The sequence below is a fragment of the Drosophila busckii genome, chromosome 2R (assembly GCF_011750605.1).
Source record: "Drosophila busckii strain San Diego stock center, stock number 13000-0081.31 chromosome 2R, ASM1175060v1, whole genome shotgun sequence".
In the NCBI taxonomy this organism is placed as follows: domain Eukaryota; kingdom Metazoa; phylum Arthropoda; class Insecta; order Diptera; family Drosophilidae; genus Drosophila; species Drosophila busckii.
The window spans coordinates 22049776-22121864 of record NC_046605.1 but is presented as its reverse complement, the minus strand read 5'-3'; the positions used below and the strand labels follow the sequence as shown (position 1 = coordinate 22121864).

The following is a 72089-nucleotide window of genomic DNA, read 5'->3' as shown; positions in this document are numbered from 1 at the left end:
CTGTTTCATTAATCACACTATTTAAAATATTTAATTCTGTAATATTTTTTTTTTTTTCACTGAATTGAACGATCCCGTTTGTCTTTTTGTGCTGCATGCATTGCCCGAACATACTCAGCAAAAACACAAAAAGGTGCGATTCACATAAGCAAATAATTTACTTCGCTTTAGTGATACATGTACAACGGTGAGTGGTGCCGGTCAGACCTGGAGCAAGCGGAGGTGTTCGCCAAGCATCTTGCCGAACGGTTTCAGCCGTTTGATTTGGCTAGCCAGGAAGATGTGGATGAAACCGAGGAGATGCTCACCCAAGCTCTTCAAATGGACCTGCCCATCAAACCGTTCGACCCTCATGAGATCGCTGCAGTCATCAAGCACCAAAACGCCCATAGAGCACCAGGGCATGACAAAATCTGTAATGCCACATTGAAGGCTCTCCCCAGTCGCGCGATCCTCTACATAGCGTTGTTATTCAACGCCATAGTGAGGTTGCAGTGCTTCCCCTCACAGTGGAAGCTTGGATTAACCTGTGTCCTATCGGCCGATTAGTCTCCTCCCTTCGATTTCGAAGGTGTTTGAGAGACTGATTGCTGCCCGGATTGTCAGGATCATGGAATCTCTGGGAATTATTCCTGGGCACCAGTTTGGTTTCCGAGCTGGCCACGGCACTGTCGAGCAACTACATCGCGTCGTCGAGCAAATATTGGTTGCTTTCGACAGGAAGGAGTACTGCAACGCCATCTTCCTGGACATCAGAGAGGCATTCGATCGAGTCTGGCACACTGGACTGCTGGCAAAAATCAAGGGCACATTGCCTGCGCCATACTATGGACTGCTGAGATCCTACCTGGAGAGAAGGCGCGCCGCAGTGCGCTTCCACTCAGCAATCTCCACGGAGCAAGATGTGGCCGCAGGCGTCCCACAGGGTAGTGTCCTGAGGCCCCTGCTTACAGCCTGTTCAGCCACGATCTGCCGCAGCCGGATGCCAGCCTGCATGGAGCATCAATGCTGGCTACATTTGCTGACGACGTCTGCGTCACTTACAGATCAAACTGTGAGTACGACGCTGCTGACGGCATACTCGACTACGCTAGCAGGTTCGCTGAGTGGGCGAGACGCTGGAACATTGGCATCAACAGCGATAAGTCGGTGAATGTCTGCTTCACCCTGCCCAAAAAAAACGACGCCAGCAGTCTACATCGGGAAGCCCCTGTACCACAGAAGACCGAAGCCAAATATCTTGGAGTGATCCTAGATAGGAGACTGACGTTCGCGAAACACGTCACAGTGACGAGAACCCGCATTTGTGCAGCGGTGTCAAAGCACTACTGGCTACTCTGTTCGCGTAGTAAATTGTCGCTCGCCAACAAACTGACGATTTACAAGCAGATCATTGCGCCAATCTGGAGATATGGATGCCAGATCTGGGGGATGACATGTGATAGTCAGATCAGGAGAATACAGGCTGCTCAAAACAGAGTAGTCAGAATTATCCCGGATGCGAATGGTACGTCCGCAACTCCATCCTGCACAACGACTTGAAACTTGCCACAGTGTTCGACGAAATTAACCAGCACTCAAGTCGCTACCACGACAGACTGGCGCTACACATCAATAGCCTGGCCAACAGGCTCTCTAGAGGCCCAACTCCCAGGAGGCTTAGGAGGAGGAATCCCAGAGACCTCATCCTTCTGTCGCCTGTGGCAAGAAGAAGACGACCTACAATGTCCATACTGTGATGTCTACACTTATTGTAATATTTTTTCTAATATTTTATTGTGTCTACAATTTAACAATAAAGTGTTGAGACAGAAATTTAATGCCTAAAAACAATGTTTGATTTGTGTAAAAAAGTGAATATAAACAAGACAAGCAATTTTTTGATAAATATTATTAAAAAAGAAAAAATAAAAAAAAAAAAAAATTCCGTCTGTCCGTCCGTCAGTATGAGTGCGTGTTTCTCAGTAACTATAAGAGTTAGAGCAACCAAACTTGGAATGCAGGTGCTCCTATAGGATAAAAACGTAGGAATAATTTACATTTCAATCTTCAATGTGGGCAGCAGGGTGCGCTTGCTGACGCGCCATAAAAGCGACGAGCTGTGACGAGTTCGTTGTTTTGTGTGTATGTATGTACTTGTGAGTGCATGCGTGTGTTTCCTACGCTGCCCTTGTCAAAGTGTATATAAAAGTTGATTGCGCCCAACTTTAATTTCTCTGCTTGTCTTACAATAAAATCTTTTGCATCTTTGTGCTTTAATTTTATGCGAATTGAAGATAGCCACTCGGAAGAGGTATGATCTTGCTGCAGTTGTCTAGATCCCAGATCCGCCACAGCACTATGGGAAAAATGACCAGTTAAAGAGGCCAAAACCCATTTTTCAAAAGTCGAAAACTAAAAATTTTTTTAATTGGAACTCATTCAGGAAAGATTTATTATTAATGTTGCGTACCAGAAATTTCAATCGTCGTCGCATGCAGACGTGTTTTTATAGAACTCCGGATAAAAATATAAACCCCACAAGTTTAGAGTACAGTGAGAGTGTATAACTAGCGTAAAACGCGAAAAGACGAGCTCGTTCTTGCTCTCCAGCTCTACCGTCTCAGAGCACCGAGTGCATTGAGCAAACATCGAACACGCAAAAGCTGGCATGCAATGGGCCGAGCGACATGCTCTCACCTACGGTGACTAGCACAACAGTCTCTCTGACTACTGCAACATCAACTACAACAACGACCGCAACGGTATCGGCCGCCCGCTCAAGCCTATCGTTGGCAACACTCGCTCCCTATGTGTCATCGGCGCAAGAAAAGCCCCGTTTGAATCAATGAGTCAATAGGGCAATAGTGATTCTATCACTGGATACACATACAAACAGCGATGCACTTGACTACAACTCTACACATTCAAATTAAACGGAAGTTAAGCACCCTAATGCCAAGAGCGGAAATAATCCGCAGCAATGTGAACGCAGCTTCAATCGAAAAACTTAACACCACCAATAGATTTTAAATTCTAGCACACAACTCAGATGATCTGCCGCCCGATGAAGGCGTAAAAAGGAAGTCAACGCCACCTCCGATATATATACAGGAGAAAAGTTCCAATGCCCCTTGTGAGCAAAATTGTAGAGCTCATTGGACAAGAAACTTCCACATAATTTCCCTTGTACGGGGTAATATTCCGCTGAACAAAAGTTCAAACAACAGAGAAGAAAGCTTTAGAATATTATCCAAGCATCTAAGCGACACTAAAATGAATTTTTACACGTATCAATTAAAAAGCAGTAAGGGCTTACAAGTGGTCTTAAAGGGCAAAGAATCAGATGAAACACCTGCATAAATAACTCAGGCTCTACATGATAAAGGCTTTAACGCCACAACAGTCTTCAACATGCTATAAACAAGGATAGAATCCCAACCGCTTTCAAGGTTGAGCTTGCGAGCCGACAACAATACTCTTAAAAAAACGAAGTCCACCCTATATACAAACTTCAGTTTCTACTGCATCACGAATCACTGTAGAAGAAACACATAAACGCAACGGCCTTGTACAATGTATGAATTGTCAAGAATAGGGCCACACCGGTCCATACCTGCACACTCGCACCGGGTGGGCGTAGTTTTGTGGGACAGCTTCAACGACTCCACACACGGCCTTAGCAAGCAAGACGACTCTAGTACCAAAAGGTTGCAGCAATGCGGTGGTAATTCACACAGCTAACTACGAGGTTAGCCGATAGTATAAGGAGTTAAAAAGTCGATCCCCAGCGGTCACCCGCGCGCCCCGCAAATGTACGCTTACACCACCTTAATCACACCCAGACGTCTTCTTTCGTCAGGCATCAGATCGTCGCTTGCTCCGGATCCTCATAAGGAAAAATGTGACATTTGCAGGCGCTGTAAAATCAGGATTGGAGCCACTACGCCAAATCACATTGCCCACAAAACACCTAACTCTGAGATAAATATGCCAAACCATTACCAGCCTGTGGAACACAAAAATAACCTTGAGGCACTGTTCTCTAGCCTGCAACAAAGCATTATGGAGTTCATGTGTTCATGCGTAATCAGAATCTCTTGATACAAATGTTAGTATCACACCAGTCCAAATAATCAATGGCTCCTCTACGTATGTCCACGTGGAATGATAATGGCGTTTTACAGCATAAACTTGAGTTATTCTCAATTCCTGCTCGACAACCATGACGTCATGCTATTGTCAGAAACACATCTGACCAACAAATATAACTTTAATTTAGAGGCTACACATTCTATGCAACAAAACCATCCCGATGGCAAGGCACCACGGTGGGACTGCGTATCCTGTCAGAAACCGCTATCAAGCATCACCAGTTAACAAGGAGCTCGCCAGAAAAGGTATTTACAAGCCACAACAATAAGAATAAAACTGGATCAGTGCGTAAACAACTTTCTTCTAGCCGCCCAGTATATTGCCCCTACTCGTTTCACCATTACTGAAGCGAGAGGTTTATGCTGCTTCTTGACTCACTAGGAGACCATTTTTATAGAAGGGAGACTACCATGCAAAGCACACACACTGGGAATTTCGCCTTGTGACTCCAAAGGAAAGCAGCTCTATAATGCAATTATACAAGCCAGCAACAAACTCGATCACGTTTCCCCCGGTATGGACCAACATACTGGCCAACAGACCCAAATAAACTGCCTGACTTATAGACTTCGCAATTACCAAAAATATACCTCGAAACTTGATCAGTGCCGAAAGTCTCTCAGATCTTCTATCTGACACTCACCACGGTCCTTATTTTTACCTCAGTTCAGTAACTGTGATCAAACGCTTGATTGACTTTCACACACACAATGGATTGCTATAGAAATATATAATAGAGCTCACCAAAAGTAACCGTGATTCCTGTAAGAAACCAACTAGGCGGCTGGGCCCGCAGTGATGAAGGCAGAGCCAAAACATTTGCAGGACACCTTGAAAATGTGTTTCAGCCAAATCCTGCCACAAATTCATTTACAATACCAACATTAACAAGTGACTCTCAGCTTCAACAAGAGCATTGGAATTTCGCCAAACGAACAATTGCACACATCATCAAAATCAGTTGAACCCGAAAAAATCACCAGGCTTCGACCACATAACGCCAAAAATGATTATTGAGCTACCATACTGTGCAGTTTGCACCCTCGCGCAACTCTTCAATGCCATCACCAAGCTTGCGTTACTTCCAGAGAGATGGAAAAAAAGTCAATAATATAATGATGACATAGCAGGCACAAGACCACACAAATCCAGTTCGTAATACAGACCAGAAGCCTACTATCATGCTTTCAAAACTCGTTTGAAAAAGGCTTGTGACTTGGATTAAATCCATATCTAAGAATCCAAAACAAAATTCCATCACATCAATTGTGTTTCGTTGAAAAACACGGACACTATCGAGCAGGTTAATCGCATAACATCTGAAATAAGAAGCGCATGTTCGAAAACCGAGAATATTGCACATGCAATATTCTTAGATGTATCCCAAGCATTCGACAGAGTCTGGCTAGAGGGGAGGACTAACGCATAAGATCAGAACAACGCTTCCTAATAATACACACACAAAATTATTAGATTCGTATCTATATGACAGGAAATTTGCAGTGAGATGCAATTCGCTATGTCTGACGACTATGTGATCAGAGCTGAGTCCCACAAGGCGCGTACTTGGACCAACACTATATGTCCTTTACACAGGAGATATTCCAACAGTAGACGACTAAAAACATCCACCTTTGCTGACGATACAGCTATGTCTCAGCCGTTCGAGGTGCCCTATGCAAGCAGCAGCGCAACTGGCTCTTCATATGTCGAAGTGGAGAAATGGCTCTTTGACTGGCGAATAAAAGTAAACAAAAAAAGCAAACATGTTACGTTTACCGTAAACAGGCAAAATTGTCCACCGCTTACACTAAACAATTCCGCACTCGGAGCAACGAAGTGACGTATCTTGGGAGGACACCTCGAGCGCAACGTGCGTAGGCACATCGAAGCCAGAGAACGCAACATAAAACTAAAAGCAATAGGCCTCACTGGCTTATCACGCCTCGGTCCTCTCTCAGCTGAATATAAGGTCACTGCTTTACAATTCCGCCTAGAAACCAACCTATGGCTCCCAACCATGGGGGAACGCTAGCAATAGCAACATTGATATTGTCCAGAGAGTCCAGTCAAAATCTTAGAACTATCACCGGGGGCACCGTGGTACGTTCGAAACGAAACATACAGAAAGACCTAATATTCAACCAGTCAGAGATGTAATTAGCGTGAACGCAAGCTTTCTTCGCATTCCTAAATCCTCGCGCGATGGGCTAACAAGGCTGTGCCCAGCCGTTCCCGTCTGCCGTCGAACGACCTACCAACCAGCGATAGAATCTAGGAACGTGCAATCCTAAACAGTTTAGAGAAACTGTTTGATAATGTTTAGTTATAAGATTTGTATAATTAGTATACAAATCTTATAACTAAATATTATCAATAAAAACAGCAAAGTTTAAAAAAAAAAAAAAAAAGAATTTATAAGTTCATCAAAAACTAACAAATACGCGATAAAAGTAAAATTTTTGAAATGCATTCGATGAAGTTAGGCTTTTATTATGTATGTGTGAATTTCAAATGTTAAAATCACTCTTGCTGTTCCCAGAATAATGAGAAATGTGTAGGAAGTCTTACAAATAAAGAAATTGCATTATGTCTCACTTTTCAATAGATATTCAAAATGAGTCCAGAGGATTCCATCAATGAAATATATTCGGTTTTGTAGATTTTTTAATTCTCTTTTAAATGGATATAGTTAGAAAAGCCACTTTTAACCACTTTCCGAGATATTTAAGTTTTTAGGACATAACCTCAGATATGAAAATGGAGATTTGTGTAGAAAATGGCATGAAGCGGTTCAGAAAAACAAAAGGGAGGGCTACCAAACCTGAGACACAATTAGAAACTCAAATAAAGGCTTTAATTAATGAACTAAAAAAATTTAGCTACCGCTTGAGCACAATGTGAAAGCATTGTAAATCCGATTTCAAGTATTTTAAAGGTGTGCCACGCCCACTGTCGTCAAAAAAATATCCTTAAAAATTATTTTAGCATGTGTTATATTGATTTCACATATTGTTTTTAAAATTAAAAAAAATTGTTGTTGTTTTTCCTAAAGGGGCGGTGCCACGCCCACAATTTTTTAAAGTATAATAGCTTACGGTCATATAAGCCTAATGCAAAAAACCAAACTGGCCTCTTAAACTGGTAATTTTTCCCATCGTGCACAGTAGCAAGTCTTATTGTAAATTGTTGTTCCTGTACAGTTTGTGTTATAGAATTTTTTTTTTGGAAGTCACTGAATCCAAACTTTTGAATGGTAGGTTTGAAATCGGTCTCGAAAATGTCCAAATAATAGTTCTTGGTCATTTATTTATCGAAATAGCGTTGATTTACTACGGACAATGCAAAAAGTCTATGTAAAATTAAGTATGGCACCGGCGCAATATCTAAGTACGCAACCTGGCATGCCATCTGGTCCTGGAGTGAACACAGGTTTCAGAAAATTCAGTTCACGCAATATCGATTCTTCGGTAATCACAGGCTCTGGAATAAAATTAGCTTTTTGTACGTTATAAGGATAGGGTGTAATTGACGAGTAAGTTGTTTGAAAAAAGTCTGCGAATAGATCGGCTCATTATTTGATGTCGAATTTTCATATGAAACTGAATCAGGTATTAAAGAAGATTTACGTTTGGAATTTACATATTAATAGAACTGTTTAGGAAACTGAAGCTGACAACGACATAAATAATCGTTGTAAGTTTAATAAGTTAAAATTAGACTAGGCAGTAGAACAGCGTGAAAAATCAACACTGTTCCCTGTACGCTTATATTTTTTAAGGTATCGAGATTTTATATTTTTTAAACCAGCTAACTCTCGGGTAAACCATAGGCTTTTTAGACCTCCTAGGCTGCCTTCGAGGAACACATTGATCAAAAAAGTTATTAAAGGCGTTATAAAAAATAAATAAAGAAATTACTGGCAAAAAAGTGAGACCAGTCATGATTTATAATAGGTTATTTAATTTATTAAAGTCGGCTTTTTTTAAAACACAGTGGCTTAAATGCTACTGTACTGTGTACAATTCTGCTAACATTGCTAGCTGAAGGATCTGATACAAATATTAAATTAAGAAAACGGTTGTTACAATTACGAACGTTATTTACAAACTCATGAGAGCTAGTAGGAACAACTAAAGTATCCACTGTGGACAATGATACATCTGTTAAATTAAAGTCTCCCAGTACACATAAATATTCATTATCAGAGAGCATAGAGGATATTAATCGTATATTGGATAAATGTTCATTATAAATTGCAACATCCATAGAGGTGGAATATAATAGCATGTTATATAGAAGGAAATTTGACAAAGTCACTCTAACTGAAATGAACTCAATATTAGATAAGCAACAAATTAATTTCGATAAAAGATCGGCTTCAACGGCAATTAATACGCACCACCACGGACAGACGGTCACACTATAAGTTGGTATATTTATTTGTTGAAAATTGCGATGAACTAGAATTTCAGCTTTAACCAGGTTTCAGTGATGGCAAGAACATTATAATCAAAAGAAATACTATCTATATATAGTTTAGCTAATTTAGACCTAATTTAATTAATGCTTAGTGTTTAGACTTAATACCTCTAGCATTTTGATATGCTAAAACAAACGAAGTAATTAGTTTTTTGCATCATTAGTAGGTTTAGTAGGTTTAACTGTAGGAAAATTTAATTTTGGCAGCGATACACTTGGTCTGCTTTTATTTTTTAACGTAAACTCTTTAATAAGTGTTAGATATTCATCACTTATAAGTTGCTCATGTATGGTCACACCTTTTACATTTAACATATACATATTTAACATAACATATATAACATAACATTTCAAAATTAACATATACGAATACTGTAAACTAGAACATAAGAACAAGAGAATATAGACACAATGAATTGAAGAGCCAAACAGAACGGACGCATCTTTTAATGATCGGAGTGTAATACACTACAATAAGCAAGTCTTGTGCTCAGAAAGAAGTACAACAAATAAAGTCAAATAATTCTGGTGGCACGTTTAATTTAAATATATTTATCTAGAATATTTAAATTTTTCTACAGTTATTAAGGGGCTAGGAATCTTTGCTTGAATGTAAACAGTTACATCTTCAACCAAAGATGTTTCCTTATAGGAACAGCTAATAAAGGCTTAGGAGCGGGAGTATGGAAACTATCAGTGGGCTAACTGTCGCCGGAACGCAGTGTACAACTCTGGCAAGTTGATATAAATTTGGGTATTCATACTTTTTATTTTCCCAATACTGCATAATATCAGTATTTATATCAGTATTAATAATTATCTATTTCAGCATAAGCCATTTTTAATTTATTTTGTTGAGCGTCATCTTCGTCTTCGTCACCTGAAGCTACCTCAATCGAATTTAGGAAGTCATTCAGTATTATGCAGTATTGGGAAAATAAAAAGTATGAATACCCAAATTTATATTAACTTGCCAGAGTTGTACACTGCGTTCCGGCGACACAAGTTAGTGTTGAAAGGGCATTTTCTGCCCTCAGATTAATATTGTCCGATCTGAGGTGCAACCTCTCGCAAAACTCTTTGCAAAAATTGCTTTTTGTGAAATTAAACAATTAAATTCAACATTAAGTGAATTCAAATTAAATATGGGAAAAGAAATTTAATTTTTTTTTGTTCTAAAATGTTGGTCTTGGCCTAAGGAACAAGAATATATATTGAATTTGTCTATATTCCCTATAGAAATGTTGTAAGAGTAACTTGAGTTTTATTTTTGAGCGAAAAATAAAACTCACTAAATAATCATTATTTTTTGAATTATATTACTTTGCTCAGCCATAATGATTACTGGTTGAGTTTTGAAATATAACTTAATATTAATCATTATTTTGTGAGATTATTAATAAAAATTAAAAATTTATAATAATTGTAAAAATGCATAGATCGACCTTTGAGAACAATTTTGGTATAGTTCTTGATTTCTCAAAGTTACTAGAAGTGAGTGATTTTTTTGATTGAAAAATATAAAATAATTATTATTTACCGTCCCTGATTTAAAACGATTATCAACTGAGAGTCGTCTAAAGCTTTAAGAGCTTTAAACTGCGTCTCCATGCTTATAAACTCATCATTGAGTTGGTTAAAGCTCTTTCGCAGAGCATAGAAATTACGGGTAATGCTGTAAAGCAATCATTCGTCACAAATATAGTGAAATATATTTATTTATATGGTTTCACAACCCGCAATAAAGCAATATTTTAATAACATAAATTATTGAGCGTTAATAAAATAAATGCTTGAATTCATATTAATTCATCTTTCTTTTTGCCTTATTTTTTTATTGCCAAAGAACTTTCACAATAAATAGCAAAATATATTCTTACATACAATGTGATCGATCACATTAAATAACATTCATAGACGCAAGCACTGCAGTAAGCAAGCGAGAAACAAGCAAGTCGATCGCTCATAATCAGCAAACTAACCGTACAGATGCTTCAAGCGTATACCGAGTATTTTGTAACCTTCTTGCCTAAGGGTGGTTGTCGTGCATCTGCACGACAGCGAAAAACTCTCGAACGTCTTGTGTGGCCCTTCTTGAAGCCCAAGTTACCTTCATTACTATTTTATTTTGTGTGCGAGCACTACTACGCCCAGTCCCTATGCCAGTAATATCCACATCTTTCGGTGCAGCAGAACCAAGAGCATCAGCAACTTTAAACTTAACCCACACCTGGGAGCTTCTATAAACTGCACCCTGTTTAACCTATTTAATTTTGTAGTTATTTGCTAACACACTTTGTATCTATCTTGAGCAATAAACTTTCATTCACTTAAAATATTATATATTGGCCCTTAAAACTATCTAGGTGATGGTATTGCTAGGGGCTCGGATAGCGCCTAGAAAATCATAGTAAATTGCGTTTGTTAAAATGGCTGGTGGTGCAGCACACAGAAATTTCCTGTAATCCTTTTTGAATTCGGAACATAAGAATTGTTGCGTGCCTTTTTTCAATTTGACTTCACTCTTTTTAGGCAAAGGTATAGTGGGATTAAAGGCCATCTTACTGCTGTCGTATTCGATGAAGAGCTCATGGGCATTGCTGCACGAAAATTTTACAAATTGTTAGATATTAATACAAAAATATATGGTTTTTGTACTTACAGTTTGCCAATTTCGGTTGGAAGTGCTCCTTCCCCAGTGCCTGGAACTCCGCTAGCTATATGCCCCGACATACGGCGTACAGTGGGATGATAGTGACGGGCAAGTAGGGTGAGCTCATAAAGCGCAGTGCTTGCCGCATTGCAGTACTCGGGATCATCTAGTTGAGGATCGTAATGGCCCGAACCTGTAGTAGAGTCTGTGTCAAGCAAAGCGTCTAGAACCGAGGTCAGCTGAAAGGTCTGCTTGATGGTGCCCAGTGTTGCGAGCGTACCATTGTGTAGTAGATGCAGACTGCCAATTAACAAACGCTTGACAAATGCCATTAGTCTCTGTTGACTCATGTTGCGTCGCCGCTTAACCAGCACCTCATCAAGGGTGCGTAAGATAATCCCGAAGTCATCGTGGGTCTTGCCCGCTTGCACCACTAGCATACTACGATAGAAGTGCTGATAGAAGCGTATAGGATCAATGTTCAGCACCTCGCCCTGGCCGGAGAGTATGACAAAGATTGTTTGAATGCAGTGCAATTTCTCCCGATAACCTAAATCTTGGGCCTGCTCTTCCAGTATACTATTGAGCACGTCAATGAGGTCGGCAAAGAACTCCAGATTAATTACATGCGCGAATCTAAAAATGTGTCAGGTTAGTTAGACAACTGAAATATGATTCGTTACTCACTCCGATAGACCCTCCAGTATGGCGCTAAGCACACGCGATGTAGGATCATTTTTAAGCACGCGAAAGTATATTGTGAAGACCATTTTAATGATTTCAGTAAGTTTGTTGTGTTTGGTTTGTTTGTTTTCCTCAGCGTGAGTTTCCTCCAGCTCCTTTGTAACCTCGGTGAGCTTTTTTCGACGTTTACGCTCTTTCTTCGACAAACTGAGCAGTCGCTGGCGATGCGACTCAAGTTTCTTTTGCTTGAGTTCGTTCTCTTTGTCGGCATCCAAGTTGACATGCTTGATCTTCAGGCCCATTAGACAGGTGATGCACTCGATATGCACATTGTTTTGCTTAGTCTTAATCAGGTGATTAATGCGCCGCACCACAAAAAGTGTCATGTCCAGTCGCTTGTCATTGTTGAACAATGTGCGGAAGCACTGATTTACAGTTTTTCTCATGAGGCAATAATTGCAGTTCAGCATGTAGACCAACAGCTGGGCAATGTTCTGGACGTAGTTGAAGTAGGGATGCGCTAAGAGAAGATCGCACATGCTTTGCACAGCCACCGCGGCAAGCTTTATGGTTTGAGCATTTTTTTGTCCACCACGTTTGTTCACCTGTGCCGTCAACTGCTCCAGCTTCTGCAGAAACTTCTTAAACTGCTGCAGCAAAGCATTTTCAAAAGTCACACGCTCCAAGGTAGCCTTGCGCACAGTTTGCATCTTGGTATCAATTTGGCCCACTCGATATTCCGGCAGAATGTCCTTGAATAACTCCGTGACTGAAACAATGGCTAGTTTGCGCACGGCTAGCAGATTGGCAAAGCCACTGCTCTGATTAATTTCATCCATCAGCTCGTAAAGCGCATTGAAATTGCGCATCTTATCTTCTGGCTTCTCCAGTATTCCTGAGCAAATGATGCCAATGCGATATTTATGGCGTTCCACTTCCTGCTGGCGAGCAATTAATAAATCCGTGGTAGAGATCATTTTGGCCGTTGTTATTTCATTCTCATCATTAACCACGTCATCGTCACTGTCATCGTAGATACTGTTTTTGTCGCCTGATTCTGACAGTAAAATGGATTCCTCCTCCACTGCCTTGTATTTTTTTGGCTTGGACAAATAGTCAACTTTGGTGCTTCGTGTTATAATCTCCCCCTCTCGCGATTTTATAGGAAGCAAGTCGACTTTTATCTTTATAGCATCCTGCTCTATTTTGCTGGCCGTTGCAAAGGCCATTTCAAGGGCCACCGATAGCTGCTGATCTTCCTCAGCCGCTCTTGCCTTACGCTTGCGTTTTTTAGCTTGTAATAGAGCTAAATCGTCACCGTCGAGCATATCAGCAACGTTGTCCAGTAACATGTCACCGTCCTCAACTGCGTCGTCATCATTATTTAAGGGACGTAGTTGTCCGAGTGACGCCAGCTTATTGCCTTTCTTACGTTGGGCTAAATTGTCACGTTTCCGCGCCTTTTGTGAGAAGATGTTTTGCCCATGTTCACACTTTGAGCTCAATTGTTCACGCTTTTGCTTCAATTTTAGCTGCTGCTGTTTGCTTATCGGTTTTTTTTTTGATTTCAAATGAGCAGTCCGCTTCACTGAGCTGATCTTTACTTTCTTCTTTAAATGTAAGGCAAATATATTATTTAATATGCATATAAAAAGTAGAAATAGTTTACTTACCGTGCCCATGTCTAAAAAACCAACGAGCACATGGCAAATGATAACTTATCATTGATAAGAGATGGAACAAGTTCGATATTTTTCTGAATATCGTAAATAATTTCAATGCAATATTTTAGAAATGTTTATATTGCAAATTCAAATCTTAAACAAAATATTTGGTAATTTCCGCTTCAGCTGAATAAAAATAAATCGATGACCTGTTTAGGAATAAAATTAAAGTAATGCTTAAAACTAAAAAATGTTTAGGAATATAATCAAAAAAATTCTTAAAACTCAATATGTTAAGAAATAAGTTTCAAAAAATCACTGCTTAAAAAAATTGAAATTAAAAGAAAAATAAAATAAAAAAATTAACGTCTTAAATGTTAATGGCCAAAACTTTTATAAAAAGAATTTGATAACAGCAAACTATCAACGAAACCTGACCCCAACCTATTCTTTTCTCCGTTATAATGTTGCCCGCGAACGAAAAAGATCGTTCAGTGGGCGGGAATAGAATAAATTTGCAACGCTAGTTTTGTTAACAATGGATATTTATTTTTACTGTCAATCAAATTAAAACTAACATCCATCTCAACTTTTTCATTACAATATCATTCAATTTCGTCTTGAGGTGTGTATAAAGTATGTAAGAATACCACCAATAGTTTTTAAATTCTAGGAGACAACTCAGTTATCTGCCGCCTGAAGAAGGCGTTAAAAAGAAGCCAAAGCTACCTCCGATATATAAAATAAGAGCAACGGTTCTTGGAGTTTGAAAAAAAATACAATGTGCGAGACGGACTCGACTTGTTTTATTAATTACCAATGACAAACTACCAACTGAACTTAAATTCTGATTTAATTTATAATGAAGAGGGCTCCGCCTGTTGTTCTTCTGGCGGTGCTGCTCTGTCGTTCCCATCGCTACTTGATTTGCAGTTGACGGTATTGCTGGGTCTGCAGTAGTTAATATTGCGTCTTCGCTGGTATAGTTGTTGTTGTTGACGTTTCCGTCGAATTTTTGGGATCGCATTACCGTCTGGTTCCCAGACGTTAAAGACCGAAATATAGCTGACGCTGCGCACGTGTCGTTGGTTATACGTCGCAGTGTATTTCGTAATCTGCAGTCCGCTGTAACCAACTCTGTTGTTAACTCCTCCCCCTTTAAACGCGAACAAATGTCCGAACATTTGAGGTTATTTTTAATTTTGGAAATTCTAATAGCTCTTCGACATTTATAAACATTATTGTTTCGTTTTCTAATATTTGTTCAATTTTACCTACTTCTAATTCAGATAAAATAATAGAGTTTATGGTGTTAGTTTTTGCCCATTCAATAGCTTGTATGAGATTATATAGTTCGTCTTTAAAAAATTGAATTTTGTATATTACTATTGCTATGATTTGGTCTTGAAATTCTTTATGCTCTAGAGTTGTTTTTAATATATCATTGGATCTCTTGCTTAGTTCATTTATTCTTATGCTTAATTCTTTATTTATTACTACTTGTCTATTGTTGTTTTCAAGTTGCTCATTGATTTTAGTTGTTATGATTTCGTGATCATTACGGTCCGGCTGTCTAGGAAATCTAAGGATCTTGTTGCTCTTTTCTTAGGTTTGAGTTGACGCAAATTGATTTTTATTATTTTAAGCTCGTATTCTAGAAATGGTTAAAGCTGATGATTGTGGCTTACATTTCTCAATGTTTCTTCTAGTTTCCATGCAGTGTTTTCATATTCTTCTATAGTGAAGACGTGAATGACCCTGAATACGCAATTCTGTATTGCTCCCACCCCAGTTTTGATAGGAATCAACTGGGAATTTGAATAGTCTAAAATTGTGGCATAACGGCAAAAAAAAAATCTGCGAACGGATATTATGTTTTGATGTTATTTTTGTGTACTAATTTGCCTATTCCTTTTTTAAATTTTGGTGATAATTTTGATCCTAATCTTTTGTCTATTCTGACGTAAATAACTTCTCCTTTCATATAAATTTTTATTCGTTTCTTTTTTGAGTTGTGGTACAGTAAATCTTCCTCTTGTTTTCTTTTAATTTCATTGCTAATTTGGTTTCTGGATTCTTCTAATTCTAGTGGATTTGTTATTGTTCTTGTTCCGAGAAACACCTCAATTTCTTTTTGGTAGTAGAATGAATTGAATTGTTATATTCCTTTACTGCTTTGAAGATGAAACTCTCGAAATCTATTGAGTCGTTGTCTTTTTTGAAACATCTCATAATTTCTGTGAGAGTGGAATGGAATCTTTCCACTTGCCCAGTACTTGTGGAGTGGTAGGATGGTGTCGTATATACCTCTGCTTTGAGCTGATCTTTTAATAGAAATTTAATAGAAGCCGCGTTCATTGCCTTTTCGTTATCCATTATAACTAACCGTGGCATGCCAAATGCTATCATAATTTCGCGTAAGGGGTCTTTTAAATGTTCTGATGCTTTCGATTTCAATATTTTCACTTGGGCGTACTTCGAGAATGTCTATGGCTGTGAGTACTACTTGTCTTTGTATTAAATATAGGTCTATGTGAATTATTTCACCGGTATGTTTGGGAATGGGTGTTGATTGGATTTCCCCCTGTTGCGGGTGTCTAACTGTTGAAGTGATTTTTGTCGCTAGTGCAGGAAAGAAATATTTAATTAGAATTTGTTTGTTTGTTTTCTGTTGCATTTCTGTGTACTCGTATGTGTTCTTTGATTCCTATCTCGTTCTGTTCGTCTTCGTTTGGAACATCTATTACTCTCTTCCAGGTGTATCTTATTTTATAATTATGAAAATGTTTAGGGTATATTTCTTGGATTTTTCCCATTTGTTCTGAGGTGAATAAGCCATTTACAATTCTGGGGTCTAGTCTCTCTTTTAGAATTTTGATTAAATCATTATCGGTGTAGTGTGTCTATGGTAACTCGGAAATGGTAATTCGAATGTGTAAGAATCTTTGTCGGAAGTTAATACAAATAGTTGATTTTTGAATACAATAATTGGAGCTTCTACTCCTTGAATGAGATTGTGCGATGAACTTTCATCGCTATGGGCTGTTGCAGCTGAGCTTTCTGTAAAATAGATTGGTGGATTTCGCGATAATGCATCTGCTACCACGTTTGATGTTCCGGGCTTGTCTGAGCTCATGGTTGAATTCTTCGAGATAGCTTTTCCATCTCTTAAGCTTCCCATTATGGTTTTTGTGGCTAAGGGCGAAAGTCCGGGGTTGGTGATCGGTAAAGATTATAACCTTTGCTGCGCCATATAGGTACATACGAAGATTCTACAAAGGCCATACAATGGCTAACATCTCTTTTTCGTTAGCTGCATAGTTTTCCACGGCCTTGGTGAGGGTTCGCGATATGAAAATTATTGGTTTACCTTCTTGTTCTAGTACCGCTCCTATGGCAAAATTAGAGGCGTCAGTTGTCAATTCTTTTTTAAAGTCTGGATAAGCTAGTAACACGTCATTTGAGGTGAGTGTTTGTTTTATTGCTTCAAATGATTGAGTTGCCTCATTGTCCAATATCACCATAACTTTGCTAGAAACGTTTTTTCAGAGTCTACCTTGCTTACCTCTTAGAAGTGTGGTGAGTGGCTTTGCCAACTTAGTCCCTTATAAATCTTCGCTAATAACCCGATAATCCTAAAAATTATCGGAGATTTTTTAGTGTTTGTGGCTTGGGGAAATATTGGTCTTTATTCCTTTCGCTGAGATAGTGAAACCCAAGAAGTTGACTTCTTTTTTGAAGAACTCGCACTTGTCGAGTTGTACTTTCATATTCGCATCTTGTAGAGTCGTGAAGACTTTCTCTTAGATCGTTGGCATGATCGTTTTCAGTTTTACTGAACACAATTATGTCATCAATATCAAAAGTAGTATATCTTGCTAGTGTGCTCTCTTAAGGATATCGTCTAAGGGACGCTTGGAATATTGAAGGGTCAATTCTTTAGACCGAATGGTAGTCTCGTGAACTCAAATTTCCCACCAGTTTACGGCGAATGCTTGTTTTTTCTATATCTCTTTCGAGCAACGGAATTTGATGAAACCCGCATTTCAGATCTTAGAACTGAAAAAAATTTGTTTTCACCTTAATTGTGCGATTATTTCGTTTATTTCTGGGATCGGATAAACGATCCGGAATTGTTACGTTATTAAGTTTTCTGGTAGTCGATAACTACTCTAAACTTTTTTTTACCAGAATGCGTCTAGTTTTTTTGGCACCACCCAAACGGGTGCATTATATGGAGACCGTGAAGGTCTAATTATGCCATCTTTTAATAGTTCTTCAATTTGGGTTTCTACTTCTTTTCGTAATGCAGCGGAGTAAGGGTAATGTTTGCTATAGACAGGTGTGTCGGAGTTGGTTCTAATTTCACCTACGACTCTCGTGGTGTAGGTCAGTTTCTTGTCTGGGTTCGCGAAGAGTTCGGAAATTTATTCGTTAGTTGAGACATGTTCTGTTTTTGTAAGGGTGATATGATCGGACCGAATGTTGACGTTGTTTACGGCTTGTGTTTTTAATTGAAAGATCTTGATTTTTCGTCCGCCCTATATGACCAGTGTGTCGGTTTTTATATCAACTATGGCATCGAGTTGCTTTAAAGCGTCATTCCCTATGATGCCATGAAATGTTTTTAAAGTGTCACCGCAGCCCGCATTGCAACTCCTTAAAACGCACAAGCGCCTTACACTCAAAAGAAGACAAATCAACAAATCGAGCAACTCGGCGGCTGTGCCCGCAGACCTTGAATATATGTTTCAGCCAAATCCTGCCACAAATTCATTCACAACAAGTGACTCTCAGCTTCAACAAGAGCCAATGAAATTTCGCCCAAACGAAATCATTAAAAATCAGTTGAACCCGAAAAAATCACCAGGCTTCGACCAAATAACGCCAAAAATGATTATTGAGCTCCCATACTGTGCAGTAGGCACCCTCGCACAACTCGTCAATGCCATCACCAAGCTTGGTTACTTCCCAGAGAGATGGAAAAAGTCAATAATAATAATGATACCAAAGCCAGGCAAAGATCACATAAATCCATCGTCATACAGACCCATAAGCCTACTATCATGCCTATCAAAACTCTTTGAAAAATGCTTGCTGACTCGGATAAATCCATATCTAAGAATCCATAACAAAATCCCATCACATCAATTTGGGTTTCGTGAAAAACACGGCACTATCGAGCAGGTCAATCGCATAACATCTGAAATAAGAAGCGCATTCGGAAACCGAGAATATTGCACTGCAATATTCTTAGATGTATCCCAAGCCTTCGATAGAGTCTAGCTAGAAGGACTAACACATAAGATCAGAGCAACGCTTCCTAATAATACACACAAATTATTAGAGTCGTATCTATATGACAGGAAATTTGCAGTGAGATGCAATTCTGTTATGGCTGACGACTATCTGATCAGAGCTGGAGTCCCACAAGGCAGCGTACTTGGACCAACACTTTATGTCCTTTACACAGCAGATATTCCAACAAGTTGACAACTAACAACATTCACCTTTGGTGACGATACAGCTTTTCTCAGCCGTTTGAGGTGCCCTATGCAAGCATCAGCGCAACTGGCTCTTTATATGGTCGAAGTGGAGAAATGGCTCTACAATTCCGTACTTAAGCCCATCTGGACCTAAGGCTCCCAACTATGGAGGAACGCCAGCAGTAGCAATATTGATATTATCCAGAGAGTTTAGTCATAAATCCTTACAACTATCACAGGGGCACCGTGGTACGTTCGAAACGAAAACATACAGAAAGACTAATATTTCAACCAGTCAGAGATGTAATAGCTAAAATCAAGGTAAAATACTACAGCAAGCTTTCTTTGCACCCAGCTTCCTGTGGGCTAACAAGACTTTGCAGCCGCTCCCGTCTGCGTCGTAACGACCAACCAACCAGCGATAGATTCTAGGAACGTGCAATCCTAAAACAGTTTAAAGAAACTGTTAGATAATGTTTGGTTATAAGATTGGTATACTTATTGTTAGTCTCAATTTAAGTGAAAATTCAATAAAAAAAAGCAAAGCTTAAAAAAGAAAACGTGATAGCTTTTTAGAGAAGTGGTTAGGAGATGCTGCAAATATGACTTTTTAAAATATTTAACGACTTTTTTGCATGACTCCAACAACTAAGCATACATGCTTAGTGCTCCAACACTTCTGAGAGCTCTGTGGTGGCAGAAAATGATTTGTCCAACAAATTGCTAAGTAAATGGCTGCTACAGTTTAGTCTACAATTATTTTATAAGGCTTTTAACATATTTCGCCCTTTATCTGTTATAAACATAATTTATTTAAAACAAATTTTTTAGCTTTCTAAGGATCTTTCGAAATCCATCGACTTCATCCCCATAACGAGGTCAAAAAATTTGAAATCCTCTTGATAGTGGAACGTCCAAAAGTTGCGCTTAACGTAGTTGTCCGTCCACATGTCGATTGTTGCTGACGCGTCACCGCTGCACACAATCTTATTGATTTCAGCACTGTGCTTCACACACATGCTCTAAGGGCTGCACGCATACATAGAAAGAATATCACCGCGCTGCGCAGTGCACCCACCCTCAAGCGTTGAACGCCTCTTAGGCAATGATCTGTGAAACAGATGAGTATTCGGGTCGCGAACTCAGCAAGAAAGTTCACGAAGTTTACGTGGGGCCCAATCGTCGTGAAATTTTATGCAGCCACTTTTTAGTCCATTTGACGCCTCTATATGTTGTATGCTTAGCAGAGAACGGCAATTGTGGCACTTTTTAAGGCACAATCGGTGAGCACACACAAAAACAAGTGCGAGGTGCCTGCGCGCAATGACAACTGGAAATAAGCAACGCACAAAACACCCAGAGAGATCCGAGAAAAGGTTCGCATCGATCCGTTGTGTTTTTACCCACAACGAAGCAAGCGCAAGGGAAATGTCCGCGAGTTCGATCGGCTAGCATATAAGCATAAGCGAGAAACAATATCGCTTGCTATCTCGCTCTGTCTGCATTGGCAGCGACGCCGACGCGACAGCAGGTAGCGAAACAGAAGCACGCAGAAATATTTTGACCCTTTTCTTGTGTTTTGCTTCGGGAAAGAATTGCCTGCGCACAAAATGCTGCTGAAATCATTTTTTATACGCACAAGTAATTGCATTGTGGTCTGATCCACAATTTCGCTTGTGTGTGGCAGTACTACCATGGTGTACGCGTTGTGTTTTTAGGGGTGTGTGCACTATTGCCGTTCTCTGATGCTTAGTGATTTCAGCCTTTAGCTGCTTCTTTTTTCGCTGGCGCATTGCGAGACTGCGCGAAATGGTTGTAGGGTCCGGCAGCATGTCTTCTACATCGACGTGCCATATGCTGCTCCGATTTTAATAAAAAACTACGAAATTCTTGAATCCAGAACCGCTGAAAATGTCAAGCTGTTTAATCGTTTTCAAACATTCAGATTGTTTAATGGTTTTGCAGCACCTGTGCCTATTTAAATTTGATGTTTGGTGTACTTAAACACAATTTGACAGGAAATAAAACCTTTCAATACGGTACTGTCCGGATTTATAATGTCTATAAGTACATTACATATAAAGCTTCTTTCTTTGCGCTTTCCAGATAAGATGTAATTGGCATTTGATATAATTTCAGCCACAGTCTTTATTGATTCGTTGTCCATATTTATGCTAATTATGCTAATCTGCAAGTGCAAGAAAAGGTTCGCTAATGATGCCGAATTCTCGAACAAAACGTTCGTTTGCTTAAACAAAACGTCCGATCAAACCTAATCATTTACGAAACAAGTGCACGAAAAGTTTCGGTCATGACTGCCGCATTCTCGAAGATTCTTTGTCGCTCAAACAAAACGTTAAATCGACACCACAAAATGTACATATTCTTGATTAGCAAGACATACGGAGCCGATGTAACCATGTTCATCTGTCTGTCCATCTGTATGCTTTAGTCACACCTTACGTTTTTGTCGCAAATAGAGATTAATAGGTCAATGTTCAGCCATGTAAAGCTTGTAATGCAAAAAAAGTTTTGTGTTCGAAGTCCTTCAATTTCATACATGCCTGTTTAAATATATTTCAAAATTGTAAATGTTTTAATTCATAATTTTAAACTAAGCACAATTTGCAAGTTAAATCTGATACAGTGTGCCATTAGGTTTCTGGGTTCAAAAGCAATAGCTTCACTTTCATCGAATACCAGTTTTTCATCCCAGTTTTTACATCATTTCGAAAATAAAATTTAGTAAATTAAGCTTCAAGAAATTCCGTGTGTATTAAGTATTGAATTAAAATGTATTAGGAAAACTATTTTCAACTTAATACAACTTTTGATGTGTTTGCTTGAAGTTTGAATGCTTAATTTTATCAACATCCGCATCATCATATTCCCTTCAAGTAAAATTTACTTTATTTATTTGTTTGCCATCTGCTTTATGGATAAGAATGCCACAGCATTTTATCTACCAACATGAGTAATTTGTATTATTCATTTTTGTTTGTACATAGACAAATAATTGATATTAGGCTATCAAAAACAGAAGTTGTCATGCAACTCAATTGTTTGTGGCGGGCAAAATTTACATTACACATAAGTTTAATGTTCTTAGCTTAGTAGATACCGATTTTTGTGAACATTTAATTATTTGCAACAGGGGTCAATTACACGCTCTATTCACAAGTTTTTTTTTCTATGTACCGTTTTGTTTTATGCACCCTATTGTCTTTGACGGTCATCTGGGATATAAATGCGTCAAGCTGTATTTTAAGATTTTGCTTCTCCTCACAACTCGCAAAAGCGTGGTCGATAGCTTCCATAGTGAGATCGATGCACTGAGTCTGTGTCAGTCCAAAAGCTTCCGTTGCCAGGTAGAACTCGTTACTTAGAGTAGTATCGAAGACGCCGCTATCATCTGTACAAAGAACTCTGGGAACTTCTGCTTCTATTAATCGCTTGATATGATGGTACTGAAGACTTTCAACCGTGCCTGACTTTATATTACTTGTTAGACAGCACTCGACTGCGATATTATGTTGCTTCATGTAAGCGTAGTCTGCACTGGTAAGATACGTTCCGTGCCCGCATCGAGACATTCCAAACATTAGCATCTGTTTGATTTCTGAACGGTTTGGAATCTCTGCACAATGGATGGCCAGCATCAATCCGTGTTTTCGGGCCAAGGTTAACGCTGGCATAAATTCTTCAAAGTTTCCCTTATTTGGATTACCGCTAAAGTCAATACCAACTATAATATCGGGATAGAGTTTACAAAAATCCACAGACAATGCAACGGTTTCCTCGGAGACAGAAACCGGCTCACCCCGATTTATAGATGGCAATAGCTTCACTTTCATGGAATACCGGCTGCGTGCTCTACTAATGCACTCTAGTACAGTTTGTAAATAATCCCTTCTAGACATGTTAGCATTTGACTTTGGCGTTGTTCTAAGCTCAAGATATATGACATTATCCTTTGCAAAATCACGAATAACCAATTCTGTTGCACGCTGTAACCCCACCTTTGAAGCAGTCAAATCGTGCACAAAACTAAATTTTTCGAAACAATCGTCAAGATTAGCTCCCTTTTTAAATGTAAGAAAGCGCTTAGATAACATCAGAAATTCATCTGTCTCTTTTCCGTACACTGTTGCAGCTAATTCACGGATGCTATTTATGTTCAAGCAGCCGTTCAAATGGGCATGCAGTTCCACTTTTGGTAACTCTCGTAAAAACGCCAGTATTTTTTCATCAATTTGTACGCTTCCAGGCACATTTGAAAGAGGGCTACGTTTGGCTGAACGCATGTTAGTTTCAGCACTTCAATCTTCTTGTCGTCCGCCTCGAGCTCCTTTTGATGCCGCTTGTTGAGCGAAAATTTGTTGTTTGATATTTTTTATTGACAGCTCGTAATTATACAACAAAATACATGCATATAACCGAGAAACTATCAATATATCGAAAAGCTAGGCTATCGAAATTTAAGTGTGAACATTTCAAAATCACAAATGGCTATACAGGTTAGAAAAATCGAACTTTGCAAACATTGGTTTTAATATTAATAACTTATTGAATATTTTTGTTTTCAGCTTACGTTGGCAATCTGAATCGATTTGTCCTGCTTTGCTAATCATATGCACACGATCTTATGCACACGACATTGCAGGCACGCACATATACTTTGTTGTTATCAACTTAAAAACTTCTTCGTCAGTATCCTAAAATAAAGCGAAAGGTAATTAATTTTAGCAATTGTAGTTAGTTGGAAGTGTATTACCATCTAATAAATCAGGAGATCCACATTCTTTTCGACATTTGCTTTTACCAAATACTGGAGAGGTCTACAGGTCTATTGAAGATTGTCTTGGCCGCTATTTTGTTTTTTATACACTTTGACATTTTTGTAAAAAATGGAAAAAGGTATATGAAGTTGCTCAAATGTATGTAACAGAGAGAAGGGGGCGTGGCAGACCCTATAAAGTATATATTCTTGTTCAGCTCGACGAGCTGAGTCGATTAGCCATGTCCGTCTGTCCGTCCGTCTTGTATGAGTGCGTTTCCTTCAGCAATTAAGAAGCTAGAGCAACCCAAATTTGGTATGTCAGGTGCCCTATAATCCAGGACACTACGCTTTTATTTATTTTTTTTTTTTATTTACCCCCCTCCCCCGCAATCGAAAAAAAACTATATATAAGCAGTACAAAAATCTTTAAAAATCTGAAATAAATCACAAAATTGCGTAGTCATGTTTTTGACCGATTTCAGAAAGATCGGATAAAAAACTTAGGAATTATTGACATTTCAATTTTCAATATAGACAGCGGGGTGCACGTGCTGACGCACCATGACAAACGTCGCTGCCGACGCAGCGCGCCGTCGCTGCTGACGCTACAGCGAAAACGAGCTGTGACGCGTCCGGCTGTTTTGTGTGTATGTGTTTGTGAGTGCATGTGTGTGTTTGCTGCGATGCCCTAGTCAAAGTGTATTTTAAAAGTTGGTGGCGCCCAACTTTAACCTGTCCACTTGTTAAAAATTCTTATTGCGTACGCTTTGGTGGTTCATGTGGTGTGCCGCTTTAAAGCTTTTTACAAGAATTCATCGTTTCTGAAAGGAAAATTTTTAATGATGTCGAATATTTTTAAAATATCGTATCGACGATATTCTCTTGTTAAAAAAATATCAAAATGTTTTAGATATTTTCGGTTTTTCCGTTTCCAAAAAAAAGTGTCACAGAATAAAAAGTAAGGTAAATTAAACACATCAATTATAGATAATTAAATTTATCGTATTAAAGAAAAAGAAAATTATGAGATGAGATTGATTTGTACATTAGGAAAAATTAAGACTAAGAAAAAATTAATACTAAAACTAATTAAAACTAAGAGATTTATGTAATAAGTTATCACTGATTCAAATTCAATTCAAATTTATTAGAAGTTTCTAGTTTTTTGAATAATACAAATTATATGATGAGTGATTTAAAGCTCTATTTGTTATAAAAGGGTTAAGTAATCTCAGCGCCAATATTTGGCCATAATTAACTTTAAAAATATGCGTTGCGTTATATGTGCATATCCCATTTTTCTCTGTAAATCACAAACGCAGCATTTTATAGCGCAAGCAAGTCTCCTAGGTGTAATTAGGTATTTTAGAAGAAGTGCGAGCGCGCGAGCATAAAAAAAATATATACATATATTGCATATTCGATGCAGTAAATTCTTCTTTTTATAAATCCGTAACTATCCATTATACAAATTCTTATTTGCCCTACACCAAAGCTGCAAGAATATTACTATGTATATACCCATCAGACTTAATCGACATCGAAACACCATTGCTAACTTCCTTTGAAATCCAGAAGTTATGTATAAAACAAACGCTGCGGGCGACCTCCTGATATTGATACACGAGGCCAATTCGGAGACTAGCCGTTCAGAGCAACAATTCATGTACAGACAACCTCAACGGCAGCTAGACATATCCAAAAGACGGGTTAGTCAAATTTAAATGGAGATCGATGCCATCAAATAGGCTTCCCGCATTACTATACCCAGACTATTGAAACCGGGCGATTAGCATTTTGCACAATGTACCAATTTTGGTCAGATGAGTTTAAAAAAAATCAAATTTTCCGATGAAAAAAGTTTATCTTTTAGCTAGGTCCTGACTGTTCACAAAAGTATTGGCGTGACAATAGGCAAGCACGCCAGACATGCAATAATCGGAACTATGCTAGTTACGTTATTTTTTATACATTTCCGTCTTATAATTACTGGGTGGCTTTTTGGGCTTTATTTGAGCAGAATAAAGTTTCTAACCGCGGTCAACCTGGTGGCCTCCAGAGCGATCTCTGTTTCAAAAATTAGTAGGTTCACACACAGCCTCCCCGTGGCACCAGCTGGGTAGCTATTTTAGCATCCGCCATGTAAAAAAGACATCCAGTAAAGATCAACAAAACTGACATTGATAAGACCCCCCTTACGTTGACGACCTCCGCAAAATGAATAAGGACTACGACTTAATGACATGCACCTGGAAAGTCCAGACCCTCAATAAAGAAGATGCCTCTATTTAAAAATTAGCCTAATTTGCGCGCACGCCCCGTCGGAGAAAAGGGACGATGCTTTTAAAGACGTGTTCTATGCGAGACTCGAGGAAATATATGACCGCTTCCCAACCCGCGATGTGAATATCATCCTCCACGAGACTACCTCTTCGATCTAAGGCTGATCGAATTCGCCACGGCGCATAACATGGCAGTTAGTAGCACCAGATTTCAGCACCTCGACATTCACAAGGGTACTTGGCTGTCCCCTGATCAACAAACACGCAATCAAATTGATCATGTTTAGATAGACGGAAGCCATGTCTCACACGTGCTGGACTTTCGTTCGTTCCGCGGAGTCAGCATTGACTCCTACCACTATCTTGTTGCAGCCAAGTATAGGCCCTATACCATGCACCTCTCGGAATTGCTCCACCAACCCGACTCCCTACCTGATGATGCTGTCGGACTTTGGGCACACATATCCCACCCCATGCGCACTGCCCCTAAAAGGACCATTAGATTCCGACGCCCTCCTCCTCCTAGCATCCAATGGTACGATGAGGAGTGTCGCGAAGCAGCTGCAGCGAAAAGCCCCGCCTAAAAAAGAACGCTGCAGTCTGCCGCAACGCAAGCCATGCGGTAAGGAGAAAGGAAGAGAGAAACCTTTTCAGACGGAAAAAACGCGAGCAAAAAAGACGCGAGCATGAGGAACATGAGGTGCTGCGGAGCAGAAATGATGTAAGAAAACTATACCAGCAGGTCTGACCCAAGGTTTTCAAACTGCCGCGACGAGAATGGAAATCTGGTTGCAGATACGCATTTGTCACTGAGATTATGAAATGAGAATTTCTTTTGCTGCTTGCAGGTGATGTCGACACAAATTCCGCAGTTGAAGAAAGCAGCCCGATACCACTAATCAACGAAGAGGTGGACGTACCACCACCTAGCCATGACTAGGCCCCACGATATGCCCAAACTACCGGAGAATCAGTCATATAGCAATTTCATATAAGGTTCTATCAAGCGTTCTGTGTGAAAGACTAAAGGAAATCGCCAACACACTACAGTTCGAGGTTTCAGACAAGGCGACCCTCTATTGTGCGGCCTCTTCAACATCGTGGTGGAAAAGTGTGCAGTTCCTTGCATACGCTGATGATATCATTGGTCGCAGAAAGCGAGATGTCACCGCTGCATTTTCCTCTTAACGAAAAGGAGTCAACAAGAGTGGGTCTGGCGGTAAACGAGGGCAAGACAAAGTATATGCTGTCTACAAAGAAGGACGCGCGGCACCTTAGATCCCACGTTCTAGCGGACAGGTATACATTTGAAGTATAAAATTCAATATACCCAATATACCCTAAAAGCTGTCAGCGGCAGAAATAAAAAAATTTAATTTTTGAAGTGCTTGGGCTTGCAAACAGAAGCACACACATATGCAAGCATACATTCAAAAGGGTCTTCATTGCATCTGGCCACTCGCACTCGCGATCGCTTATGATCGCATGCTCTAAGGGCTGCACGCATACATAGAAAAAATATCAGCGCGCTGCGCTGCGTACCCACCCTCATGCGTTGAAAGCCACTTAGGCAATGATCTGTGAACACTGTTTGCATCTGCTTTAATTTCGGAATGAGTGGTCGGGTCGCGAACTCAGCACGAAAGCTCACGAAGTTTGCCTGGGGCCCAATCATCCAGAAAGTTTATGCTTCCACTTTTTAGCAGAGCTCGCAAGAAGTGGTCCCTTTTTGCAAAAAGTCCCAAAAAGAACTGTTGCTCGCAGACACAATTGAAAACAGATGAAAAAGACACATCAACCCTGTTTTTACTCAGCGTGCTCCTTTTGCTCAATCAGTGAGAGTTTCCTTGTTGCTCTCTTTATGTACGCGCTCACTCGAGAAACTTTAAGTCGGTGAGAGTGTCTTGAGTATGTATGTGTGACCATTTCTATCTCTCTCACCCTTTCACGCTTTGCCTATGATGAAATAAAGCAACAACAAATCACTAATGAAACAACAACAAAAAAGACACATTTGTGCTCGAACGCAAATCGTTTTGCTTCAGTTCCCGAGGCTCAGTTTAAAGAGCCGCCGAGCAAAAATATCCCATTCAAACTGTTGTCGCAAGAGCATGTACAATAATACAAGGTAGCGGACTGCACTTTTCTTTTTGAGTGTTTGGGTACTTAGATTCATTCGCTCTCGCTCACACCGTATACAAAACGAAAAAAGCAAGAGCGAGAAGGCAGCAAAAAGGAAGAAGAAGCTAAGTAACCTAAGAGTACAGTTTGCTACCTTGTATTATTGTATCATGCGCAAGAGCGCTTCGTGTGTTTTCTCACCCATGATACATTAATACAAGGTAGCGGACTTCGCTCTTCTTTTTGAGTGTTTGGGTACTTAGCTTCATTCGCTCCCGCTCACACCGTATGCAAAACGAAAACAGCGAGAGCGAGAAAGCAGCAAAAAGGAAGAAGAAGCTTAGTAACCTAAGAGCGCAGTCCGCTACCTTGTATTGTTCTACCATGATCTCACCGATCAGCATAAAACAGAAAACATAAGAGAAACAAGTTAGAAGTGTTCTGTTCAGAGAACAATATTTTCCTGTTATTTCATTCTGTAATGAAGATTTATTTATTTTATTTGCATCGCTGGAACACACCGACTCTTTGAAGCTGCTAGGCATATAGAAGTCGTCTCTCATTATGGAATTCAAAGTGTTGTATTTCATGCGTGAGCACACGCAAGTCCCAGTGTGTATTTTCTTTGGCCTCTCACGACTGCGACGCACATTTTCGACTACTCCTTCTGCTCGCGCTGCTTGTCTGCGATGCTCACCTTGGCCAACTCGATATTAAACCTTCATAATAACATAATTTCGTACAATCTGACACTACATAAAGCTCAGCAGCCGGCTTGTTCATGGGCACTAGAAAACGGCAGTAGTGTACCCACCCCAAAAATTACCATGTTACTTACATTGTTACTTACCGACAAAAGCAGCCGATATTGCGGCTGTTGCCGCCCGACAATTTTTCATTGGTAGCCTACAAGCCTTTTGCGTGGGTTGACTCAAAGTTCAGAGCGCGCACATTTCCTTTGGGCTTGTTTTTCGGGACTTTGCAAGTACCTATGTATTGTACATATTGTACATATGTGAGTATAAGCTTATGCCCATGTGTTGTGTGCAGTGTTGCCGAAAATTTTTAGACAAAAATCCCTTGATTTAGCGTTTTTTTTTTGAGAAAAAATCCCAAAAAAAATATTTACAAATTTTTAGCTGCAGACCTTTTCTTTTTGTTTGTTTTTCACAGGTCAGCGAGCTTTTTTTTTTTTTTGGCACTTCAATTGAGTTTTGACGCAAAAATTGTGAAAATGTGGAAATAATTAAAAAACCCTGAAGAATGTTCCCCCTAGATTCCAAATTTTCACCCCAGTCCAATTAATAAAGCCCCAAATCTAGGGTATAAAACCCCAAAACGGCAACACTGGTTGTGTGAGCGCGTATTTACCCATGCCAATGATTTGTGAATGCCACAATGGTGTTGAAGAATCACCCCTGCCGTTCTCTAATGGACACACCAGGACATCTGTAAAATTAGATTTAAAGACTATTATGTTGCAAGCAACTGTAGCTTCAGCAGCGGCGGCACCGACTGCGGCGCTGTCTATATTAAAAACTGATATGCAAATAATTCCGAACATTCTGAAATTATGTTCTGAAGTTATGTGCGATTTTTTTTTAAGATTTATCTTTTGAATTTTCGGGTGAGGTGGGAGGTTATAAAAAAATGCGATTTGTCCTAGGCTTAGGAGCACCTACATACCAAATTTGGTGACTCCACCTCTTATATTTGCTGAGAAACACACACTCATACAGACGGACTGTCAGACATGGGTATATCGACGCCTTACTGATCAAGAATATATATACCACGCCTCCTTCTTCCTATTACATAAATTTGCACAACTTCATGCCACCCTTTTATATTTTGTACAAAAAATGCTACTTCACACGCACCCCTCTAAACGGACTAGATATTGAAAAATGCATGCGACCATTTTTACATTTCGCAGGTCGGCCAGCCTTCAAGTATTGCTCGAGGAGCAATACCGCCATTTCGGGTGTGAGCAGTGCCACTATGTAAAAAACATTGTCATTTTTAGGGTAGGTGCATTCTAGTCGTTCACTCTATATATCTGTGTGTTGGTCTGACTCTTATATAATTCGTCCTATTTTCCAAAATTTCAATACTTTTCAAATGAAAAAGTACACAAGTAACAAGCTCTCTTTTAATGGAGAACAATCTATAATCCAAAGCAGATATCGATGGCAGCTCGATAGTGAAAACCCATCGATAGCCTTCCACTTCTAGTTTAAGAAAATAAAACTTGTAATAAATAAAAGGTTGCAGTTGTGCTAGTTTGTTAATTGATAGTTTAACAGAACCATTATATTCGAAGTTATGTAAGCCGTATCAGATGGTTGCATTGTATTTTGTAACAAGAAAAGATCTCGACTTATCGATAGTATCATCGATGGCTTGCCACTTTTAGTGTGGATGATGGAAAAATGTAAAAAAAAGGTATATTGATTAGAAGTGCACAAGCATCGATGTATGGACACATCGATATTTTTCGATGCTTATGAAAATCATCGATGTTTTGTATAAGGAAAGAAATTTGTGTGAAAATTTGTTTAATGAGTAAAATAAAAGCTCGCAGACCACTAAGATTATTTACATTTATTATTATTTACTTTTTAATATCATGAGCAAAAAAAAATAATTAAAGTTTACGTCTAGATATTTTATATTTACGTCGAATTTACAAGATTTTCTATATACATATGTATATATATATATATATATATAAACCAATAGTATAAAATATAAAACATGATGCATGTTCTGCACCTCAGGCATTGATTGGTAATGCAGTCACACTTAAAATAATCGACTAATCAATTTACATTTTTTGCTTACATACAGCATGTAAATGTCATGCAATTTCTACCATCAATAATAATAAGGTACACAAATTAGATTACATTGATATATATTTTATTTAGTACATAATAGTATTATTCAGTTAATCTATTTCGTTTTTCAATACTGAATTAAGCAACAATAGTTTGGACAGACGTAACGTTTTTACTGTATTTCTTTTTCTGTAGCATCCATCTGTGAAAGTGCGGTCAATTTTTTCCTTGTATTTCATAGTTGAAGCCAAGGCCATCATCGATCCTTTGAAGTGGATTTTCTTGAAGCGCGGGTCCAACAAAGTTTATGCATTTGAACACACTAAATGAAAATTGACGCAAATATTTTGTAGTACAATCGATTAATGTTTCAATTAACCGAGACCATTGTTGGAATCAATTAAATCGCTATTTGACACAAAATAATCGACTATAATATATCATATAATTAATCGTGCCATCTTAGTTATATTGCTTGAAGAAAATAAGAACGTAACTAATTAAAAAAAAAATAGCCGTATTACTCTACGAACAAGAGGAATATATATATTACATTACATATTCCTAAAGCAGTTTTATCGTAATGTCGGATGTCCATATAGATGCTCCACCTTCCGTGCGTCTCACTAATGATGATTTCCGTAAGCTGCTGGCCACACCACGTACGCAGCCTACAGGTTCTACAACTAGCAGTGCAAGTAGTAATTCCTTAGCCACAGCACAGTTTGCAACAACCGCATCATTGAGCGAAAAGAATAAAATTCAGAGTAACAACGAACGCACTGATTTGCGACGCAAAAAAAAAAATTTCTATGCAGCATTAAAGAAACAGGAGGATGTTAAGCTTCAAGAGCTATCCGAGAAGTATCGCGATCGCGCTCGCGAGCGTCGCGATAACGCTAATCCTGATTACCAGAATTCGTCCACACCTGGACATGGCAACAGTACAAATGCATATCGTTCTGTGGCACCCGATCTCAAATCTGGGATCGATGCAGCTGAGCGCAGGCGACGGATTATACAGGAGTCCAAGTTCTTGGGCGGCGACATGCAGCACACTCATTTGGTAAAGGGTCTTGATTATGCGCTGCTTCAAAAAGTGCGCTCTGAACTGCATGTCAAGGAAGCCGAGGAGGAAGAAATTGCTGCAGCAGTGGCTCGCGAGAAGCTGGCCGAAGCTGCAGCTGTAGCTGAGCAGCTCGAGGCAGAACGACGCGAGGCGGAAGATATAAATGCTATAAACAGCCAAATGGCCCGCAACATATACAATCTCATACAGTCTCGGCGCTGCAGGGAGGTACCACGCAACGAATTGTTTGGGCCCGGGCGCATGGCATACGTGATTGACATGGAGGATGAAATGGATATGGATATACCGACAACATTAAAACGCTCTAAGCATGAAGTACCTGTGGCACGCGAGGATATTGCCACGCTGACCACCAATGATATTGTTATAAATAAGTTGTCACAGATCTTAAGTTACCTTCGCGCTGGCGGTCGAAACAAGAAGAACAAAAAGCGCGACAAGGACAAGCCGCTTTTTTACGAAAAGGAGGTGGAGCATGTTCGAGGTCAACAGCAAAGCAGAAGCAGTAACGCCGCCTTAATTAGAAGCAGAAGCAATAACTCAAACAAAGCTGTTATCGACAACATATATGATGATGTGGAAGACTATCAGCCAAGTACATCATGTAGCGATCGTCAATCGAAGCCATCAAGTCAGTCTTACTTTGGCGACGCTGTGCCAGAATCCATAGATCCTATTCAAGTCAACATACCACCACCTACAAAAATTTCAAAGGCAATGGCTGCGCGGTTTGCCAACGAACCTGAGGGATATGCCGAGTGTTATCCAGGCTTAGAAGAGATGAACGATGCCATAGACGACTCCGATGATGAGGTGGACTATACCAAAATGGATTTGGGAAATAAAAAAGGACCTATTGGACGTTGGGACTTTGATACACAGGAAGAATATTCCGATTACATGAGCACAAAAGAGGCACTGCCTAAAGCTGCATTTCAATACGGCGTCAAGATGCAGGATGGCCGTAAGACGCGCAAGAACAAAACGGAAAAGAATGAAAAAGCCGAACTAGATCGCGAGTGGCAAAAGATTCAGGTGCGCATTACTTTATATTTCACAAATATGACGTAGTTCAAATTCTTATACATTTTGCAGACAATTATACAGAAACGTAAATTACCCAAGGATGGCGGAGGGGGCAGTGATGAACCCGACTATAAATCTGCGAAATATTAGCAAACAAAATTTTATTTTGCATTGACACTAGGTTCCACGCAAATATTTAGTTTAGTATAATTTAAATCAAACAAAATACTTATAGGTATTAAAAACATTACTAATCTGAAAATTTTCATTCACATATTCGTTTTTAAGAATGTAAGTATTGAGTAGCAAAGTCCGGATCTAATGGTTTTTTTTTTATATTTATAAAATAGGGAAGGCTACCTTAAAGTTATACAAAGCTTGTTAAGAAGTGTTATTTTAAATAGCCCGCCATTTCTCCAATTTTTTGACATTAGAAAGAAAAGTCTACGCCATTAAAAAAATTGAACGTGCATTGAAGAGTGCATTTCAACACCGCATTGACATTTGTTGCGCTATCGACTTGTCGGTAGCTGTATTATTGCAAATCGCGAATTAAAAGCCCAAATATATATATATATATAAAAAATGTTTTTCTTTGTATATATGTATGTATTTATATTCCTGCTTTGAGGAGGCAAGTTAAATTACTTAAGCTCACAATTATTATTCTAAATCCATATGTTTACGGCACGGCCGAATGATTTTATTAACAATTGTAAGCGAGAGTGGCTTTTTTCGACAGCGAAGGAAACTAAACTTGTAAGTATACGATGATCGAAAGTCTTAAGAAGAATATTGTATGTACGGCCTTTTAATTCTTAGCGATTTGTTAAGTGATAGAAGATGAAAATGAAAGCGAGTATAGCTGTGCAGAATGCAAGTGCATAGAAAGATGAACTTAGTGAGCACGCACAAAGAGAGCGCGATCTTATTAGCGCAGTGCCGAATGCAAGCGCAAAGAAGAAAGCGCGTGAGCTTCTTCAGCGCTGTCCAAAGCCAAAGTGCGAGATTAAGCTAGATCAGCTGTTCGTAGCTGAGGCGTTAGATTTGTTGGCCTTGCATGACCAAACATTATTAAAATTCAATATAAAACTAAAATAGTGTTCATCACATGGACAACAGCTCGAAAAACCCAGGAGTTATTTAAACGCCTTTTAATCATCAACATGCGACTGTTCTGTGCAGTTGACAGCTTTCCATTATTAACGGCAAACCTTTCCTCATTGTGCCACAGTCAAATCAGATTACTAAACTATTTAGCTTTCAATCAGTTGTCGCCAAGGAAATTTCCGCGCGGAAATGTTTCGGGCGTAATTCAATTTCTCTAGTGACTTATGTTGCATCCCTTGTTTGTTCTTAATAATCAAATCAAAATAATTAGGAAGCATACATAAATATAATAAAATATTATATACTCGCCGATCGGCAAACAGCAAAGTGTATTTTTCCTTGTCTTTATATAATTCAAACGATCTATTTCAATATACCGATTATAAGTTTAACAGTCTTTGACTAGCTATCGTTGCGGGCAGACGCCAGTTTTCTTAAAAGCAGAGTCTAATCGGTATATCCTTTGCAACCTAAGCGGTCATTCACCCATTGTTTCTCAGATTCTTTCGTGAGTGTAGTTTGGCTTTAGATCTTCAACTAAAGCTCAATCTATATAAAGCTAAGTCCACCGACGGATGCGGATGCCACCATGTTGCTTAAAAAGTGCCACCCCTGCAGTTCTCTGTTCGGAACTTACCAATGGAAGTTAAACAAAAGTTACTAGAAATTTACAATAATAGTATGCTAGATGTGGGTAGCTATCCGCATACTTGAAAAACAGCTACAATAATCCCAACACTAAAGCCAAACTATCCTACCCACAAATTATCATCCTTCCATCCTATATCTCTACTCTCCTGCTTGAGTAAAACACTGAAAATAATCCTTGCCAGTGGCTCATGTGGGTTATGTCAAAAATTAACCGTAAACAAACTGCCTTCATGCAACAGCATAACACCGATTTCGAAAGGGCATTTGACCGCGTTGGAGTCACCTCTATACTTGAGCAACTTTCGCGGTGGTGGATAGGTCCTCAGATCTTCAACCTCGTGAAGGCCTTCATGACCAAGCGATCCATCCGTGTTAGAGTTAATAACACCTTAACCAACTTTTATAAATAACACAACGGTATTCCACAATCTGTGGGCTTGTTCACGGTTGCTTTTCAATCGCCCAATAATATAATACTAAATCATAAAACAAGTGGACAAATTAAAGTTGGGCGCCACCAACTTTTAGATACACTTTGAATAGGGCATCGCAGCACACCACACGCATGCACTCGTATGAACACATACACACAAACAGCGGACGGGTCAACAGTTCGTTTTCGCAGTAGCGTCAGCAGCGCGCCGCCGCTACTCGCAGCGACGTTTGAATGGCGCCTCAGCACGTGCACCCCGCTGTCTATATTGAAAATTAAAATGTAAATAATTCCTAAGTTATTTATCCGATCGTTCTGAAATCGGTCGAAAACATGACAAGCCAATTTTGTGATTTACTTCAGGTTTTGAAAGATTTTTTTTACTGCTTTATATAGTTTTTTTTTCGATTTGCGGGGGAGGGGGGAGGAAATTAAAAAAAATAAAAATAAAAGCGTTCGGATTTGGATATAGGAGCACCTATATACCAAATTTGGTTGTTCTAGCTCTTACAGTTGCTGAGAAACAGTTGCTCAAACATTCAGACGGACATGGCTATATCAACTCAGCTCATCGATCTGATCAAGAATATATCAAGAAAATACTTTGTGGGTTCTGCCATGCCTCCTTCTGCCTGTTACATACATTTGAGCAACTTCATAATACCCTTTTCCATTTTTTACAAAAATGTCAAAGTGTATAAAAATAGAACTCTCAGTATATGCTGACGATGCCATCATCTTCAGACACTGCCATCATATTTTAAACAAATACTTAAAGAAATCGTCGAATGGGGCAAGCTGTCAGGAGCCACCTGAGCTTTAAAAAAATACAAACTATTCCATATTTATAAAAAAAAATTAATGTACATATCCAACTTTAACTATTAAAAACATAACAATAGAATATACTACTAGTCTTAAAATTCTCGGCCTCACACTCGACAGTAGACTTACGTTTAAACAACACTGTGTTAACCAATCTTGGAGATAGCCTTAACAAACGCCTTAATATCATTAAGTTTCTTGGGTCTAAGTAAATACCACCAGAGCCCTAATGCTGGCCAAAATCGACTTTGGACTCGCAATCTATGGTTGGTGCGGGGCTTCCAACATTTCTCCCGCCGCATACTAGGCAGCAGTACGCCGAAGCATTGGTGTTTCCCCACAACTCCGACAAAATGCCTTTTAGCTGAAGCGGGTCTCCCTGAAGTAGCAGACTTTTAAGATCATTCCCAAAATTCTCGACTTGACCAATACAATTCTGATAAAGGATTTTAACACAACAGTTAAACAGTGCCAAAGTTTCGAAGTCCTGTCAGCCATCCGCAGATGCTCCATTTTCTTTAAAAAACATCAATTGGATATGCCATATAAGTGGAACAAAACCAGCCCCTCGGTCCCTTGGCGACTACAGGGACACAAAGTGAACACGGCCCTTCACGTATTAAAACAAGTGGACAGGTTAAAGTTGGGCGCCACCAACATTTAAATACACTTTGACTAGTGTATCGCAGCAAACACACGCATGCACTCACAAACGCATACACACAAAAAAGCTAACGCGTCACAGCTCGTTTTCGCAGTAGCGTCAGCAGCGACGCGCCGCTACCGTCGGCAGCCACGTTTGTATGGCGCGTCAGCACCGTGCACCCCCGCTGAATAATTCAATGTTTATTTATCGATAGTTTTGACGAATCGGTTTTCGAAAACATGATAGGCAATTTCTGATTTTTTCAGATTTTAAAAGATTTTTTTACTGTCTTAGATATTGTTTTTTTCGATTTGCGGGGGAGGGGGGAGGAAATAAAAAAAAAATAAAATAAAGCGTAGTGTCCTGGATATAGGAGCACCTACAAACCAAATTTGGTTCTAGCTTTTATAGTTGCTGAGGAACACGCATTTCATACAGACGGACAGACGACTCAGCTCGTATTTGAAATGTCTCGTCGAGCTGATCAAGAATTATGGGTATTTTATGGGGTCTGCCACGCCTCCTTCTCCCTGTTACATACATTTGAGCAACTTCCTAATACCCTTTTTCCATTTTTTACAAAAATGTCAAAGTGTATAAAAATCGGAAACACCCAAAAGTGTAATTTTTGCAAATGCTAGATGCTGGATCGGAACAATTCCTGAACTGGAGTTGGCTTTACAGTAACGGATCAAAAACAATTGACTCCATTAACTTCGCAGTCGTGTATCGGGGATAGTTGTTTCATCAGATTTCCTCCGTGCTTACTTCTCAACAGTCTCCACCGAATTCGTTATAAAAGCAATTCAACATGCTCTCGAGCTTAAAGGCAAATTCGTAATTACAACCAAAACAGTCTGATATGCCAAATTCGATATCTATGCATTAAACACCTAATCGAAATAAAACTTCTTTGGACCCCTGGGCACATAGGTATAAAGGGTAACGATCTGCGGCTAACAGTCATCCCAGGTGTGAGAGACAACTTATAGCGCAACATCAAGGACATACTAAAAATTAAGGAAATTACTAACAACAAGGAACCTGTTCGCGATCATGGCACAGACAACAGACCCGGCTCAGAACTTTAACCCACGAGCACCTGCCAAAAAGTAAAATCAAAGCCCTGATGCCCCAAATGCGTGGGAAAGTTAAAATTAGAACACTTACCGGATACCTGCCCGCAACTCAACAACTCGAGGATCCCTCTATTTGGCCAGACCCAACCCATCTCTCTTTTCCCCTAATAATGTAAAACTACTAATCCATTTCTTAGACACTGTTAACTGTCGAGTCGATGGCCTTAGCAGCTAGCACTCACCACTCACCATAAATAAGCTTGTAAATAAATAGTTTACTCACTTATTATTGTTCCTGCAATTTGGTGCATAGGTTGCACTCTTCAGTTAAGTACCTTGTAATATTTTTTGTTTTATTATCAGGCGCAAAATAAACAACACAGATGTTCTTCCGACCCGTGAACATGCCACATATAATTGACCAAGGAAAAAACATGGATATTCTAGATTTAAGACACAAACTTTCAAGGATTGGCCTTGTGATTTGTTTATAGTCGAATTTTCCTTTGAGTATCGTCGCGTAAATTACATTGTTCATCAATGTTGTAACAATGTACACCAAACGTGTACCGTTGCACAGTTTTGGTTGGTTTATGTTTGGAAGCATGAGTACTACGGAGCCAACCTTTAGGCATGAATTGTGCGCTAGTAAGCCAGGCACATCCAAGGAGTCTAAAAATTCAATTGGATAGTTGGTGATTTCACCTTCATTTGTGACGCGGTCAACAGATTTTAATGAATGCATTATTCCAATGATCTTATTCTACATCTACATTTCTATTCTTAGCCACTAAAATTCCTCGCTCACTCAACCATTCATTATTTTTGTACTTAGAAATAATGTTTAACAGGCCACTAATCAATGTGCACGCACTGTAGAAGCACCGCCAACTTGCTTCCACTGTGGTTACAACCATATGGACAGGGTTGTGCTCGGGGCCAAGATGGGAACTGCAACGAGCGCTAAAACAACACAAAGCAGTACTCGTCAACCAGTAAATCTCAACACGGCAAGAGGCAACAGTTTCCGACATTGCAGACGGGCAACAGCAGGAAGGCAGCAATGCTACAACCAAAACAGAAACTTTCTCGCAGTTCCGAGGGCAATGGAGTTGCCTCCTACGCAGCCGTAGCCAAGAGAAATACTAATGAAATCCTCGGGTCTGCTCAGCTACGGCTAATCAATTTGCAAACGCAGAATTCCCAACAACAACATGTAAACAGTTAACAGCAGCATAGACAGCTTGATATACAATCACTTCTACAACAACAATTTCAGCTATGGCAACAGCAACAACAACAATTCCTTTCGTAGCTCCAAAACAAGCAAGCCACCAACGCTTAGAAAGACTGGAAAAGATGGTTCTGGAAATGGCAAACAGTATTAAGCATTGGAACGGGGATAGAGCTAGCCATCTGTCCCTCAACAATGCTTCGGCCTCACAATGAACACTCTCAAGATCTGTATTTGGAATTCTAATGGCATTTCAGGTGAAGCCAGAGAAGTTGAGCTCTTCGCGCACAGCGTTGCCATATTTCTATTAAACGAGATGAGGCTCAACCAAGGCGAAACAATTAAAATATATGTTTATATCTTTAATCACACAATAACCGTCGTCGCATGCCGACGTGTTTTTATACAGCTCCGGATATAAATCTCACAAGTTTTGAATGCAGTGAGTGTATAACTAGTGTAAACGCGAAAAGACACTTAGTGCGATGAAAACGCACTAAAACGCACTAACTAATTTAATTTATTGACTAATTATTTGATTAATTAATATTTATAAATATATAAAATATATCAAAAACTAAAAAGATGAATCATAACGACGGCTTTCGCTTTAGCGAAACAACGTGTACTTCTCTTTCGTGGCCGAGCAAACTCAAAATACTGGTGATGCAGTACTTTTGGAACGGTCAAAAACCCCAGACCTAAAATTCGACCACTTGTACTTAAGACCTGAACGAGATCGTTCTTTACCGTTTCAGAGCACCAAGTGCACTGAGTAACCACCGAACAAGCAAAAGCTGGCATGCAAAGCGATGGCCCGCTCGTGCAAACTGGAATGGATCGCTACATTCAAATTAAACGGAAGTTAGGCTTAGGGGCTCTTAATGCCAAGAGCGAAAATGACCCGCAGCAATTTGAACGCAGCCTCAAGCGAAAAACTTAGCACCACCAATAGATTTCAATTTCTAGCCGACAAGTCAGATGATCTGCCGCCCGAAGAAGGAAGCCAAAGCCGCCTCCGCTATATATACGGGAAAAAAGTTCCAATGCCCTTGGGAGCAAAATCATAGACCTCATTGGACAAGACAACTTCTACATAATTTCACTTGTACAGGGTAATATTCGAGAAACAAAAGTTCAAACGAAGTCAGAAGACAGCTTTAAGTTATTATCCAAGCATCTAAACGAGACTAAAATTAATTTTTACATATATCAATTAAAAGGCAGCAAGGGCTTACAAGTGGTCTTAAAGGGCATAAAGCTGATTCAGATGAAACAGCGGAAATAACTCAGGCTCTAAATGATAAAGTTTTTAACGATAAACAGTCTTCAACATATTAAACACGGATAAGAAGCCTCAACCGCTCTTCAAGGTAGAACTGGAGCCAGACAACAATACTCCTAAAAAAATGAAGTGCACCCTACATACAAACTTCAGTTTCTACTGTATCGTAGAATTACTGTAGAAGAACCACATAAACGCAACCACCATGTACAATGTATGAATTGTCAAGAATATGGCCACAAACGGTCATACTGCACACTCCGATCGGTGTGCGAAGTTTGTGGACAGCTTCACGACTCCGCATACTGCCTAGGAAGCAAAGACGATTCAAGTACCAAAAAGTGCAGCAACTGCGGTGGTAATGACAAAGCACATTAAAGAGGCTGTAATTATCGTCGTTTGACTCCGGATTTCAACAAGGAACAATTTAATTTTTGCTTTAAAATCAGGATTGGAGCCCTCTGCCTGAACTACATTGCATTTAAAAACACCTTACTCAAAAACAAAAATCGACACCATCCAAAGCATTATGGAGTTCATGTCCTTCATGCGGACAACTATGCAAGATGTAATGCGAAATCAGATCATCTTGATACAAATGTTAGTAACACATTAGTCCAAATAATCAATGCCTTCCCCAAGTGGAATGCTAACGGCGTTTCACAGCATAAACTTGAGTTATCTTAATTCTTGCTCGACAAACACATTGCTGTCATGCTATTGTCAGACCATTCTATAGCAGCAGGAGACTACAATGCAAAGCACACACACTGGGGATCTCGTCTAGTGACTCTAAAAGGAAAGCATCTTTATAATGCTATTATAAAAGCCAGCAACAAACTCGACCACGTTTTCCCCGGTAGACCAACATACTTGGTCCAACAGACCCAAACAAACTGCCCGACTTTCCTAGACTCTCAGATCTCTCATCTGACCACTTACCTGTCCTAATGAATTTACTCAGTCATCCAGTAACTGATGATCAACCGCTTTGATTGACCTCATACAAAACCAAATGGATCTGCTATAGGACATATATAAGCTCACATATTACGCTAAATCCTGTACTCAACATTAAAGATGATGTCTACAGCCTTATTAAAACACTAGAGTCCAATTTTGTCACCGCAACCCGCATTGCAACTCCTCAAAACGCACAAACGCCTTACACTCAAAAAAAGACAAGTCAGCAAATCGAGCAACTCGTTCCAGAAAAGCGAGGCCTACGACGAGAATGTCAATCTCACAGGTCGCCGTATGCATGCCAAAGATTAAAAAACGCCTCCTTGTGTAGTTTGCACCCTCGCGCAACTCTTCAATGCCATCACCAAGCTTGGTTCCTTTCCAGAGACCAGAAACCGTGATGCCAAAAGAAACCAAACTAGGCGCTGGACCCGCAGTTGTGAAGACAGAGCCAAAACATTGGCAGGACCTTAAAAATGTGTTTCAGCCAAATCCTGCGACAAATGCATTCACATTACCAACATTAACAAGTGACTCTCAGCTTCAGCAAGAGCCAATGGAATTTCGCCCAAACGAAATCGCACACATCATCAAAAATCAGTTGAACCCGAAAAAATCACCAGGCTTCGACCAAATAACGCCAAAAATGATTATTGAGCTCCCCTCCTTGTGTAGTTTGCACCCTCGCGCAACTCTTCAATGCCATCACCAAGCTTGGTTCCTTTCCAGAGAGATGGAAAAAATCAATAACAATAATGATACCGAAGCCAGGCAAAGATCACATAAATCCATCGTCATACAGACCCATATCCCTACTATCATGCCTATCAAAACTCTTTGGAAAATGTTTGCTGACTCGGATAAATACATATCTAAGAATCCATAAAAAAAATCCCATCACATCAATTCAGGTCATTCGCATAATATCTGAAATAAGAAGCGCATTCGAACACTGAGAATATTGCACTGCAATATATTTAGATGTATCCCAAGCATTATCTATACGACAGGAAATTTTCAGTGAAATGCAATTCTGCTATGTAGTCCCACAAGGCAGCGTACTTGGACCAACACTATGTCCTTTACACAGCAGATATTCCAACAAGTAGACAACTAACAACATTCACCTATGCTGACGATACAGCTATCTGAGAATAACTCAGCCGTTTGAGGTGCCCTATGCAGGTCGAAGTGGAGAAATGGCTCTACAATTCCGTACTTAAGCCCATCTGAACCTATGGCTCCCAACTATGGGGGACGCCAGCATGCAATATTGATATTGTCCAGAGAGTTCAGTCAAAGATCCTTAGAACTATCACCGGGGCACTGTGGTTCGTTCGAAACGAAAAGACAGAAAGACCTAAGTATTTAACCAGTCAGAGATGTAATAGCTGAACACAAGGTAAAATACTACAGCAAGCTTTCTTTGCATCCTAATCCCCTCGCGCGAGGGCTAACAATGCTGTGCAGCTCCCGTCTGCCTCGTAACGACGCGTATAAACAAGCAAGTCATAATAAGGAGGAGCGGCAGTATTAGTGAGGAGCAGAGCTCCCAAAATATGCTCAACCAAAATTAGACAAGCTGTCTGCTCACTGAAATAACAGGGAAATATTATACAGACTCGCTCACTCTCTGAACAGAACACTTCAAACTGATTTCACTCGTGTTTTCTGTTTTATGTTGATCGGTGAGAGAACACACGATGCGCTCTTGCGACATCAGTTTGAAAGTGATATTTTTGCTCGGCGCTCTTCAACTGAGCCTCGGCATTTGCTCATTTGAGCAAAAACGATTTGCGTGTGTCTTTTCTGTTGTTGCTTCATTAGTGCTTTGTTGTTGCTTTATTTCATGATAGGCAAAGCGTGAAAGGGTGATATAGATAGAAATGGTCACTTGCTGGGACGTTAATGCGTAGGAATATATGTACATATCAGAGAACGGCATGAAATGTATGTGAAAAAAGTATGTGAAAAAGCGCAAAATAAGGGCTGCCTGTACTGGCCGACGCGCTGACGCGACAGCAGGTAGCGAAAATTATAAAAGTTAAAAGTGTCTCGAGTGAGCGCGTACATATAGAGAGCGACAAGAAACTATCACTGATTGAGCAAAGTTCACGCTGAGTAAAAACAGGGTTGAAGTTTCTTTTTGATCCCGTTTTCAATTGTGTCTGCGAGCAACAGTTCTTTTTGGGACTTTTTGCAAAAAGGGACCACTTCTTGCGAGCTCTGGTGAGGAGTTCTCTTCGCCATTTCCCACTAAGAGCTATCGAAACACGAATTATTCAGATGTCTTCAATAAAAGTTGTCACAGGTTTGGGAGACAGAAGTTAGCGCCATATACTGTCCTCCAAGGAATAATATCGAAGAAAGGCATTTCACTAACATAATCGCTTCTTGCGGTCAAAGATACCTAGTTGGAGGTGACTGGAATGCCAGACATTGGCTGTGGAGTGAAACATACAATTCAGCAGATTCCATTGCAGCCCGAGAGGCTAAAATGCTTGCGAGTGGTTCACCACACACAGCAACTTGCATTGATTTCGCATTATATGATGGGATACCAGATGCTCATGTAAATATCTGTCACAGCTGGGACCCAGATTCAGACTGTATAGCACTTTTTGTTGATATCCAAACAAATGGTATCAATGTCAGATAGATCAATGAAGAATAGATGTTATCGCTTTCAGACAACATCTTGAGAACTCTTTTCAAATTAACTCGACTCTGGCCTCTAAAGAAAACATCGAGAACGCAGTAGATTACAGATAACATATATATCTAGATATCAATCAATTTAGCTTTCGAGAGGGACATGGCATTGTAGAATACTCCAACGCAGTCTTCATTGATATGCAGCAACCGGGTGTGGCATGATAGCTTACTGTCCAAAATTAAGAACCTACTACCCGATATATACGATAGTATATAAGGAAGAAGACTAATCATGAATGAAATACAATAAGAACGAGTCATTCTTGACTAGCCGTCGCAAGCGAAATACCTTGGAATTACTTTGAACAAGCACCTTACCTTTGGTCCACATCTGAAGGCTATGGTAAAAAGATGTAAGCACAGGATCTAACAACGTCGCTGGCTGATTAATCGTAAGAGCACTTTGCCACTCAGCTCCAAAAGCGCGGTATATGCACATTGTATCTTGCCAATATGACTCTACGGAATTCAAATTTTGGGAATCGCCGCTAAGTCAAATTATAAACGAATCCAGGTGCTGCAGAACCGTGTGGTGCGACAGACTGTGTGGTGGGACAGACTGCCCCTGGTATGTGTGAGGTTCTACACCCCACAGAGATATGAAGCTCTACACAGTGGAGGAACAAATTGGATGGAACACAAGCCGATACACGGACAAATTGATAAGGCACTCCAGCTTGCTAGCAAGAGGCCTGTTACCCGCTAGATCCTTAAGGCAACTACGTCGGCAAGGGTTTGGAAAGACAATTGGACGCCGCTGAGGCTATCCTAGTAGATTAACTCCTCATATGGTTAGACTTAATCACATTCCATAACTGTGATGTTATAGTACGCTTTTCTTTCTGCTTGTACAGTTCCTTCACTTAATAAATATCTTTATAAAAAAAGAAATAATGCTTGGAAATACAAAGTTACAGAAATTATTTGGAAATTATATGAATCCGCTCGATTCGTCGATAGGTACTTGACCATTACCAATAGTCGGCAATTGCTCAGAGAAATCTTCAGCAGATGTATTAAGCAATGCAACTCTCATGTTTGTTGTCAGGTGTAGTTTTTTCACAAAGCGCTATAGATGCGACGATTTGAGGATCGGGTTTAATTAATCGGCAGCAATAGAATTACGGAATTACTGGCACTGTTTGGCAAAACTATCCAGACAGTAAAATTACCCTCTAAAAAATCTCGAGTCATCTTTCAATGTTCGGTTAAGTGATTCTAATGCACGTTTATGCGCCATTGTGCATTCTTCCTAGATGATGATTTTCGATGCCGATAAAACTTTGACCATTACTGAGTTCTTTGCAATATTACATGCTGGTTCTTCAATAGATTGAAGATTTAACAGTAATTTTAATGCTGAATGAGCTAACAATGTGGTTGCTATTCCTATCACCTCAAGGTGATTCGGTATTTCGCCACAAAGCAATGAAAACAATGGCTCGGGTGGCGGAGTAAACAATAGCAATTTCACTTTACCACCAAGGCAGCACAATCCAGGCGTGTTTTCCGGAAAACTTTATTCCACTTTTAAATAACGTCCATTATCCCAATGCAAATGTTAAGATGCAAAATGTAATTGTTTGGTTATCCAAAGCCAACAAGACCAAAGCTTAAGCTACCAACAGCTGATCTAGCTTTAAGCTCGTCTTTGCCGGCGCATAAGCTTGTACTCTTTGTTGGCACTTGCCTTTGCACAGCTGCACTCGCTATCATTTTAATATTCCATCTATCTTTCGCTAAGAATTATGAGGCCGAGCCTATAATTCCCTTCACTTTACTCTAATTTCGACTCTCGTAACTGACACACAAGTCTTCATAATTGTTCTCGTAAGCCGGCCGTGCCGCATAATCACAATTGCATTGTATATCGAAACATTGTAAATTTAACTAAATTGAATACATAAACCTGCAGAAGGCAGTAATAAATCAACATATTATAAAGAAATCAACTTCGTTTTATAATATAAATTCGGGCGTTAATTTGCAGGCACAGACCCCTTTTGACGCAAATTTAGAATCCAGCTTATTTTTTCGTCAATCTAGCTTATGTTGCCTCTCAAAATCTCGCAACAGTGTTCGCTAGACGATTTTGCATTGCCAACCGAACCGTTTCACGGGCTGCCATACAAACATAGCGCTCTTCACGTGTAATTTCTTGTTTTGCATCAGTCCTTTCATATGCAATGTTTTAAACCTTCTTGCAACACGGATTTATCGGGAAAGATTCGATCCTATTGGTCGCAGCATTGGTAATTATACTTAGATTATAATATTAATATTTGTAATGTTTTATTCTTTATTATTTACAAACCTGAGAAAGAAAATTAGTGTGAAGCTAACGTACTAAACAGTATCCTATGTCAGTCTATGACAACAATCGTCTTGATTTGTATGAGATATTTTATTTAACATTGTAAGCAGAATAGACTCAATTCGAAGATAATACACCCATCATTAGAAGTTCTTATCTCTACCGGTCCTTAAACACTGTTCTCCATAAGCCAGCTTCAAAGTCACTCTGTTTTAGAAGTCACAAATAAACAAGTGGCCGCAACCAATTTGTATATACACTTTGACTAGAGCATCGCAACACACGCACGCACTCACAAACACATACACGTACACACAAACAACCAACGCGTCACATCTCGTTTTAGCTAGAGCGTCAACAGCTACGCCGCCTGTGTCGGCAGCGACGTTTGTATGGCGTGTTAGCATGCACCGCGCTGTCTATCTTCAAAATTAGAATGTGATAGTCCGATCGTTCCGAAATTTTCGACATCTGTCCAAAACATGACAAAGCGTATGTGATTTATTACACATGTTTAAATATTTTTTAACTGTTTAATATTGTGGGTGTAATTTTTTTTTTGACATGCGGGGGACGAAATAAAAGAAAATAAAACTGGACAAATTAAAGTTGGGTGCAACCAACTTTAATAACACTATATACAATTGTGGGGTCTGCCACGCCTCCTTCTAACTGTTACATACATTTGCACAACTTTTTCCATTTTTTACAAAAATGTCAAAGTGTATAATAAAAGCGATATGTCCTGGGTATAGGAGCACCTACATACCAGGTTTGGTTGCTCTAGCTCTTATAGTTGTTGAGAAACACGCACTTATACAGACGAACGGTCAGACGGACATGGCTATATCGACTCAGTTTGTCTTGCGGATCAAGAATATTTATACTTTGTGGAGTCTGCCACGCCTCCTCCCTGTTACATACATTTGCGCAACTTCATAACACCCTTTTCTATTTTTTACAAAAATGTCGAGTAAGTCGAATTATGATATGTGAGGTTTTACTTTTGGTATGTAGGTGCTGCTAGACTGTCCGTAGATCGATTTTATTTTATAAATATAACTTTATATATTTTTCCGCCTCCCCAGCAGATCGACACAAGTGGACTTTTTAGACTTGGGCGCAACCAACTATTATATACAACCAACTATTATCTAGGGCTTCGCAGCAAACATACGCACGCACAAACACATACTAACAAAAGAGCTAACGCATCACAGCTCCTTTTCGCTGTAGCGTCAGTAGCGACGCTTACGACTGTGTCGGCAGCGACGTTTGTATGGGGCGTCAGCAAACGCACCCCGCTGTCTATATTAAAAAGTGAAATTTTCAGCATCGGTCGAGAAAGCAATTTTGATATTTATTTTTTATTTTCCTATTAAATATTGTGAGCGTAAATCTATTTTTTTTGGTTTGCGCGAAAGGGGGAGGAAATACAATAAAAGCGATTTGTCTCGGGTAGCACCACTAAGCATACAACACATGCTTAGAGGTAGCACATACCAAATTTGGTTGCCCTAAGGTCTTATAGTTGCAGAAAACAGACAGTCATACAGATGGATATAGCTACATCAAGGATATACAAATATATTTTATGGATTCTGCCACGATAAAAATGTCAAAGTGTATTAAAAACGCTCATAATATTAAATGCAAGTATTAAAAATAAATCACAAAAACGCTTTTTCAAGTTATTGACCGAATTCATTCACATTTCAATTTACAATACAAAACGCGTTAGTTGTTTTCTGTGAACACATGTACATATGTGTCTGCTATGATGCCCTAGTCCGAAGTTTGTAAAAAAGACAGAGCTCGCAAGAAGTGGTCCCTTTTTGCAAAAAGTCCCAAAAAGAAAACGGGATCAAAAAGACACTTCAGCCCTGTTTTTACTCAGCGTGCTCTTTGCTCAATCAGTGAGAGTTTCTTATCAGTGAGAGTTTCCTGTTGCTCTCTTTATGTACGCGCTCACTCGAGACTCTTTAAGTCGGTGAGAGTGTCTTGAGAGTATGTATGTGTGACCATTTCTATCTCTCTCACCCTTTCACGCTTTGCCTATGATGAAATAAAGCAAGAACAAAAATCACTAATGAAACAACAACAAAAAAGACACTTTGCGCTTGAACGCAAATCGTTTTGCTCAGTTGAGGCCCAGTTAAGGAGCAAAAATATCCCATTCAAACTGTTGTCGCAAGAGCGCTTCGTGTGTTCTCTCACCGATCAGCATAAAACAGACAACATGAAAGAAACAAGTTAGGAGTGCATGCGTGTTTGTGAGGGCATGCGGGTGTTTGCTGCGATGCCCTAGTCAAAGTGTATTGAAAAGTTGGTGGCGCCCAACTTTAATTTGTCCACTTGTTTGTTTTTTTTTTTTGTATTTTGAAACAATAGTAAATGCCATGCAATGTTGGATAATTAATAAATATAGATTATATTTAAGAAGGAGTAACACACATATTTTTATATTTTTTAAAATATGCACGATTTATTTAAGTTTTGTTGAAAAACATTAAATATTTGATTAATTAAATTTCAATGTGGGGTGTTTATTGCGTATATCTACTTTACTTCTTAGCTAACATATATATATATATATATATATATATCACTTATATTTATTATCATAATTAATATTTTTTGCTATGTCTATATCATGAATCATCTACATGTGATGAGAAAGCGTGTTGGTGCAATTTAACGCGGGCGAGTCAGAGATAACGACTATATACTACCGGAAGTGGGTAGTAATGTGCGTATTTCTACAAAAAAATTTAAAATAAGTTTTTCTCTTTAATAATTAAAGAGAATAAATACACACATACGTTTTATATGTAAGTGTAATATTTTTAAAATCAATCTCAAGTGTTAAGAGGTTGTATGTATTATCCTATGCTAAGCTAAGCTTAAGTGCAACTAGGCATGTACTACGGTTTATTAGCCATGCTTTTCTCTCTAAATATTATTGGCAACAAGTAGACACACATTGTAAGTATGTTCACTATAACTATGACACATGGACTCGTTTATTGCATTTTATTATTATTTATTTTTAAACACTTACACAGAACATGAATGCGGGAATGCTTATACATACATGAGTGCTCTAATGTTTCGTATATTACAACCAAAAGTACATATGTTAATATTCACGCCTTCTCTTCTAGGCTCTGATTTGAACTAAAGGTAACCTATTTAAATATAATATTGAAAGGGAAAACACTTTATGCATAGAAATCTATGCTCGGTAGACATGAATATGTATGTTCTTTCAGCATTTTACAAAAAAAAAAATAAATAAATAAATAAAAATGTCAAAGTGTATAAAAAGCAGAATACGTTAGTATGAATTATAAACTCGACCGGAGTTCAGACATCTTCATCATCAACTACATTAGAACAATCGATTTCTGTTGTATTTTATGCGAAAGACATTTTGTATATTTCACATTATATGGAAACAGCATTCTTTGGTCTTTGTATGAGAGCTACTATTGCAGCAATTTAAAGTGTGTGATCGTAAGAATTAGAAGGATGTGGGTCTGACATCAGAACGAATTCTTAAATTAATGAACTTAAAAGCTTAACTAATGGGGGAAGTGTGTTGTGGATAGAAGATATAACGTGTTTCACTATTGTCGCTATCCTTAGTCGCGCCTCAGTTATTGGTAAGTGAGGGTCGACGGCGTTCCACAAGCTTTATATCCTTGACGCACAGATCGTGTTTGGAATTGCTAGCGAAGCGTATGACAGATTGGGTGCTTACTTGAGGCACATGTCTGAGGTCAAGCCAGACGAGACTTTCACATTTGGATAGGTGCTCCAGGGAATTTTCCGAGACCAAGCGACAGGCGCTCAAATTGAGTTCAACAAGGCGAGCAATGGCTGTAGGTGAGGTGCCGATCTGGGCGACGCCCGCGTCGGTAATACGCTGACATGATGAGAGATCCAAGTGTTTTAGATAAGGCAATGATTGCATAATATAGCGCACGGCTACATCCGAAATATCCGTACCCGCCATCTTTAGTATCTTAAGATCACGCAGGCGTGTCTTTGAGTCGCTTAGACCTGGACGCGAATCCTTAGGGGGCGAGAGTATGTCTCGTATTGCGGCATCGTTCAAGCCACGCACAAAGCTCATATCGAGTATCTGCAAGGGCGGACAAAGGCATGTGTGCAACGCTAGCACCGCCTGTATGGGACAGTTCTGCAGTGACAGATTCTTGAGCGCCGGCAAGCGCGCCACAAGCCAGGCCAGTTGGCGCTTGGCCAGCTGTGTCCAGTCTAAAATGAGATGCTCCGGCTGTCGACGCACAATCGCAGTCAACAGCGAGGCGGACATTTTCAACTCTGAGCAGTTCATACGTTTCCATAAATCAGGATCCACTGCTGCCGTCGACCAGGCCTTACACACTAAACAGCAAGTAACCAGCGTCTCCGGTGGAAGGTAACGAAATATGATATTTAAAACTGTTGCATCCACCGCTAGATTATGCGAGCTGATGTTGCTGCCACTACTACCACCACTGCCACCTCCACTGCAGCTATGTACGTTATTTTGATGTCCATGATGCCCATTAGCACCGTTGCTAGTAATGCTACCAACGCCAGCTACGCTTCCAGCAGCAGCAGCAACAGTTAATGCCACACTATTGCCCACTCCATTGTTAAGGCCGTTAGTGGCACTGCTGGCCCCGTTTAAGCCCAGACTAGAGCTGGAGGATGGCGTTGGGCGCACAACATACTGAGGCTTCTTTAGTACCCTGCTGGATGAATTAAGCATCTGTTGCGCCAGCTGTGAGCGTATTGAATTTTTCTTGCGTGAGACTCCGCTGGCGCCGCTGTTGTGTCCTGTGGTAGCAACATTCGCACCACCTATTGTGCCTATAGACGTGTGGCAATCCACGGAACTGGAGCAAGGCACATCGTTGCTTTCGTGCATGCTACTGCTAACGCTAGTGCCGTCATCGCTCTTGCGTCGTTTCGCCTTCTCGCTTAAAGTAACAGGCAAAGCAATTTCTGGCGAGGGAGTGTCGCAGCTGTTGTTACGCTCTGTCTTCATCTCTAGTTGATGGTGACGTTTCATGCCGTGCTTCCAATGCAAGTTGCTATTGCCGCCCAATTCCATTTCCGATTCACTGGTGAAAACAAAATCGTTGTACTGACCCATTGGAGGCGGCAGCAAGTTGCTCGAACCACTAGCGCCACCTACAACAGACGCACCAGCAGCAACGTCAAGAACCTCCAGAGAGCTGCCACCATGGGAAACGGAAACCCGGCGCACCTCCGATGACTTTTGACGAGCTCGAAAATGACGCGGCTACAAGATTTTTTTTTAATAAACAGAAAAAAAGATTTTTTTATTAACTGTACATATAGATATGTATCTTCTTTACGGCGGGTCGATTTGTTTGAGTAAGACAAAAGGTAAAAAGCGTCATCAAGAAACTATGAACCATAGAACCATAGTTGCTTGTGTTCTTAAAATTCTTTGTAGCTTCCGAGTTTGGTAGACGATGCATGAACAAAAAATCGACCTGCCCTAATGTACAAATACATTTTCACAGTTTACAAAATGTTTCAATATTAGATTTTTTTTAAATAAATGTCGAAAGATAAAATGTTCAAATTTTTGCTCACTTTATAGTCATAGTTCTTTCCGGAGCGACAGCAGCTTGGACATTCCCAGCTGTTGGGCAGATCCTCGTTGACAATGCCCTTGGCATCGGCTGCATCCTCAGTGCCATCGAGCTGGGAAAGTGCACAGTCGGGATGGGCGATCTCATAGCAAACGGAGCACTCCATTAGAGCTGAAGGCCCCTCCACTGATGCGAGAAGCTTGGTTTGCGGCGATACAGGCGTCTGCCGCCAGCCATCCAAATGACAGTATACGCACTGTGCCGTCACTGGCAGCATGGGCGACAGGCATTGACGCATCATGCACGTCTGCTTAGCGCGACCCGGGCCACCAAACTTTACCATATCCATACAAAAGGGGCACGTGCCGCAGTCGGAGCGTTGGCAAGCGGCACAGTTCTTGCAGCGCGTGCGTCGACGCCTTGGTTGTCCGGTACCCGTCAAATGTGGTGACATTTTGGCTCCAGCCTCTCCAGGCGATGGGCAATTCTCCAGCGTGGCAGCAGTGCTCAAGGTGTCACCATAGCTAGAGCATCTGGCAATCACACTTATCGCATTGCAGCTGACATTTGTGATACTATTAATGTTGTTGTTGTTATTGTTGATACTACCACTACTACCACCATTATTGTTGCCGATTGCAGCAGCAGCTACTGCATTAGCTAGGTGCATTTTTTTGGGTGGACGATACTTGAGGGTATCTGTGGGTAGCACAAATGTGGCTTCTGCAAGCGAGAGTAAGATATACAGAGATGATTATTGATGTCACTCAATGAAATCAAAGCAAGAAGGAATTAAGGTTAAGGGAAAACGTTTTAATAATGATTAAGGTGTTGCAGCAAACAAACACAAGCACTTACATACACAAAAACACACTTGACAGGTTAAGAGTCGGAAAATCTTTAGCTCTTAAAGTCTCCGAGTTATTGTTTCTCATATGGACGGACGTCCGTCCAAAGAGCGTAGCAGCTCAGTTTGTCTTGCTGATCTACTTGCTACATAAAAAAAAATTGCTACATTTAAAAATTTTTATAACCTTTTTGAATTGAAAGAAAATGTCGAAATGTATAATAATGCATCGATATGCATGCATCCACATCATATGTGGAAAATCCCTGTCCTCTCATATACATTTAAGCAATTAAAATCAAAGCCTTGGCTTTGTGTACTTGTAGGGACATCTGTAGGGACTATCATCATAATACATACATAATCATTAACAGTAATTTTTTTAATATAAATTATAATAAATGCAGTTTCTGGTTTAATGGATAAATTAGGATATTAGGATTGACACACCTGACTGATTCCCGTTTTGCAGTGGATCTTTCTTCAGGACTCCATTACTATATTCGACAACAGAGTTACCATAACTATTGCTGTTACTAATATTTTTATTGTTGCTACTGCTCATAGGGTTTGGGATACTGCTGCTATTGGTAGCCGTATCGGACACACCCTCTGCTTCGGCCTCTCTAGCGGCATCCAATTCCTGCTGTTCTCGTATGATTTCGGCATTCTTCCGTGCGATCTCCTGCTTTATCTCCTGCTTAACCCGCGTGCGATCGTATATCTGAAAGAAAGGCTGTTGCTCGGTTGCTGGACGCAGCACAGACATGCCCGTAACGGCTAAGTCCTGCTGATCCTTGCAATGGCGCTCGACCAGCGTGCGCACATCTTTGATTAGTGCCACCGGATCCAGAACAAGACTGGGCACATTCTTCTTTTGAGGCGGCAAATCATACAAATACATCACGATCTCCTTTAGCCCAAAGAGCTCGTAATGTGTAAGATGCGTATGAGGGCGCGTAATCATTTCTGCTTCGCCGGCCGACGCCTCACCCTCCAGATGCGATTGACCTAGTAGCGTGTACACATATCGGGCAAGCACATACCAGAGCATTTCAGTAAAAAAGGGATAACGAAACTTTTGTGGTACTTTTGTGTTGTCCTCGACGCTGGCTGTTCTCAGCTGCTTGACAATGCCAAATGAGTGCAGAAAGTTACCGCCAAAGACGAGGGATTGGGTGGGTGTGTAAACAGCATGTATCCAGCCGGTGGGTATAAAGAACGTGTTGCCAGCGGTCAGATAGACACGCGCGCACTTCTCAACAGTGTCTCCAAAGAATATGTCCGCTTGTTTGCCGGATAGAACCCACTTCTCGTAGAGATGTAGGTTACGATCGGTGGGCGGTATGAGCCAAAAGACCTTGCTTCCTTTCAATATATGATACCACACGGATGTGCCGCCAAAGTCAATGTGAAAGTCGGTGTAACAGTTTTTCACGGACATTAGGCAATATTTTTGTACTTTGGGATACATCATTCCGCCTAGTATATTGGTACCCTCCTTTTGTGCATCCTTTAGCTGCTTAGGCCAGACAACATCGACCCAATCAATTTGGCGAACTATCTCCGGACTTTGCACAAAGTTATCAAGGCGTGTATGAGAGAACTCAAGGGATATAACATTCAGTAAACGATCCTTTTGGGGGTTTTCATAGTACTGTTGCCACTCTTTCATTGTCATTTGCAAATTCTTTTGTGTATTCACATCCATGACATCCAGCAGTCGACGCGATCCCACACACAGGCGAACATCGTTAACCGTAAACTCTTGCGAATCTGGCATTCGCAGACCCAAACCATTTTTTTCACGAAAAAGTAAAGGTATGTTAAATCCATGCTGTTGTAGAAAGCTGCAAACGATCAAAGAGAAAGAGAAAGCATTAAAGGATGTATACTTTAATGAAGAAATATAATCATATTTGTCGGAACGTAGTTCATTATTTGAATTGCGCGCGCAACTATGTAAGCGAATGGTTAAGTGTTACAAAAGGTGAATCCTTTTGTAATTGTTCAGTACTAAAAGAGTGGAACGACTGTATATGCAGTCGTCAGTGTGGCTCAGTGTTGCGTTGAGAGAACGAGATAACGGGAAAGTCTAGAGTAATTGAGAATCTAGTCGGCCTTGATTTGTGAAAAGTGAAAGAGGACGCACACGCTGAGACTCGCTCCGCTCATAAAAATGTCTGACAATTAAAGAAAATCACCAAGGCATAAGAGCCTTCCGACATATATATATATTAATATAATAGAAATAATCCAGGCATAAGATAAATATATTTTTTGTGTAAACATCCAATCGGAAACTGTATTTAAATACTTTATATATATAGAGGTTGTTGTGGTCATGCTTGTATTCAGCGCTCTCCTAACTTGCGCTTGCCTTGCACTTACGCTCGCTTATGAGGCGAGCTCTATTTAATTTCTCTACTTAACACTTTTATATTTCGATCTCGCTACTAACAAGTTGAACTTTACTCGCTCTAGACTCTCGTAACAGACACATAAGTCTTTAGTTGTTCTCGTAAGCCGGCCGTGCCCCATAATCTCAATTACATATATTCGAAACATTGTAAATTTAACTAAACTGAAAACACATAAACCTGCAGAGGGCAGTAATAAATTTACATATTATAAAGAAATTCTCGTCGTTTTATAATATAAATTCGGGCGTTAAGTCGCGATTAGCAAAATTACAGGTAGCTCAACAGAGGTTCTTTTAAAATGAACGTTTTTACGCCCAGAATTGGTAAATTAAATAAAATGTTTTCAACGAAGCTTAGCTCGAAGGTGTTTTTTAAAAAGTGTGGAAAATTAAGCTATATTTTTGAATTTGACTATTAATCATATATGAAATTACGTCATTTATCGATAGTTAACACTGAACATTCAACATAGCAATGTTATTACTCTTATTATATTATTAACATCATATGTATCTTCTAACCGTTCCGAGGGTTAATAAAAAAAATAAAACAGACTTTGAACTCATCACAGAAATTATAATCGGCGAAGGAGTATGATACAATATCAGAATATGAAGACAAAGCTATAAGTACAGTCGCGCGTACTGAATATGTGATAAAACGGTTATCTGCAACGATTGATGAGAAAGATGAAACCAAAGAGAATGAGACTCAAAGCAAACGTCGCGAGGCGAGTTATTTACCGATTACAAAGCTCAAACCCATCGAATCTAAAAGGTTAAGCAGAACTTTCGAGAATTGGTTGCCATTCTAAAGACAATTTAATTTGACCATACATAAAAATCCGACATTTAATTATTCGAACAAGTGCTTGACAGAATCAGCGGCAGCAACGGTAGCGGGCTTTATTCCCACTAAGCAGTGTTACAAAGAGACCATTTATACGGAGGAGACAACGAGAAAATAACCGAAAAAACTCCTCAAGATAAAAGCCGTGGATGATGTAAAGGGATTGAGAGAATTGTACAACGGAACTTGAGCTACGACACGCCCATTAACGGCTCTTGGAGTCTCAGTTTCAAGTTATTGAATTATGAGGCAAGGCCCTAAGCTCAACAGTTCTGATTAAATAACATTGTTGTTGGAGTACATAAAAATAGAAGTGGAACCTTCATAAACAGCTCAGATGTTTGAGAGCGAAAGTAAGTAGCGAAAAGAGCGAGAAAGCCAGGAACGAATGACAATGAGAGGAACATCAGTTGGATGATACCACTAAGCATACAACACATAGAAGCGTAAAATCGACTAAAAATGTGTTGCATAAAATTTTTGGACGATTGAGCCCCAGGCATACTTCGTGAAGTAATTGCCGAAATCAAACCAGGGTTGCACACATCATTGCCTAAGAGGCTTTCAACGCATGAGGGTGGGTGCGCTGCGCAGCGCGCTGATATTCTTTCTATGTATGCGTGCATGTCTTAGAGCATGTGTGTGAAGCAACAGCTGCCAGCGCGTGAGTGCGAGTGGCCAGTTGCATCAGGTCCCAGCGTTCATATGTGAGTGCTTATGAGTGCGAGTGGATAGTTGCATCAGGTTGTATGTTGTATGCTTAGTGATTATACGCAGCGGGACAAGCAAACATACGACTATGCATCTTTTGCAAGCGAGCTAATCACTAATTAAAAGATATTAAACCCAAATGTGTTGCGATCCGTGAACGGAAACAAATATTGAGATGTGTAGCCAGATTTTTTCGTTGCGGAAAGTCGAACCACACCTCCAAATTTTGCAAAATTAACTTTATAAAATGCACAAAGAGCGAACAAAAATGAATCAGCGACGGCAGTGAGCAATGCAACAACTTTAAGTACAGCAGTAAAGCGCATTGATATTGAAATTTGCAAACGGCAAAATCATATATTTCAAACGGATTTAATAAAGTGTTGACGAGATTAATTATGGACTTTGGCAGCCAGTGCACCTGCATAACGGAAGCATTGGTCAAACGTCTGAAACTTCAAACTGTGAGCACAGAAAGAATCCAAATTTATGGATTTGGAGAATCAAAGCAAAAAAAAAAACGATTAATGAAATTAAAGTGAGTGCTTACAGAAAACACACAAAAATTTGATGACCTTTTTCGTGTGCTTTGCTTCGGGAAGCTGATGCTCACACACGAAATATTGATCGGATCCCTAAGCCACACACAAGCAATTGTCGTGTGGTCTCAACCTCAATTTCGCTTGTGTGTGGCAGTCCCATGTGTTTTTAGGGGTGTGTGCACTCTTGCTGTTCTCTGATACATATGCTCATTGGGCAAGAATTTAGTAGCAGTTAATACATTCTTCGGATGGACAATACAAGGATATTGTGGAGATGCTAAACTTGATCAAATGTGTATACTAAACGTAATCAAACAGCGTGAAGAATTCAACATTGAAAAGTTATGGGAATTGGAGGCTACTGGCATTTCAGCATGCGGTGAGCTATGCGATGCATCTCAAACTGCCGAAATATATTTTGTAGATATCAGATATTCAGCGAAGATGCCCTGGGAAATAGCGAAAGAGCATTTGCGCGACAAAAAGAGTGTGGCATTGTCACAGCTAGGTAGGTTAACCAACAAAGCTTATACGCGACTACGATAAAATTAAAGAATATGATGATGGAATGCGGCAGTTGTTGAGCGATGGCATTTCATAAGCAGTGGCAGGAAAATTAAACGGTAAGAGGTACTATATGCCGCATCGCCCAGTATACAGAGATGACAAGGAAACGACAAAAATTGCGTATTGTCTTTGATGCCTCTTCTTGCGACGGTAACACATCGTCATTAAATGACCATCTTGATTCAGGTAACAATTTTAATATGATTGTGACAGACAATGAAAAGGCGTTTCTACAAATCGCAATTAACGGGACTGATCGTGACTCGCATCGATTCCTTTGGTACCCATCCAAGCCAGAGGAAGGAAAGCACTACCCAAAGGTTGAAGAATTTCGTATGACTCTACTAGCGTCTACAATTAAACAGAAAATGAGACAGTAAGCAAGATACTACAGAAATCATTTTACGTTGACGATCTGGTCCCCAGCGTATACAGTCTCAAGGAGCGGTATTGCTACACAACTCAGCCAAAAGCACAATGCAAAAGGCCAGATTTAGCCTACGTAAATAGAATTCAAACAATTTTAATCTAATATAATTATTCGTAGAAAAATTAAGTGTGTGCCGTCTTCAGAGCAAAAGGTTCTTGGGGTGAAATGGAACACTATCACCGACAAGATAAGCGTTGATTTAGAGTTGACAGTCCTTTACATTCAAGGTTTATCGCCCACAAAACGTAATGTTATGAGATCGATGGCGCGTACATATGACCCAATGAGAATGTTGGGCCCTTTTATTTTTTATAAAAATAGTTCTAGAAAGGATTTGGATACAGCATACTGGATGGGATACTCCCTTTCGCAATGACTTAGCGAATGTTTTTGCGGATTGGCAAAAAGGTATATATATCGTTTCTTAAGTATTGCAAACTCGACGGAATTAGAATATCAAGTATTTGCAGATGCCAGTCCAGCGTCATAACGAGCAGTGGCGTATATTAGAGAGATTGATACCGAGAGCAGCATAAAACTAATGTTTGTATGCTCCAGAGTAAGCCCTATTAAAGATGGAAATGAACACGTTGCCAAGACTGGAGTTAACAGCAGTACTAGTTCGCTCTATCTTATTATGTATCTTATTACTGAAATGAATTTGATACTAACAATATTATTATTGTGGTCAGACTCAAGCATCGTCCTTCACTGGATTGCAAGAGATGGCAAGCGGCCAAAGCAGTACATCCATGCAAAGGTCACTCAGTTTAACAAACTGACTAACGTTTACGATTGGGTCACTGCGAAGGAAAGAACAATCCAGTGAATCTATTAACCAGAGGCATAGCGATCCAAAACGTTCGTGTCATTATATCGGACAATGCACAAACCTTTAAGCGAACTAGCATGAAGTTACAAAAGCTGGAAAAACTTATGAATACACTTATTACACAGCAGTTTGCAGCAGATAAGCGAATAACATAGAAAACCATTCCTAAGCGAGCCGCTTGGTGGGGCAGATTTTGGGAGCGACTTGTGCGGACAGTAAAAGGCTGCCTTAAAGCCACAATTGGAAGGGCTATATTAAATGTCGATGATGCGAACATTATTGGTCGAAGTGGAGAGTGTGGTGAATCAAAGACCACTGACATAAGTCAGCAGCGATTCCAATGACTTGGAACTGCTTACACCTGCGCATCTCATAGGGGACTGCCACATCTTGAGCGGCGAAACATTTAAACTGATGGTAACGGAATGGCGCAAATGTGGAAAGCGAGAACACGGGTGATACAGCGCTACATAAAAAGATGGCGTAATAAGTAATTAATGCAACTACGTTCTATTCAGTAAGAAGTCTAAACGAAGATGAAGTCGTCGTGGTACAAGATGATCATCAGCCAAGGTTGCTTGTGGCAATATGTTGGGCGTGACGGACGCACAAGAGCCTGCGATGAACGATGAAAAATAAGCAATGCAACCATTACAACTACTCCACTAGAGATTAGGTCGCTCTTTGGCAGAGCCGAGGATGTGGAAAATTAAACTATACTTTTGAATTTTAGTATTAATCATATATGAAATACGTTATTAATCGATAGTTAAAACGGAACATTTAACATAGAAATATACTAGCATAACATCATATGCATATTCTACCTTTAAGCTTATGTTTAGTAATAAAAGAACACACACAGCATACAGTTGTTCCGTTCCGTGGGTTAATATTCAGCCAAAACCTTTAAACATTTTTAAAAAAAAACTAAAGCATAACATAATATTTTGCAAACCCCACAATTGCTGTCAATGTGTCAATTAGATATATTAAGGTAAGTACCTTAATTGGGTCCCTTATACAAGGAGCTTCTCTATGAAAACTAGGCTGGCGAGTGTGATTCGCATCTGACTCGGTGGCGTGACCTTTGACATCGTGGGCTCAAAGCAAAAGTCAAGTTATTTAAGAGTATATTTATACCCATTCAGTAAGTTATAAACTGATAGGGCGCGGCGTGCAACACCACAATAGAAAGATTTGAGAGATGCATGATTAAATTCCTACACGTTCCTATACTTTCTAAACTTGGTTTAAAGCGCAACCGGCTCGACTAATTAATTCACCCCATATTCTTGTTCCTACCTCACTAGACACTAGGCGCTCCGTACTATTCATATCTCAGAAACGCTCGTTCAATGGATGGCTTCGAATAACAACATTTACTAAGTCCTGTTTTGTTGAAAACTAGCCTGAAAGAAAACTGCATCGTTTTCGAAGAAAAAATAATTTTATGCTTCAAAAACAAAAAATAGTGTCTTTTAGGTAGATTATAAGGTGCCCACCGAAATATGAATGTTTGAGCGACTGTTTCTCAGAAACTTTAAGAGCTAGAGCCACCAAAATTTGTATGTTAGTGCTCCTATACCCAAACCCGACGCTTTTAATTTCCTTTTTTTTTTATTTCCTCCCCCTCCACCGCAAACTTCTTTTTTTGATATATGCAGTTAAAAACTATTTACAGAAGGTCTGATATAGATGATCGGCATGCATACATACCAAAATTGTTGTCCCAAGCTCTAACAGACAAACTTATATATATATAGATTACCTAAGTTTATATTTATATTTCTGATCAGAATATATATACATTCGGAAGTCAGGAGGAGTCCCTGTTTCAGGCATTTGCACAATTTTAAGATATCATTTAAAAAAAAAAAAACAACTAGAGATTAGATTGTATCGGTTTTTTTAACACGACACAACACTAACTTGAAATGCTAACAGCTATCACGAACTCACACGCACTGTCAAAATCTAGTAAGACACGACACGTCCCGACACGCACGACCTTAAAAATAAATTAAAAAGAAAAATATTTTGCCTCATACTTTGAATTTAAAAATATAATTTTTTCCAAGTTATCACTCAGCATTGTAGAGCGGCGCTCTTTTAATATAAACCCTGAGGTTGAGAAAACTCGTTCGCTTGTAGCAGAACTTACAGGAATATTTTAATTTTAAAGTATTTTTCAGCCACCTTTTGCAAAACTCTAATATATTGGTTAAGCACTTACAAATTTTCAATAGCAAATATCGATAAAATTTAGAGATCACTTGTTTTTTGCAGTTATGCTGTTTTTTGTGTTGGTGGTCCAAACACGAAGACGCACACAACCGCCGAAATGTCATTTTTCAACACGAACACTTCTTGTTGAGTCGTGCGTGTTAGTGACACGATAAAAAAACAAGATACGCACGCACCTCTACAAGGAACCCTTATAAATAGCATTATTATTGAATATAATATTGTACTTACGCAACTGTTAGATCGCCTCCACGCATTTCCCGAACCATTCCTGCTTGGGCAAACTTGGTGGACTCGAGTTTTTCGGCAACACTGAAGCCACGGGTACCCTCTGCATCCTCATCGCCCAGTGTCCACTCGTCAAGGTAAAGTTTTCGTTGTTTCCGCTCGCGCTAAGAAAAAATAAGAAAGATAAAAGAAAGACCAGAATTACTAAAGCATGTATAATGAGCTGAGCAGAAAAACACGAGATGAATTGGCAGCTGACGTTATACGTCGTACGTGTTGGTTACACTATTGTTCTTGTTGCTGTTGTGGGTGAGCATGAATCATAACATGCACAATTCACGCACAGTGAGAGCATTATGTTATATTATTAGATACTATGGCAAAGTTCATACTTACTTCTTTTTATCTTAAGTTATTATTTTTGTATTTTTTGTTTATAATTTACTTCAAGAAGACACATGGAAAATATTGTGTAAAACTAACTACGACGAATGAACAAATTAAAGTTGGGCGCTAACAACTTTTATATATACTTTGACTAGAGTATCGCAGCAAACACATGCATGCACTCGCAAACAGCCAACGCGTCACAGATCGCTTTCGCTGTAGAATCAGCAGCGACGCCGGCGCCTGCGTCGGCAGAGACGTTTGTATTGCGCGTCAGCAAGCGCATCCCGGTGTCTAAATTAAAAATTGAAATGTAAATAATTCCTTAGTTACTTATCCGATCGTTCAGAAATTTTTGATTAAAAACATGGCAAGGGTATTTGTGACTTATTTCAGAATTTGTTATTAATTTTAAATTCCCTAATATTGTGGGTATCATTCCCGATTTACGGGGAGGTGTCTACCACGCCTCCTTCTCCTTTAATTATACAGAACCTGGCAATTTCCCTCTCGAGATAATGCCATTTAGTTAAAATGGCATCCACTCGAGCGTTTCTAAGGCTTGCTCATCCAAAAAATCGAATGAGTCCTGGGAGCTAGTTTCCTTCACGACGGGCAGACTGATTGCAGTTGCTTTAACAGCGATATTACCAACTTCATTTACAAAAAATTAAAATGCTTGCTTAGCGTTTGAACTTTGCTGGAATCCATTTTTTTTAAAGCGTGGGTCCAGTATAGTAGTGATCCTTCACACTGTTCGTTGCTTATAAATCGAAAGGCGTTTCTTTATTGAATATTGAGACGCCAACTATCGATGGCACCATCGATAGTGGTTGGGCCACTATCGAGCGTGTCTGATGCCATCGATGGTGGCTCGATAGCGCCTAACCATCGATAGTGCCATCGATTGTTCTCCACCTCTAAATTGTGACACTTTTCAAGCATAATGGTGGCACACACAAAAAACAAGTGCGAGACCATACTCGCACAATGACAACTCGGGAAAATATACGCTCACGGACAGAACAAAAAATGGCTCGTGCGGCGCACAAGCAGCGCACAAAACACGCAGAGAGATCCAAGAAAAGGTCCGTTGGGTTTTTAGCCACAACGAAGCAAGCGCAAAGGAAATTTGCGCGAGGTCGATCGGCTGGCATATAAGCATAAGCGAGAAACAATATCGCTTGCTGTCTCGCTCTGTCTGCATTGGCAGCGACGCCGACGCGACAGCAGGTAGCGAACAGAGAACGGCAGGGGTGGCACTTTTTTGACACCATGGTGGCATTAACAAATCATGGGTGTGGGTAAATACGCGCGCAAGCAAAACAGATGCATATGCCTTTACTCATATACACAAGACAAGCCTGGGTGTTTGCAAGTGCCGAAAAATAAGGGCAAAAGAAAATGTGCGCGCTCACAAAATACGATCGGCAGGAATATAAGAATAAGCGAAAAAAGATCTCGCTTTTGGTCTCGCCTGTCTGCCTTTGGCAGCCGTCGCCGACCGCACAGCAGGTAGCGAAAAGAAACGCGCGACATTCGGCTAAGCAAATAATTGCATTACCTTTTTTTTGTGTTTCTTTCCACATTCTTTTCGGAGCTTTTTGACTTACCCACTGCAAACGCTGTAAAGCTTATGAAAAAATTGTCAAGCAGCAACAGCCGCATATTTCGGGCAGCTTGTGTGGGTAATCACAATGTAAGTCAACATGGTGATTTAGGGGTGCGTACACCTCATGCGTTCTCTGGTAGCGAAGCAGAAGCAACGCAGAAATATTTTGACCTTTTCTTGTGTGTTGCTTCGGGAAAGAATTGCCTGTGCGCACAAAATGCTGCTGAAATCATTTTTATACGCACAGGAGTAATGCATTGTGCTCTTGATCCACAATTTCGCTTGTGTGTGGCAGTACTATCATGGTGTACGCGTTGTGTTTTTATGGGTGTGTGCACTCTTGCCGTTCTCTGCTGTGCATATGTATATACTTTATTGATATACAGATCATGAGAGCAATCGCGGAAGTATTTATTCAAATTTTATAAATTTTACATATTTGAGACAGTTTTTAATCACTGACTTTATTTTTATAAAAAATGGAAATTTTGAAGTTGTGCAAATATTTGTAACAGAAGAAGACCCCATAAAGTATATGTAACGGACAAGAGGACATGGTCTGTCTGGATGTAGAGCAACATAATTTATTTAGCTATAAGAACTAGAGCAACCAAATTTGGTATGCAAGTGCTCCGCTCCTATACTAGAGGCAAATCGCTTTTATTTTTTAAATATATTAATTATTTCCTCCGAAAAGCGGAAAAATATTAATAAATCACAAAAACGCTTCCAGTTGGCGGTTGCGCTCAACTTTAATGCGCCCATTTGTTATTGTTATACACATAGTCATCTTTATACAAAATGGAAAAGGGTATTATGAAGTTGTGCAAATGTAAGGAGACGTGCTTCCTATAAAATATATATGTATATTCCTTATCAGCTATCTATCTATCTATTTATTCTTTATGAGCCATGTCCTTCTGTCTGTTTGAGCAACGGGGACTCAGAGTCTATAAGAGGTAAATTCACCAAATTTAGTATATAGGTGATCCTATACTACACCACTGATCACTTTTATTTAATTTAATTTCGGTTGTCTTTCATGACAATTACAAATATTTATACACATGTATGCACATACACATGCATATCCCTTTTAGTGATCGCCTTACAAATGCTTGAAACTCGTTTTTTTTAATGCTCATTCGCCCTATGCAAGCAGTCATTAAAAAGCTCGTTTTTACCGCAAAATGTCTGGCAACGCCACTGACAGGAAAATAAATATGTGCATTCATACAAATATATATATATATATATATATATATATATATCTATGTATGTTTGTAAATAAATATGCACAAGCGCTTATTTAAACATACATATGTATGTACATGCATACATCAATCAATGTACAAATTTATTTATTATACAAGTATGTATCTGCTTTTGGTAAGAACGCTAGTGTGGTTTATATACTGAACGGTAGCCAACTGGTAGATTGACATTCATGGAATGAAAGTGCGAGTGGGCTGAAAGGGCTGTTAATTGCAAGCGGATTACCAGCATTATTTCAATTATGCTTATGTGTATGTATATTTCTTACGCTCCTATATATACATATTATATAAGTATGTACTTAAATATATGTATGTATATGATGTAGGGGTGCTACATATTCTGAAAGTATAACCACGCTAACATATGTATGCTGCTATTAACCGATAGAATGTGTATACATTTACATTTACAAAATCCGTCAAATTATTCGGTGGAATATTGCGTATATCCCAGCCTAGCACTAAATTCGATCTAATAAGAACCTGTTCGTGGTTGAGAATATTTAGAACAGATCTAATTTCATAAATTAATTCCGTATACAAAATAATAAGGACAATAATACAATACTATAAATAAAGACTAACGGGTTGATAAATACAAGCTTTTGGAATTTTAGTTAGCACATATAACGGCTTTGCCAAAAAAGAGCTTGTGGCAACTGACCCTCTCCTAGTGGTTTTGTTGGTCAACGAGAAGCAACAGCTGCTGGCCCAATTAAATGCTCAAGCCAAGTGATTTTAATATTACGACTACTGTAAGTACAGGCGAATGCAATATATGTACATGTGAAAGGATTTATATGTCTGATGACAACATTAAAGCGCGCAGTAATAATCGGCGCAGCCATCTTTCTAATACAATTTAGAGAATCATAGCAAAAGCTTCGCCGACGGCGAGAATTATTAGAAAGATGTCAATTCCTTTTTCTAAATCTAATTAGTATGAGCCTTACTTAATTTTTATGAGATGCATTTGATCTTACTGAAAAAAAAAAATGTTTTCTTGACTTCATAGTTGCAGTTTCTTACCAATTGACGGCGCTGCACTCCTTTGAGATTAACATTCACACCAGTGGTGTTGCTGCTGTTGCTTTTGCCAGGCGACGACCCCGTATCGGCGGTGGACATCGCCACAAAATCCTTTTTTATACACTTGTATAAATTGGATTGGTTTTTTTTTTTTTTGAGATGTGGGGTACTTAAATGTTGATGCTTTTAGTTTATTTATTTTGTTGTTAATTTTAGTCTTGTTTATTTTCACAATTTAACTTTTTACTTAATATTTTTATATACATATGTAGTCAAGCGAATGCATACAAGAAAAAAACCCTATATAGTAAGATACATTTAAAAATATGACTATCATCAATTTATTTTTTATCATCTTCGATCTTAGCGAAAATACACGTATCATGCATATGATGCTTTAATTTGGGGCGAATTGAAGCAGCCGACAGAGTGTGTAGAACAGCAACTCACCACAAATGGGGAACTTGTGCCTTTGTTATTATTCTCACTCACCACACCTTCCCTGACAGTTTGCTTACTTTCAGTAGATGGGGGATGCGGTTGCCAACTCATTTGGGTGGTCGTACGACTAGCGCCCACGTGTATGCGCAGCCACTTCCCCTTACTTGACAGGTGAACGCAATGAAAAATACCTGTGGTGTGTTTGCCAGGCTACATATAATGTCAGGCTACATATAATTATGTTAATGTGGGCTTTCATTTATCTATGTTTTTTGTCGTCTGACCGTCGTTCTTGTGGATGTTGCAGCAGCAGAAGAAACAACAACAGATGCCAATTTAGTTATCAAAATAATCATCATATCCATACATATTTACATTTGTTGCATCGCTTTCCCATGAACTTGTAATGAATATTCTAGCTAGCTCTGTATACATTCACATATGTACAAATGTATATATGTACATGTACGTGCATTTTAAATGGTGGTGACTTTGCTGCCTCCGGCTTTGATTTTAATTTAGTTGTAAATCACCACGCGACCGTATTATTACAATACTGTAGTATTCCAAATTATTTGGAAGTATATTTTCCTTCTTTTTTCTTGTATTTTTTATAATAATATACAAATAATAATAATATGTATATAATATGTACATATGTATGTATGTATTTTCTTAAGCGAGTGTGGTTATAGAGCATCACTAAACTAGCAGCATATTCTCTCAAATGCAGCAATTATTTTCAATTCACACACATAACTTCACCGTCAAAAGATTTTATTTTTACCCCATATTAAACACTTCCGAGACTTTTTTTAATACGTCGTCAACGCCGCAACACATCCGCTACACACCCGCACAAAATGAACTTTTACCTTATTGTGCAGTGCTGCCAATTCCGCTTTTTCCCCGTCAAATTTGGTTGTTTTTGTAAGCCAACAACTGTACAAATTGGAGAATAGTGGAGAGGGGGAATTCTGGCTTTTTAATAAATATCTTTGGACATTTCGCTTTTTTTAAATGTAAAATATTTTAAGTGCTAAATAAAAAGTATGAAAAAGTTGCATATTAATAAAAAATGTACATCGCAAAATATCATACAAACTATCATTATATACCAGATATCGATTAAGACAACTTGGGAAATGCTTCTACGAAGGCCAAAGGAAAATGTGCGCTCACACAAAATGCGATCGGCTGGCATAAGCGATAAATAAGCTCGCTTACTCTCTCGCATTTTCTGCACTGGCAGCGGCACCGACGCGACAGCAGGTAGCGAAGCAGAAAATATGGACCACGAATTGTACGACCTTTACTTGTGGATAGCTGACATTTCCTTTGGGTAGCAATAATTGTCGAGTGGTCATCAGCCACACACAAGAAATTGTTGATCGGGTGCCTCAGGCCACACAAAAGCAATTGTCGTGTGGTGTCAGCCGGAATTTCGCTTGAGTGTGGCAGTGCCACAGTGTTAGTACACATTGTCATTTTTAGGGTATGTGCACACTTGCTAATCTCTGAAGCGACCTCGGCTAAAGCACCAGCTGCTTTCGTTAACGGCAGTCATGCCAGTGTAGTAATTAAGTTGGGTTATATGATAACTTTCAATCTAGCCATTTTTAAATATTTTTTTTTCAATTTTAGGAACTTTTAAAAAAAAACAGCTTTGTTTTTATTTGTGGTTAGCATTTTTTAGAAAAAAATTATATCGGAAAATTTTTTTTAAATTGATTGCACATATTACGTTTAAAAATAGTTCAGAAAGAAAGATCGGAGCTTGTACTTAAATCAATTGATCACTTTTTTTTCATATGTATATTTACTCTCTCTGTAGTTACAGGTAATACAATTAAACGAACCTTTAAGTCTAAGTCATTTCATTGAGAATGCCCTCGAACACGGATCGAAAGTTTTTTATCGGGTTTTTCTGAAATAGTTGTCCTATTTATCTTAAAAAAGTTCCCAGCAATAATATAAGCTAGAATCTTAGAAAGGAAGGAACTGCCATATGCTAGATCTTGCCTGAAATATGCTAATATGCAACTCTGTCCACTGTGGTGGCATGCCAACAATTAATGGCACTACGAGTATTGATATTTATCGGGATCAATAAAAGTGGCAAAAAGTTATTCGTGTAATATACATATAAAATACATTTATAAAGCTTACAATCAGAGCTCGCAAGAAGTGGTCCCTATTTGCAAAAAGTCCCAAAAAGAACTGTTGCTCGCAGACACAATTGAAAACGGGATCAAAAAGACACTTCAACCCTGTTTTTACTCAGCGTGCTCTTTGCTCAATCAGTGAGAGTTTCTTGTCGCTCTCTATATGTACGCGCTCACTCGAGACACTTTAAATCGGTGAGAGTGTCTTTTCGCATGTAATGTGTGTTGCGCGCCTTGCATTAAGTATATCAAAATTATATAATTTTCGCTACCCGCTGTCGCGTCAGCGCGGGTGCCAGTACAGACAGCCCTTATTTTGCGTTTTTTCACATACATTTTTGGGACTTTGTGTTTATCCAAGCAAAAGGCTTGTAAAGGCTTATGCAAAATTGTCGGGGGGTGGGCACACTCACACTGCCGTTCTCTGATATGTATATTCCTACGCATTAACATCCCAGCAAGTGACCATTTCTATCTCTATCACCCTTTCACGCTTTGCCTATCATGAAATAAAGCAACAACAAAGCACTAATGAAGCAACAACAGAAAAGACACTTTGCTTTGAACGCAAATCGTTTTTGCTCACTTGCCGAGGCTCAGTTGAAAAGCGCCGAGCAAAAATATCCCTTTCAGACTGTTGTCGCAAGAGCGACACCGATCAACATAAAACAGAAAACACGAGTGAAATCAGTTTGAAGTGTTCTGTTCAGAGAGTGAGCGAGTCTGTATAATATTTCCCTGTTATTTCAGTGAGCAGACAGCTTGTGAAATTTGCTTACAATGCATAATTAATACTATTGTTACTACTAATATGCCTATATAAATACCAGATAAGTGTGGCACTTTTTAAGCACAGTGGCGCACACAGAAGGCAAGGGACATGGTACATACGCGCAAACACATAATATATTGTGTCGCACAAGGCAGATATAAAACACACGAGAAATGCTCTAGTGTGCTTTAGCAACACAGAATACAAGAGCAAAGGAAATTGTTCGGCTGGCATAAGCATGAGCGAGAAATAATCTCGCTTGCTGTCTCGCTTTGTCCGCACTGGCAGCGACGCCAGCAGGTAGCGAAACAGAAGCACACATAAGACACACAAAAAATTGTATGTCTATTTTGTGCGCATTGCTCCTATACTGTTTGGGATGCTGATGCCACACCCAAGAAGTATTGCTCGGGTGCCTCAGCCACAAAGCCTTAATGTATGTGGCACTGTTGTAGTACTTGTGTTTTAAGCGTTCTCTGATACATACATAACAGCTACCGCGTCACAGCTCTATATTGATCCAAAGCATAACTGTTTATTTTATTTATTTTAAATGATATTTATTGCAAAAAATTTTTATTTTTTGAGTTGCGGGATAGGGGGAGCAAATAAGAAATATAATAAAAGCGATTGAGTTGTGGGGTATAAAAGCAGCCACATATATACAAAATTTGGTTGGTTTAAACAGATACTCATGCTGCAGACAGACTGACATAATTATATCGACTTAGTTTGTCTTGCTGGTCAAGAATATGTACAATTTATTTAAGTTTAATAGTTAATAACAATGCTTTGTTTATTATTTATTTATATTTTAATAGTTAATAACAATGCGTTAGCTTTTTGTTTGCTAATGTCTTAGAGAAGATTAACACAGAAGAGTTAGACTTCGTCACTCGAGCGCCGGAGTAGCACTGGCCTTCCTTCTCCGCGTCTGCGCCTTTTATTTGAAAAAGTCGAGCGTGTCTGCGACCGTGCCGCAGGCCCGTGCAGCTGGCCTATGCAGGTGTCCAGCGACTGTGCATACCAAAACTTATATGTTGTTGCGTCATTACATGTCATAAATATGTCGAGCGTTCGACCGAGCAGCTGGCTCGTGCAGCTGGCCTATGCAGGTGTCCTGGTTGTGTTAAATACTCCCATCTTAAAGTGAAGGCCTTCCCTGGTCTTCTTTAGGTTGTAACGGGAAACAGTGTCACTTTTTTTTACATACTAAGCTTAATTATAAGAATTTTGTCTGAGTAATTATCTAACTAATTGTAATTGTAGAGTGCTCTTTTAAAAGTGTTTCTAAATTTTTTTGAATCTAATATAGCGGGATTTTATTATATCGATCTTTTAGAGACAACATTATATCTGAATCAAGATTTTAAGATTTATATCTGAATCTAGAATTTTTTTTTGTAGGACTGAGGAAAATGGTTTATTAGTACCTTAGCGTCATAACCGACGAATATGACGGAATACGATATTTGCCGTATGTCGGATATAGTCTTTCTAAAGGACTACATTCCCGTCCTCAAGCGGGATGTATTCTGAGCTCGAGTTTGCATTGGTAAGTGTTAAGAAATAGCACGATCGGAAGCCTAGGAGTTAGAACCGAGTGAAAATAATAGGGGGTAACCGATCTATTTCTTGTGAGGTGGTACTGCCATTTAGACTATTGTAGAGGTGAGCATTTGCAATTTGAATGTTGAATCGTTGTTTAGTAGATTTTATTGTGCCAGAATCTAGAGGATGTTTGTTTCACAGTAAATTACTTATCGTTTTATGGGAGAAAATTCATGAGTTGCTATTATGGTTCTGGAGGCTGATTGCACAATGGCTCAATGAGAAATTTTGAAAAATTTGTCTTATGCACGTCAGAAAATATTTTTTGTCAGTGGAGAAAATGTCTATATGTAGGATTTCTCTCCTACCTTGGGAAGGGATGGGCGTTTCACCTTGCATATTTGCTTTTTGCGTGTGTCTGTCATATTTTGCTCTTTTACAGACCCTACAGTTGGCTACGACTTCTCCTACTAAGCGAGTCATTTTTGGGAAAAAATAGTCTTGCAGTATTTGTTTTACATTTTCTTGGGCTGCTCTATGTGCTCTATTATGTTCTGCAACTATTATCTCTTTTTGCTCGTTTTTGTCACGAACATCAATGACCATTTGTTTGGTATGCCAAAATGTTGTGTTAGGGAATGTCTCTACGAGTTTATTCTGGATATGTGCCAATATTTGTAGCATACAATTGCGTTTACATCTTTTTTGACTACATCATATATCATTTTCAACAGTTGTTGCTTGTCATTAAGGAACGCAGAGATTGGACTGTGTTTTCTTCTATAATTATTTGGTTTCGAAAACAGTTCACAGGCTTATCAGAAGACTCGATGAAGTATGTCTGTGATAGTTCGCTGTGTTTGTAGCTATATCAGTTATATATAACTCCGTACAAACAGGTTTCTAGGTTTTTTAAGCCCTTACTATTGCAATAGTCACGTTCCATTATATGGCAAAGGTGTAACTTATTGCCTTCAAGGCTTGGATATCATGTGCTTGGTTTGCCTTCTTTGAGGATAAGACGGCTCCCAGGCCAGTGGACAAGC

At 39.4% G+C, this 72089-nt stretch overlaps 4 protein-coding genes across 5 annotated transcripts; 1 reads left to right on the top strand and 3 right to left on the bottom strand.

Annotated features, from left to right (window-relative positions):
* Positions 1-10434: 10434 nt before the first annotated feature.
* LOC108604752 (nucleolar complex protein 3 homolog) lies at positions 10435-13701 on the bottom strand. Of its 2 annotated transcripts, none has more exons than XM_017994339.1 (4): positions 13627-13701; positions 11957-13563; positions 11279-11905; positions 10435-11216 (listed from the first exon to the last, which is right to left on the bottom strand). In XM_017994339.1, the coding sequence occupies exons 1-4, from the start codon at positions 13633-13635 to the stop codon at positions 10979-10981; spliced, it is 2481 nt and encodes an 826-aa protein (XP_017849828.1). In that variant the 5' UTR covers positions 13636-13701; the 3' UTR covers positions 10435-10978. The 2 variants fall into 2 exon arrangements, with proteins under 2 accessions (XP_017849828.1, XP_017849829.1); XM_017994340.1 differs by having other exon boundaries at positions 11957-13560; positions 13627-13649.
* Positions 13702-21708: 8007 nt separating this feature from the next.
* On the bottom strand, positions 21709-23547 carry LOC108604071 (adenosine deaminase-like protein). The gene has a single exon (XM_017993339.2). It carries the CDS (start codon positions 23405-23407, stop codon positions 22274-22276), a length of 1134 nt encoding a protein of 377 aa, XP_017848828.1. The 5' UTR covers positions 23408-23547; the 3' UTR covers positions 21709-22273.
* Positions 23548-31552: 8005 nt separating this feature from the next.
* LOC108604070 (protein Red) lies at positions 31553-33458 on the top strand. The gene is made up of 2 exons (XM_017993338.2): positions 31553-33251; positions 33312-33458. Exons 1-2 carry the CDS (start codon positions 31710-31712, stop codon positions 33390-33392), a joined length of 1623 nt encoding a protein of 540 aa, XP_017848827.1. The 5' UTR covers positions 31553-31709; the 3' UTR covers positions 33393-33458.
* Positions 33459-49066: 15608 nt separating this feature from the next.
* On the bottom strand, positions 49067-67422 carry LOC108603806 (jmjC domain-containing histone demethylation protein 1). The gene is made up of 6 exons (XM_017992905.2): positions 67343-67422; positions 66115-66414; positions 61813-61973; positions 53431-54830; positions 52135-52856; positions 49067-51814 (listed from the first exon to the last, which is right to left on the bottom strand). Exons 2-6 carry the CDS (start codon positions 66211-66213, stop codon positions 50153-50155), a joined length of 4044 nt encoding a protein of 1347 aa, XP_017848394.1. The 5' UTR covers positions 66214-66414; positions 67343-67422; the 3' UTR covers positions 49067-50152.
* Between the last annotated feature and the right edge of the window lie 4667 nt (positions 67423-72089).

Excerpts from the sequence above, each read along its gene's own strand:
- LOC108604070 (XM_017993338.2), top strand. The coding sequence starts at position 31,710 with ATGTCGGATGTCCATATAGATGCTCCACCTTCCGTGCGTCTCACTAAT. Across the intron at positions 33,252-33,311 it reads GCGAGTGGCAAAAGATTCAG|ACAATTATACAGAAACGTAA; the intron begins GTGCGCATTACT and ends TACATTTTGCAG.
- LOC108604071 (XM_017993339.2), bottom strand. The coding sequence starts at position 23,407 with ATGCGTTCAGCCAAACGTAGCCCTCTTTCAAATGTGCCTGGAAGCGTA.
- LOC108603806 (XM_017992905.2), bottom strand. The coding sequence starts at position 66,213 with ATGTCCACCGCCGATACGGGGTCGTCGCCTGGCAAAAGCAACAGCAGC. Across the intron at positions 52,857-53,430 it reads GCAAAACGGGAATCAGTCAG|AAGCCACATTTGTGCTACCC; the intron begins GTGTGTCAATCC and ends TCTCGCTTGCAG. Across the intron at positions 51,815-52,134 it reads GAAAGAACTATGACTATAAA|CCGCGTCATTTTCGAGCTCG; the intron begins GTGAGCAAAAAT and ends AAAATCTTGTAG.
- LOC108604752 (XM_017994339.1), bottom strand. Across the intron at positions 11,906-11,956 it reads ATACTGGAGGGTCTATCGGA|ATTCGCGCATGTAATTAATC; the intron begins GTGAGTAACGAA and ends ACACATTTTTAG. Across the intron at positions 11,217-11,278 it reads CCAACCGAAATTGGCAAACT|CAATGCCCATGAGCTCTTCA; the intron begins GTAAGTACAAAA and ends ATTTTCGTGCAG.